This window comes from Lolium perenne, chromosome 4, assembly GCF_019359855.2.
Source record: "Lolium perenne isolate Kyuss_39 chromosome 4, Kyuss_2.0, whole genome shotgun sequence".
NCBI classification, from domain to species: Eukaryota; Viridiplantae; Streptophyta; class Magnoliopsida; order Poales; family Poaceae; genus Lolium; species Lolium perenne.
In genome coordinates, this window is record NC_067247.2 from 210,897,840 (window position 1) to 210,969,928 (window position 72,089).

The 72,089-nt window shown below is 43.8% G+C and overlaps 1 protein-coding gene and 2 long non-coding RNA genes across 4 annotated transcripts; 2 read left to right on the top strand and 1 right to left on the bottom strand.

Annotated features, from left to right (window-relative positions):
• The first annotated feature begins 7,159 nt into the window (after positions 1-7,159).
• On the top strand, positions 7,160-8,806 carry LOC139838817 (uncharacterized). Its single transcript, XR_011756681.1, has 2 exons — positions 7,160-7,254; positions 8,530-8,806. It is a non-coding gene; the product is annotated as an uncharacterized lncRNA (long non-coding RNA).
• Positions 8,807-32,103: 23,297 nt separating this feature from the next.
• On the top strand, positions 32,104-34,147 carry LOC127348867 (uncharacterized). Of its 2 annotated transcripts, none has more exons than XR_011756683.1 (5): positions 32,104-32,355; positions 32,555-32,656; positions 32,773-32,967; positions 33,069-33,243; positions 33,354-34,147. It is a non-coding gene; the product is annotated as an uncharacterized lncRNA (long non-coding RNA). The 2 variants fall into 2 exon arrangements; XR_011756682.1 differs by having other exon boundaries at positions 32,107-32,355; positions 32,555-32,638; positions 33,354-34,145.
• A 1,911-nt stretch (positions 34,148-36,058) lies between these two features.
• On the bottom strand, positions 36,059-47,925 carry LOC127295065 (uncharacterized). The gene is made up of 9 exons (XM_051324970.2): positions 47,721-47,925; positions 46,751-46,856; positions 39,426-39,694; positions 38,656-38,761; positions 38,195-38,554; positions 38,034-38,110; positions 37,830-37,954; positions 37,052-37,282; positions 36,059-36,466 (listed from the first exon to the last, which is right to left on the bottom strand). The coding sequence occupies exons 1-9, from the start codon at positions 47,816-47,818 to the stop codon at positions 36,444-36,446; spliced, it is 1,395 nt and encodes a 464-aa protein (XP_051180930.1). The 5' UTR covers positions 47,819-47,925; the 3' UTR covers positions 36,059-36,443.
• Positions 47,926-72,089: the final 24,164 nt, after the last annotated feature.

Here is a 72,089-nt window from a genome sequence, read left to right on the forward strand (position 1 = left end):
TCTCGCAAGTATGTGCCATTCGGTACTTACCCTCGTTCTCTTCCTCTTTTTCCGGAACACGCTTTTCGACAAACAGGTACGACAGATGATGAGCAGTACGCAGGTGGCTACTTTGTCGAGTTCACGGACGACGACTTCGTTGCGTAGCAGGATCGTTCCTAAGGCAGCAGCATGTGGCTTGTTGGTTATGGAACCCCGCTTGGTTATCTTCAGAACTCTTAGTCCCATTTGGATTTTGTCTGTACCCAGACTTTTTGCTATCTTATGTATGATGTATTGATGGGACATGTGTCCTCTGCGTGTCATTTGTATCTTGCTCAGTAGAGCGTTGCTATATATGAACTTTATTTCCATCTTTTGTGTCGTAGATGGTCATGTTGTGATATTGAATCTGTATTCTACCCTTGTATCCTGTGCACCGTGCGTGTATGTGTGAAGTGCACAGGAAGGTGAAGCACTCAGGCTTGGAAAGCCTAACGTGAGCCTATGAGGTGGGTGTTGTGTGCATGGGCGTGTCGAGCTGTTGCTTGGCCTACCCATAAGCTTGGGAATGCGAGGCGACCTCACGGTCCTTTGTAGTGACCTCATGCACATAAACCCCTCGTACTTGCGCCCTCTGGGTTTTCCTACTCCTGGGGCTTACAGACTTGGTATCAGAGCAGGACTGCCTTTAGGAGCCCCTTTGCAGCGGACGAAGTTGTGTCTAGAAACTCATATTTATTAGCTACATAGGAAAAATTGTGCGCGAGAGTAGGAATTCTGCTTTTATTTCTTACCCCACCCACCCTCCCTCTGGTAAGGACGTGCAACGGTTTTACTCTATTCTTATCTTGTTTCACCTAGGCTTGGACGTGTTTGTGGGAAACCATAGTGTCATAGGGAAAAGTGTTTTAAAAATTTTCTGTACTATGGTTGCTTCATTATCATCCGTTGTCATTCTCCACATATAATCTGTTCCTTTGCCATGTTGGTATTTTCATGCTAATGTGTCTTCTCTTTGTTGTTCCGTTGCTATCTCGACCACTTTTTGTTCTGGTGCATATATCAATTTTCCTTCCCCGGAGTTGTTTTCGCCAAGCTCATACCTTGTTGTTTCCCTTTCAATATGCATAACTAGTGTCAACACGATCCAAGTTATTGACACTTGCTATTGCAAAACTTCTGTATAGCTGCACTTCATCAACCTCGCAAGGTATCTTTGTGAAGTACTTTTGCTGCTATCGTTCTAATCTTTTACATGTTATGGCTACCTCTCGTGTACTTGAATTCTTGTACCTTGAAGATATCTTGTCATATTCATGTTTCCTTTGAAGTTCTCGTTAGCACTAATATTGGGTTTTGTTAAATTCGACAAATGTTATGATGTTGTTGTTCCGGCGCAACCCACCTACGTGCCTCGTCCGAAGGTTTTGTTTCCCGCCCTCCCACCCCTCTTTCTGTTCAAAGGAGATCTCAAGTTCAGCAAAAGTTCTATGTCAGCTTTACAAGACAAATGGTTCCTCGTCCTTTCTATCAACCCTTTTTCAGCTATAGTTCTATTTGATACCGGAGCGTCACATTCTTTCATCTATCAAAGTTTTAACTTGTTGTTCGAGGTTTTCCTCTTTCTTCTTCTTAGTTCCGGCTTTAATGTCATCCTTGGCATGGATTGGTTGAAGGCCAACAAAGTTGTCATTGATTGCGCCAAGCATTCAGTTTCTTTTCCTACTTCATCAGAAACCTTGACCTATACACCTTCTCAAACACCTTCCGTTCAGCTCTTTGCTTTGAATCCTAGTTCTCTTCCGGAGCTTGAGTCTATATCGGTGGTTTGCGACTTTCCTGATGTCTTTCCTGGAGAACTTCCAGGTATGCCACCTGACAGGGCTGTTGAGTTCGTCACTGAACTAGAGCCTGGAACAGCTCCTATCTCAAAAAGGCCTACAAAATGGGTCCCAATGAGTTGGCTGAACTCAAGAAGCAGCTTGACGAGTTGCAAAAACTTGGTTTCATTCAGCCAAGCCCTTCTCCATGGGGATGTCCTACCATCTTCGTGAAGAAAAAGGATAAAACTGATCGATTGGTGGTGGACTACCGTCCTCTTAACGAGAAAACGATCAAGAATACATATCCTCTTCCTCGCATCAATGAGCTCTTTGATCAGCTTGCGGGTGCAACTGTGTTCTCTAAGATGGATTTGAGAAGTGGTTATCACCAAATCAAAATCCGCAAAGAGGATGTACCCAATACAGCCTTCAAAACTCGTTATGGTCTCTACGAATACACCGTCATGTCCTTTGGCCTCACTAATGCTCCTGCCACTTTCTCTCGGTTGATGAACTACATTTTCATGGAGTACCTCGACAAGTTTGTGGTAGTCTATCTTGATGATATCCTTGTCTACTCCAAGTCCAATGAGGAGCATGAAGAGCATCTTCGCCTCATCCTCATGAAGCTTCGTGAACACCGTCTCTATGCCAAGTTCTCCAAATGTGAATTTTGGCTTCCTCAAGTCGTCTATCTTGGCCATGTCATTTCGGGAAAAGGCATTGCTGTCAATCCTGAAACCGTCAAAGCGATCGTTGAATGGCTTCCTCCGAAGAATGTCAAGCAAGTGAGAAGTTTCCTCGGTTTGGCAAGTTACTGCCGCCGCTTTGTTGAGAATTTCTCCAAGATCGCCAAGCCTCTTACAGATCTCCTCAAGAAAGGCAAGAAGTTCCTTTGGTCTCTTTAATGCCAAGAAAGTTTTGATCTCCTCAAGCAGAAGCTCACTTCCACACCTGTCCTTGTTCTTCCAGATACTTCTAAACCTTTCCAGATATTCTGCGATGCCCTCTTCATGGACTAGGTGTTGTCCTCATGCAAGAACGTCAAGTTGTGGCGTATGCTTCTCGTCAGTTGAAAAAGCATGAACTCAACTATCCCACACACGATCTTGAGCTTGCAGTCGTGTTACATGCTTTAATAACATGGCGCCAATACTTGTTGGGCAACAAATGTGAGATCTTCACCGACCACAAGAGTCTCAAATACATCTTCACACAACCCAACTTGATCCTCCGTCAAACGAGATGGATGGAAACCATCAAGGACTTTGATCTATCTATCAGCTACACTCCAGGCAAAGCTAATGTCATGGCGGACGCCCTTAGTCGCAAGTCCTATTGCAACAACCTCATGATTCAAGAAAGTCAACCTGCTCTTTATGAAGAATTCAGGAAATTGAATCTTGAGCTCGTTCCCCAAGGCTACCTTGCAAACTTGGTGATCACGCATACTCTTGAAGATAAGATCCGAAAAGGACAGTTGCGAGATATTTGCAGCAAGAACATCAAAGAGAATATGCACAAGCCCAAGTACAAGTCTTTCTCTCTCGATGATCAAGGAACTCTATTCTTCCAAGGTCGTTTTGTTGTTCCGAATGATCCAACCCTTAGAAACCTCATTCTCAAAGAAGCTCGTGACACTCCTCTTTCTATCCATCCTGGCAGCACAAAGATGTATCTCAATATCAAGTCTACCTATTGGTGTACTAGGATGAAAAGGGATGTTGCTCGCTATGTCTCAGAATGTGATGTTTGTCGCCGTGTCAAAGCAGAACATCAGAGACCTGCCGGTGTCCTCCAACCCCTGAAAATTCCTGAGTGGAAATGGGATAAGATTTAGATGGACTTTGTAACTGGTTTTCCTAAGTCTCGGAAAGGCAATGATGCTATCTTCGTGGTGATCGACCGTCTTTCCAAGATTGCTCACTTCCTTCCTGTCAAAGAGACAATATCTGCTAATCAGTTGGCTGAGCTCTACACTGCAAAGATTGTTTCTCTTCATGGTGTTCCCTTGGAAATAAGCTCTGATCGCGGAAGTATCTTCACTTCCAAGTTTTGGGCAAGCTTTTAGAAAGCTATGGGAACTAATCTGCTCTTCAGCACAGCTTACCATCCGCAAACGAATGGGCAAGTCGAAAGAGTCAATCAGATTCTCGAGGACATGCTCTGTGCCTATGTTATCTCCTTCGGCATGAAATGGGAAGAATGCCTTCCTTTCGTTGAGTTCTCTTACAACAACAGCTATCAAGCCAGTTTGGGCATGGCACCTTTCGAAGCTCTCTATGGTCGCAAATGCAGAACACCTCTAAACTGGTCTGAAACCGGTGAAAGGCAAATCTTTGGCCCCGATGTCATCAACGAGGCTAAAGAAAAAGTGCGAATCATTCGTGACAATCTGAAGATAGCACAATCTCGGCAGAAAAGCTATTATGATAGCAAGCACCGTGATATGTTATATCATCCTGGTGATCAAGCCTACCTTCGTGTTACTCCTATGAGGGGCACTCATCGCTTCAGTATCAAAGGCAAGCTGGCGCCAAGATACATTGGTCCTTTCAAAGTTCTAGCAAAGCATGGTGAAGTCGCTTACCTCCTTCAACTCCCTGAGAAGCTCTCCAAAGTGCACGATGTCTTCCACGTGTCACAGATCAAGAAGTGATTCAAAGATCTGGGCCGTGCAGTTGATCACGAGTCCATCGACCTCCAAGAAGACCTCTCCTACAAAGAGCATCCCGTTCGGATTCTTGATGAAGCTGAACGCCGAACTCGCAACAACTCTGTCAAGTTCCTCAAGGTGCAGTGATCGCACCATTCTGATAAAGAAGCAACTTGGGAGCGGGAAGATCAACTCCGTTCCGAGTACCCGTCCTTTTTCTCTTCCTCCTGAGAATCTCGGGGCGCGATTCCTTCAAGGGGGGCGTTTGTAACATCCCAAGAGTAATACATAGACCCCTTTGTACCTTTCTTGCATTTTGTTCATACCATCATGTTGCATTCATGCATATCATCACCTTGGTTTACTAAATTGCATTTGCCTTCTTGGTTTTCTTTTGTTTGCTTGTTGTTCTTCTTCCTTCTTCTTCTTGGGTCATCCCCTTACTCTTGTGATGTTCCAAGAAAAGCACACACCATCTTCCCCATCTCTTAAACCCTAAAACAAAAGGGTCATGCCAAAAAAAATCCAAAATTTGGTGGATCTTATAATCTCTCTTCCTCTCCTATGTTGTTGCAAGCCATTGCTTTGCATTGGAGATGCTCCACCACAAATGAATGGATTATTTTGCTAAGCTTTTCCAAATTATTTTTGTACATAAAATCATGGAGCTTATACTTCTTTTAGCTCTATGCCTTTTCCCTCTTTTAATTCTTTCTCATCATCACATGTATGGTGATGTGCCTCTCATACTCTTCTCTCCTCATTTCCAAACAACAACTTCTTCTCAATTCATAAAATTGTTTTGTTTTGAAAACAAAATAAAAATAGAAATTCAAAAGAAGAAATAAAGAGAAAAGAAAAACCCTAACTAGCTAAACCCATCTAATCTAACCCACCAGCCCACCAACTCTCTCCTTTCCTTCTCACCACCGCAGCCCACCTGGAGGCCCAATACCTCCTTACCTCAATCGGTACGTGAGCCCCTCATTCTTCCCCTTTACACATCGACGCTTCATGCCATATCAGGCAACGTCGACCTCCACGAGCGCCATGACGCCACCTGCTCCATCGCGCGGTCCTCCTCTTCTTCTCAAAAGCAACAGCACCCTCACCAGTAACCCTAGATTGCCTCCATTCCTCAAGCAGCGCCACCACTTCCTTCCCTGCAAGAAAACCACCACCGAGACAAAACCTCGTGCCACCGTCTACCCTCATCGTCATCGCCATGTTCACCGGCGCGCCCACCTGATCCGTGGAACGGAGCCACTGTGTCATCCTCCACGTCCTCGTCTGCTTCAAGGAACCTGGGACATCAAGATCTGCACGAGATCGACCTCTTCTGCATCATCTACTTCACGGGCGTCTCTTCTTCTTCAACGTCGGCGTCTCCCTCTGCTACCCTTCCTCTTCAACGAGCCCTAGGGTGAGCCGCACCGTCTCTCCTCTCCCCTGCATGCCTACATTACTCTGCATCAACAACGGGAGAAGAAATCCGAAGCAGAAAACGATTTCAAAAACAAATTAAAATGTACCTTTTTCATCTGTTCACGGTGGTTCCTTGCCGACAATCTCTCCGGCGTTTCTGACCACGCCAGCACGCGTTTTTCATACCGTTGACTTAGATCTACAACTTTTGTGTTGGAGTCACCCAGATCTGAGGTCTGTGCGCGACGCCACGGTCAATCAAACATCGGTACAGGAAATAGATCTGCTGCACTTTCAGATTTTGCTGTGACGTTGTCACGTTCTCCAAAGCTCACCGCCGGCGCCACGGTGCTCCTCTTTGGGCCACTCCAACTCCTTTCGAAATCTGGATACTTCCACTTACTCAACTCGTCGAGAGTTCCTCAATTGGTCTCCCAGATTCTTCGTTATCAGTGCTTTAAAACGCGTGCACAAAAGTCACCTGCAGTGTCACGTCTTCAGTTACAAGTGTCATCTCTTTTTCAGTTTTCAGTTAACCGCGGATACAACCTTACCTTGTCAGCGTCATGTATCTGTTCAAACTCACACAGCAGGGATCTCTATCGCGCAGACCAGGGTTCGATTTCCCCCTGGGCGCATAAAACCCAATCCTTTTTTCTGCTTCCTCTACGTTGGATGCTGACCTGGCGTGGGACCCAGTTGTCAGTGTCTCTGGCTAGAGTCCATTCCGGTGCAATTCTTCTCCCGCCAAAATCTCTCCAGATTCAAATTAAATTCCTTTTACAGCTTTTTGCTCACTAATGGTTTTTAAATCTTTTACAAATGCATTTTCACAAATCCAATTTTGACAAATGAGATATCTACATTGCTCAACTTTTCATGATCTATCCAACTATGAACTTAGTTTTGGGTTTTGATTAAATAAAATTTGTACATAATTAAAATCTGAATTAATTTGAGTAATATGGCATAATTCATAACTCTCTTTCTACAACTCCAATTTGCATAAAATTTATATCTTTTTTCATCAAAAAACATGAGGATTTCAAATATCATCATGCCATGCATCATTGACATCATATCTGGTTCGATCAAATTAAAATTGCAAAACTTGAACTAAATGTTATGTGAGGGTGTTCCATTATTTCTCACTATATTTGAACACCCCACTTAATTTTGCTATGTATGAAACCCTTGCACCTCATGCATCATATTGCGCATTGCATACTTGTATTGATTTTGTGCTATATCTTCCTTGTATGTGCTATTTGGTTCTTCTCGAGTAGACACCGACGCAGAGCAGTTCGAGCAGGAGTACGAGTTTCCCTCTGGAGGATCGTGTCGGTGCTTCTACCTCTGATCTGACAGGCGAGCCCACCCCTTCACCTATTTTTCATTTACATGCTATTTTGATCTATTGCTATCCTTATGTTGCGATTATGTTGTGTCCCGTGTCCTATCCACCTGTTACCTATATGTCCGAGATACACCTCCTCGCCCTACCCTTTGGTTGTTGTTTGCCAGCTGTGCGAGTCGTAGGCGAGTTTAGGGTTTTTGTTGATATCTCGAAATGTTCGGAATATCTTGTTGGGATGTTGACACATGTAGCACCTTTTCAAAATGATGATGATAACACAACTTAAAATTGCTAAGGGATATAACATTGCAGAGGCATCTGTGAGCCCCTTTGCGAAAGCATCGGAACTTTGACTTGCTAATGTCCCCTAGGACCCGAGTTCATGTTATCTGTCTCTAAGACTGAGCGCGCTAACCACTCGTGGGAGGATTTATCGGGACCCCCCATCACCCATTACCATTTCTCAAGTCCGTTGAAAAGGGGGCCACAACCTTGGTTTTATTTGCCTATGTCGTGTATGCCATGCTTTACTTACTGTTGCCTTCGGGTGTTTACTTCCTGTTGCCTTCGGGTGTTTATTACTATTGCCTTCGGGTGTTCACTTCTGTACTGTACGCCGCTGAACGTTTAGCGAAGCGTGTGGTTCGCACGCCTAGCCGTTAACGCAAACCCTGAGTCCGCATCAGAGTACGGCCGAACTTCATTTCGGGTAGCTTAGTCGGGTGGCCCTCCTAGTCATTCTTGTTGATCTGGGAACGGTCTTGTTGTGAGACTCCGCACTTGCTATGCGGGTTCGAGCATGCGTGTATGGTAACATTGGTGCACCCCTGCAGGGTAAATCTTATCGATAAGCCGTGTCCGCGGTTATGGACGACTTGGAACTGTTTAACTCGATCATAGAACAACTTACACCTAATGTTGTCGCTAATAACTTGCTAATTACTTGCGTAGTAAGTTAGCCCTATTATAATGGAATGATATAAAATTGTCAACTGTGTGAGTGCCTTGTTAGTACCTCTTGGCTAAGGGGGATCGCATTGGCTGGGTATTGTTTGCAGAGTATAGAACTGCTAGATTATGCACTCTCTCACCTTCTCTGATAGACGAATGTTGTAGTGTGTCTCTATTGGTTAGTTGCTTTGCTGCCGCTAAACTCCACATATAGCCGGGAAAAGTTTACACCGCCCACCAGCGAGCATAGCTGGTCTTGTCTCGCAAGTACGTGCCATTCGGTACTTACCCTCGTTCTCTTCCTCTTTTTCCGGAACACGCTTTTTGACAAACAGGTACGACAGATGATGAGCAGTACGCAGGTGGCTACTTTGTCGAGTTCACGGACGACGACTTCGTTGCGTAGCAGGATCGTTCCTAAGGCAGCAGCATGTGGCTTGTTGGTTATGGAACCCCGCTTGGTTATCTTCAGAACTCTTAGTCCCATTTGGATTTTGTCTGTACCCAGACTTTTTGCTATCTTATGTATGATGTATTGATGGGACATGTGTCCTTTGCGTGTCATTTGTATCTTGCTCAGTAGAGCGTTGCTATATATGAACTTTATTTCCATCTTTTGTGTCGTAGATGGTCATGTTGTGATATTGAATCTGTATTCTACCCTTGTATCATGTGCATCGTGCGTGTATGTGTGAAGTGCACAGGAAGGTGAAGCACTCAGGCTTGGAAAGCCTAACGTGAGCCTATGAGGTGGGTGTTGTGTGCATGGGCGTGTCGAGCTGTTGCTTGGCCTACCCATAAGCTTGGGAATGCGAGGCGACCTCACGGTCCTTTGTAGTGACCTCATGCACATAAACCCCTCGTACCTGCGCGCTCTGGGTTTTCCTACTCCTGGGGCTTACACTAAGTCATGTTACTTATGTATCATCACGTATGAAGAGGAGACAAGCATCGCACGCGGAGGAGAGGATCAGCTGGACGTGAAAAAGGACGTCAAGATGGACGTGGAGCTGGACATGAAGATGGACATGAAGAAATCCCATGGACGCGCGAGGGAGGAGCGGGAGGCATGCGCGAGAGGGGAAGACGCAGTCCAGGCCGGCCCAGCACCCGGTCAGACCGGCCGCAACACCGGCGCGCCCGGTCCCTAGCCCGGTCCGACCGAGCGGCACGCCGGCCGCACCCCGGCACCAACCGGACGATCTGCTGACGCAGACTGGGCGGGGTACTGAGCCGAAATCAGCCCGTCCGGTCCCTGGCCCGGTTTCAACCGGGCAGTCCGGTCCCAGGCCCAGTCGAACGGCCCCCAGACTGGCCGAGTCCGAGTCTGTCTTGACCAGATCTATTCTGGGTCGGTTATTTTTGTATCTTTTCGACCTGAGGTCATCCCGGACGCCTATATAAGTGCCCAGGACGCCCCACAAGTTGCTTTAGACCACGTTTAAGATAAACCCTAGTTCTTAGTTGTTTGCTATGCAAAACTATTGAATCCCAACTCTCCAATTCGTTGCGATCTGGAGTTTTATGCTACTGAAAGTTTGTGTGATCTGTTGTTCCATTGGGGATTAGAAGATTGCAATCTACCGCTTCGTGGTCGGCGGCTACGTGCGCAAGTGTGTGGAGTTGCGGTTGAGAGCTGTTGCATTGGCGACAGGAATCAATCGAGAGACTTCGTCGGCGTCATACAAGTTACCCTCCTCATATCATCGATTCCCTCCGCTGCTACCATCGCGTGTTCATCACCACCCATCGCTTACTGAGAAGATCGGGCAACCCCTTATCATCTTGGTATCAGATTTCAGCATTTCCTCGGTAAGCCATCCACAATCCACCTCACAGTTTAGTTGTGAGTGTTTTCCTATCCAGAAAAAGCCAAAAAAAAGTTAGAGTTAGGGTTTGCCATAGCCTTAGATTGCACTAATTTCAAGTTTTAGTTGATTTTCGTAGTTGTTTTTGCGTATCTTTTTCTTGTATCTAGTATTGTTAGGGTTTGAGTCTCTATTATCATCTAGTTTCAGTTTTTGTTACTCCGAGTCCACATAGCGTACAGTGTGCTTGTTCCCAACCATAGACACAGCCTATCGATATACGTGACTAGGAACTTCCCCATAAGAGACTAGTTTTACCGCTCAACAGGCTGCTCGTTAGGTTTTTGGTGCTTTGCATATCTTGTTGGCTGTGTTATCAAGGAGTTGAGTCATAAAATCAAAAAAAAAGGAGAAAATTCAAAAAAGCAAAAAAGAGCTACATAGCTGCGTTACAAAACGAAAATACAAAAACAAAAGTGAAGTACTAGTAGAATCAAGTGAAGGCCTAAGTTTTCTTTACATCACCCATAGTTGAGCAATCTTGTGCCTGTTACGTTGAGCTTTGCTAGTGTCTCTCGAGCGCATTGCAACCTTTCATCCATATAGTTGCATTGCCACATTTATCGCCTTGTGTGAGTATCATTGGTTGTCTACGGTCAGCGCTAGAGCTTGTTATTGGTGCAAATAGGTAGCCCACCTACAGCCCCACATATATCCTGCTTTGTCGTGTGATTTGCTTGTATACCCTTGATATTCGCTTTGCCACATCCGTGCACTAGTCTGTCAATCCAAGTTGGTAAGCAATACTAATTCACTTTGGAGCGGTAAGATTTACCTTTCTTATCAGTTTTGAGTGAGTTGTGAGAGTGCCACCAAAGATTTTTGTTTAGTGCACTAACCTACTAATCATGCCTGCTGAGGATGTTGATGTGATGCAGAAGAAGGATCCAACTGCTACAGTTACTTGGTTGGAGTATGAGGCACTCCGTGATCACCTACAACATGAAATCCGTGTTGCTAATGAGGCATTGGACAAGGATGTCCAGAGTGTCCACTTGAAGGTCGATGAGGCTACTACAGCGGTTAACACCGTTCAAGCAACGATGACGACTCTTCAAGCATCTATACAAACTCTGACTAATGCTGTTGGAGAGATACGTACTATGGTGCAACAACAACAACCACCACCTGATGAAGATGGCAGTGTGCAAGGTGACAATGCCGATGCTGCTAATGCTCAAGGGCGTGGTGTTGGTCGTGGTCTTGGACGTGGCGTTGGTGACGCATTCCGTGGTCGTGGTTTTGTCCCCGTCGGAGCCCAACGTGTTCCACAACAACAAGAAGATGGTTTGGGTAAACCCAAGTTCTCAATTCCCAGATTTGAAGGAGGTACTGATGTTGAGGAATATCTCACATGGGAGCTGAAGATTGAGAGATTATGGCGTTTACATCCTGACTATACTGAAGATAGAAAGATCAAGCTTGCTTCCTCTGAATTTGATGGATATGCATTGCGTTGGTGGGATGGACTTGTTCGTGCTCGAGAAAATGATGGTGAGCTGCCTATTATTACATGGCGTGCTATGAAGGCGGCAATGAGAGCTCGCTTTGTTCCTACCAATTATTTGCGCTCCGTATTTGACAAGTTGACCCAATTGAAGCAAGGTGTTATAGCGGTTGATGCTTACTACATCGAGATGGAGATGCTTATGCAGCGTGCCCGTGTCCGTGAGTCTCTTGAGATGACGCTACATCTTTTTCTGAATGGTCTCAAGTTTAACATCAAGGGCATTGTGCGTCATCACAACTACGCTACTATGAATGAGATACTACATCATGCAAGAGAAGCTGAGTCACAGTTGGCTGAAGAAGTGCAAATGAGGGGTCGTGCGACAGGAGCTGGGCGTTACACGCCTAGGACGCCCCCCTCTACGGCGACATCAACGCGCCCTGCGGATGTTTCTACTTCGTCTAGCAAGCCGGTATCCAATCTGTCCAACACAAAGAAGCCCGTTCCTGCAGCAAGTGGAACTAGTTCTAATATGTCAACAACGCACAATCGCGATATGGCTTGTCATACATGTGGTGGCAAGGGTCACTTCAAGCGAGATTGTCCTAACCGCAAAGTTATGATTATTAATGAGGACAATGAGTATGAAACTGGAGATGATGTTGATCCAAATGCTCCAGATGAGGATGATTATGACAGTGATGGTTTTGATGCTTATCCTTCTGAAGCTCAAACTATTGTTGTGTCACAGCGTGTTCTTAATGTGCAGTCAAGTGCATCTACACAGCGCTGCAATTTGTTCCAAACAAAGGCACTTGTTGGTCCTGATAAAGCTTGCAAGGTCATTATTGATGGCGGGAGTTGTCGCAATCTAGCAAGCAAAGAGTTATGTGCCAAGCTGAAACTAAAGTATCTACCGCATCCGCATCCATATTATATTCAGTGGTTGAGCAATAATGGTGAGATGAAGGTGAGCCACATGGTGCGCGTTGATTTTGAGATTGGACCGTATAAGGATTTCATTGATTTTGATGTGGTTCCTATGACGGTTTGTCACCTACTGTTGGGCCGGCCATGGCTCTATGACCGTTCTGTGCAACACAATGGCCGCGCCAATACATATCACTTGGAGTTCAAGGGCAAGAAAATTAACTTACAGCCTATGTCACCACAGCAAATTGTCAATGAGTCTCGTCAGAAGATTGAAGTAAACTTGGAGGATGCATCTATAGATAGGCGAGAGAATTGTAATGCCGTGAGTGATATAATGAAAAGTGAGAGAGTGAATTCCTTAGTCTCATTAGCCACCAAACAAGATATGAGAGAATTTAGTGAGGATCCTACAGCCATGCCTCTTGTGCTCTTGACATGACCCCTCTTCCTCTTGGTGTTTCTAATGTTTTGCAGGACTTCAGCGATGTGTTCCCGGAAGAGGTACCCGCAGGACTTCCACCATTGCAAGGTATTGAGCATCAAATTGACTTGATCCCAGGAGCTTCGCTGCCCAATAGGATGCCATATAGAACGAATCCCGAAGAGACGAAGGAGATACAGAAGCAAGTACAAGCGCTACTCGACAAAGGTTATATCTACATAAGCCTTAGTCCTTGTGTTGTTCCTGTTATTCTTGTTCCTAAGAAAGATGGTACATGTCGTATGTGCGTAGATTGTAGAGCGATAAACAACATTACTATTCGATATCGTCATCCTATTCCCTGTCTAGAGGATATGTTAGATGAATTGAGTGGTGCTGCTTTGTTCTCTAAAATTGATTTGCGTAGTGGTTATCATCAAATTAGGATGAAAGAAGGGGATGAGTGGAAAACAGCCTTTAAAACAAAATTTGGTTTATATGAGTGGTTAGAAATGCCTTTTGGTTAAACTAATGAACCTAGCACTTTCATGAGACTGATGAACCATGTTTTGCGAGATTTTATTGGCAAGTTTGTGGTTGTGTATTTTGATGACATACTAATCTACAGCCGCAATGAATCTGATCATATTATACATATTCGACATGTTTTGCAAGTGTTGCGTACTAATCAACTTTATGGTAATCTTGAGAAGTGCACATTTTGCAAAGATAATGTCATATTTCTGGGTTACGTTGTCTCTAAGCATGGAGCAGAAGTAGATGTGTCTAAAATTGAAGCTATTCAAAATTGGCCTACTCCCATGAATGTGAGTCAAGTAAGAAGTTTTCATGGTCTAGCTGGGTTTTATCGACGTTTTGTGCCCAATTTTAGTACTATTGCTGCACCTTTGAATGAATTGACTAAAAAAGGTGTTGCATTTGAGTGGGGCGTCCCCCAAGATCATGCTTTTGATGAACTGAAAAGATTGTTAACTTCTGCACCGTTGCTTGCACTTTCTGATTTCAATAAGCAATTTGAGATTGAATGTGATGCTAGTGGTATTGGAATTGGTGGTGTGTTGATGCAAGAGGGTCGCCCCATTGCATATTTTTCTGAGAAACTTTCTGGTGCTAAGTTGAACTATCATATCTATGATAAAGAATTGTATGCTTTAATTAGAGTTCTTGAGGTTTGGCAACATTACTTGTGGCCAAAAGAATTTATCATACATTCTGATCATGAAGCTTTGAAATATCTGAAAGCTCAATCTACTTTGCATAGGCGTCTTGCTAAGTGGGTTGAGTTCATTGAGTCTTTTCCATACATTATTAAACATAAGAAGGGAAAAGATAATATTGTTGTTGATGCTCTATCTAGGAAAACTATGCTATTAACTCATATTGATGTTAAAATTCCTGGATTAGAGGTGTTACGTGATTTGTATGCCACTGATCATGATTTTGCTGAACCATATCGCTTGTGTGCTATTGGTAAAGCATGGGAAAAATATCACATACATGATGGGTTCTTGTTTAGAGCTAACAAACTATGTGTTCCAGAATCGTCTGTGCGTTTGCTCTTATTGCAGGAATCCCATGCTGGAGGATTGATGGGTCACTTTGGGCATGAGAAGACGCTACTCATGCTAGCTGACCACTTTTATTGGCCAAAGATGAGGCGGGATGTGGACAGGTATGTGAAGAGATGCATTACTTGCAACAAGTCCAAGTCCAAGCTGAAGCCTCACGGTTTGTATACTCCTTTACCGGCACCTACTACACCATGGGAGGATATAAGTATGGATTTTGTGTTAGGTTTGCCGCGTACTAAAAGAGGCCATGATTCTATATTTGTGGTAGTGGACAGATTTTCTAAAATGTCACACTTTATTGCTTGCCACAAAAGCGACGATGCGTCGCATATTGCTAACCTGTTTTTCAGGGAGATTGTTCGACTACATGGAGTCCCGAAGACTATTGTTTCTGATCATGATGTGAATTTCATGAGCTACTTCTGGAAGACACTTTGGGGCAAGCTGGGAACAAAGCTACTTTTCAGCACTACTTGTCATCCCCAAACTGATGGTCAAACTGAGGTGGTGAATCGAACCTTGTCACAACTATTGAGATCCATGATCAAGAAGAACCTGAAGGAGTGGGAAGAGTGTTTGCCGCATGTGGAGTTTTCTTACAACAAGGCGGTACATTCTACCACGGAGTTGTGTCCTTTTGAGGTGGTGTATGGTTTCAAACCCATTACTCCACTTGACATGTTGCATTTGCCCATACATGAGAGAGTTAATATGGAGGCATCCAAGAGGGCAGATTTTGTGCGAAAGATCCATGTGAAGACTAAAGAGTTGATAGAGAAGAAAGGCAAGAGCAATGCTGCAAGGATGAACAAGAAGCGCAAGGAGATATTGTTCAAGCCTGGTGATATGGTCTGGGTACATTTTCGCAAGGATAGGTTCCCGAAGCTACGGAAGTCCAAGTTGCTTCCTTGTGGTGCTGGTCCTTACAAAGTGTTTGCCAAGATCAACGATAATGCATACTCGATAGATCTTCCACTTGATGAGTTTGGTGTCAGTAATTCTTTCAATGTGGCTGATTTGACACCATATGACGGAGAAGACCTTGGAGCATCGAGGTCGACGCCTTTTGAAGGGGGGGAGATGATGAGAACATCCCTACCTCACTACTACCTCTGTCATTACCAACTGAAGATGAACCTGCTGTGAAGCTCAAGTCCAATGAAGTTCGGATTGGACCTATTACAAGGGCTCATGCGAAGCTACTTAAACAACAGGTGAATTTGTTCCTAAATGATACGTTGATTGATGGGAACTTTATACTACCTAAGTCCTGTTACTTATGTATCATCAGTTATGAAGAGGAGACAAGCATCACACGAGGAGGAGAGGAGCAGCTGGACGTGAAGAAGGACGTCAAGATGGACGTGGAGCTAGACATGAAGCTGGACATGAAGAAATCCCATGGACACGCGAGGGAGGAGCGGGAGGCATGCGCAAGAGGGGAAGACGCAGTCCAGGACGGCCCAGCACCCATTCAGACCGGCCGCCACGCCGGCGCGCCCGGTCCCTGGCCCGATCCGACCGGGCGGCACGCCGGCCGCACCCCGGCGCTAACCGGACGATCTGCTGATGCAGACCGGGTGGGGTACTGAGCCGAAATCAGCCCGTCCGATCGGCACCCGATCCCTGGCCCGGCTTCAGCCGGCCAGCCCGGTCCCAGGCCCAGTAGACCGGCCCCCAGACCGGCCGAGTCCGAGTCTGTCTCGACCAGATCTATTCTGGGTCGGTTATTTTTGTATCTTTTCGACCTGAGGTCGTCCCGGACGCCTATAAAAGTGTCCAGGATGCCCCACAAGTTTCTTTAGACCACGTTTAAGATAAACCCTAGTTCTTAGTTGTTTGCTATGCAAAACTATATAATCCCAACTCTCCAATTCGTTGCGATCTGGAGTTTTATGCTACTGAAAGTTTGTGTGATTGATACGTCTCAAACGTATCTATAATTTCTTATGTTCCATGCTACTTTTATGATGATACTCACATGTTTTATACACACTTTATGTCATTATTACGCATTTTCCGGCACTAACCTATTGACGAGATGCCGAAGAGCCGCTTGTCAGTTTTCACTGTTTTTGGTTTCAGAAATCCTACAGAGGAAATATTCTCGGAATTGGACGAAATCAACCCCCAGGGTCTTATTTTTCCACGAAGCTTCCAGAAGACCGAAGGGGATACGAAGTGGGGCGACGAGCCGCCGACACCACAGGGTCGCGCGGCCTGGGTGGGGCCCGCGCCGCCCTATGGTGTGGGCCCCTCGCACCGCCTCCAACCCTGCCCTTCCGCCTACTTATAGCCTTCGTCGCGAAAACCCCTGTACCAAGAGCCACGATATGGAAAACCTTCCGAGACGCCGCCGCCAATCCCATCTCGGGGGATTCAGGAGATCGCCTCCGGCACCCTGCCGGAGAGGGGAATCATCTCCCGGAGGACTCTTCATCACCATGATCGCCTCCGGATTGATGTGTGAGTAGTTCACCCCTGGACTATGGGTCCATAGAAGTATCTAGATGGTTGTCTTCTCCTCATTGTGCTATCATGTTAGATCTTGTGAGCTGCCTATCATGATCAAGATCATCTATTTGTAATGCTACATGTTGTGTTTGTTGGGATCCGATGAATATGGAATACTATGTCATGTTGATTATCAATCTATCATATATGTGTTGTTTATGATCTTGCATGCTCTCCGTTGCTAGTAGAGGCTCTGGCCAAGTTGATACTTGTGACTCCAAGGGGGAGTATTTATGCTCGATAGTGGGTTCATGCCTCCATTAAATCTGGGACAGTGACAGAAAGTTCTAAGGTTGTGGATGTGCTGTTGCCACTAGGGATAAAACATCAATGCTTTGTCTAAGGATATTTGTGTTGATTACATTACACACCATACTTAATGCAATTATCTGTTGTTTGCAACTTAATACTATAAGGGGTGCGGATGCTAACCCAAAGGTGGACTTTTTAGGCATAGATGCATGCTGGATAGCGGTCTATGTACTTTGTCGTAATGCCCAATTGAATCTCACTCTACTCATCATGATATGTATGTGCATTGTTATGCCCTCTTTATTTGTCAATTGCCCAACTGTAATTTGTTCACCCAACATGCTATTTCTTATTGGAGAGACACCACTAGTGAACTGTGGATCCCGGTCCATTCTTTTACATCTGAATACAATCTACTGCAAACATTGTTCTTTACTGTTCTTCGCATACAAACATCATTTTCCACACCATACATTTAATCCTTTGTTACAGCAAGCCGGTGAGATTGACAACATCACTGTTAAGTTGGGGCAAAGTATTTGGATTGTGTTGTGCAGGTTCCACGTTGGCGCCGGAATCCCTGGTGTTGCGCCGCACTACACTCCGTCACCAACAACCTTCACGTGCTCCTTGACTCCTACTGGTTCGATAAACCTTGGTTTCTTACTGAGGGAAACTTGCTGTTGTACGCATCACACCTTCCACTTGGGGTTCCCAGCGGGCGTGTGCTTTACGCGTCAACAAGCTAAATTTCTGGCGCCGTTGCCGGGGAGATCAAGACACGCTGCAAGGGGAGTCTCTCACCTCCAATCTCTTTACTTTGTTTTTGTCTTGCTTTACTTTACTTTATTTACTGCTTTGTTTGCTTTCTTATATCAAAATACAAAAAAAATTAGTTACTCGCATTTACTTTATTTACTGTCTTGTTTGCGTTCTCTATATCAAAAACACAAAAAAAAATTAGTTACTTGCATTTACTTTATCTAGTTTGCTTTATTGCTAAAATGGGTACTCCTGAGAATACTAAGTTGTGTGACTTTACTAGTACAAATAATAATGATTTCCTATGCACACCTATTGCTCCACCTGCTGCTATAGCAGAATTTTATGAAATTAAACCTGCTTTACTGAATCTTGTTATGAGAGAGCAATTTTATGGTGTTAGTTCTGATGATGCTGCTGCCCATCTTAATAATTTTGTTGAACTTTGTGAAATGCAAAAGTATAAGGATGTAGATGGTGACATTATAAAATTAAAAAAAATTCCATTCTCCTTAAGAGGAAGAGCTAAAGATTGGTTGCTATCTTTGCCTAAAAATAGTATTGATTCATGGACTAAATGTAAGGATGCTTTCATTGGTAGATATTATCCTCCTGCTAAAACTATATCTTTGAGAAGTAGCATAATGAATTTTAAGCAATTGGATAATGAGCATGTTGCTCAAGCATGGGAAAGAATGAAATCTTTGGTCAAGAATTGCCCTACCCATGGACTGACTACTTGGATGATCATCCAAACCTTTTATGCAGGACTGCATTTTTCTTCGCGGAACCTATTGGATTCAGCTGCTGGAGGTACTTTTATGTCCATCACTCTAGGTGCCGCAACAAAGCTTCTTGATAATATGATGATCAACTAATCTGAATGGCACACTGAAAGGACTCCACAAGGTAAGAAGGTAAATTCTGTTGAAGAAACCTCCTCCTTGAGTGATAAGATTGATGTTATTATGTCTATGCTTGTTAATGGTAGATCTAATGTTGATCCTAATAATGTTCCTTTAGCTTCATTGGTTGCTGATACGTCTCCGACGTATCGATAATTTCTTATGTTCCATGCCACATTATTGATGTTATCTACATGTTTTATGCACACTTTATGCCATATTCATGCATTTTCTGGAACTAACCTATTAACAAGATGCCGAAGTGCCAGTTGCTGTTTTCTGCTGTTTTTGGTTTCAGAAATCCTAGTAAGGAAATATTCTCGGAATTGGACGAAATCAAAGCCCAGGGGCCTATTTTTCCACGAAGCTTCCAGAAGTCCGAAGGAGAGACGAAGAGGGGCCACGAGGGGGCCACACCCTAGGGCGGCGCGGCCCCCCCAACCCTTGGCCGCGCGGCCCTGTGGTGTGGGGCCCCCGTGCCGCCTCTTGAACTGCCCTTCCGCCTACAAATAGCCTCCGTGACGAAACCCCCAGTACCGAGAGCCACGATACGGAAAACCTTCCAGAGACGCCGCCGCCGCCGATCCCATCTCGGGGGATCCAGGAGATCGCCTCTGGCACCCTGCCGGAGAGGGGAATCATCTCCCGGAGGACTCTACGCCGCCATGGTCGTCTCCGGTGTGATGTGTGAGTAGTCTACCCCTGGACTATGGGTCCATAGCAGTAGCTAGATGGTTGTCTTCTCCCCATTGTGCTATCATTGTCGGATCTTGTGAGCTGCCTAACATGATCAAGATCATCTATCTGTAATTCTATATGTTGCGTTTGTTGGGATCCGATGAATAGAGAATACTTGTTATGTTGATTATCAAAGTTATACTTATGTGTTGTTTATGATCTTGCATGCTTTCCGTTGCTAGTAGATGCTCTGGCCAAGTAGATGCTTGTAACTCCAAGAGGGAGTACTTATGCTCGATAGTGGGTTCATGCCTGCATTGACACCTGGGACAAAGGACATGTAAAGTTCTAAGGTTGTGTTGTGCTGTTGCCACTAGGGATAAAACATTGATGCTATGTCTAAGGATGTAGTTGTTGATTACATTACGCACCATACTTAATGCAATTGTCTGTTGCTTTGCAACTTAATACTGGAGGGGGTTCGGATGATAACCTGAAGGTGGACTTTTTAGGCATAGATGCAGTTGGATGGCGGTCTATGTACTTTGTCGTAATGCCCAATTAAATCTCACTATACTCATCATGATATGTATGTGCATGGTCATGCTCTCTTTATTTGTCAATTGCCCAACTGTAATTTGTTCACCCAACATGCTGTTCGTCTTATGGGAGAGACACCTCTAGTGAACTGTGGACCCCGGTCCAATTCTCTTTACTGAAATACAACCTACTGCAATACTTGTTCTACTGTTTTCTGCAAACAATCATCTTCCACACAATACGGTTAATCCTTTGTTACAGCAAGCCGGTGAGATTGACAACCTCACTGTTTCGTTGGGGCAAAGTACTTTGGTTGTGTTGTGCAGGTTCCACGTTGGCACCGGAATCCCTGGTTTTGCGCCGCACTACATCCCGCCGCCATCAACCTTCAACGTGCTTCTTGGCTCCTCCTGGTTCGATAAACCTTGGTTTCTTTCTGAGGGAAAACTTGCTGCTGTGCGCATCATACCTTCCTCTTGGGGTTCCCAACGAACGTGTGAGTTACACGCCATCAAGCATATTTTCTGGCGCCGTTGCCGGGGAGATCAAGACACGCTGCAAGGGGAGTCTCCACTTCTCAATCTCTTTACTTTGTTTTTGTCTTGCTTAGTTTTATTTACTACTTTGTTTGCTGCACTAAATCAAAATACAAAAAAAATTAGTTGCTAGTTTTACTTTACTTGTTATCTTGTTTGCTATATCAAAAACACAAAAAAATTAGTTTACTTGCATTTACTTTATCTAGTTTGCTTTATTTACTACTACTAAAATGAGTAATCCTGAAGTTGAAGTTCGTACGTTTAAGCAACGAGGGGGAGAATTTTTGAGAGATGCTTGGTATAGAATTAGCGATGCCCATAATAGATGCACTAAGAAGCACTCCACCATTATTCTACTCAGGAATTTTTATGTTGGTATCTCTAGCTGGAATAGATATGTTCTTGATAGTCTCGCAAAAGGTGACTTCCTAAGTACTCCTGCATTAGAAGCTAGTTGCATTATTGAGAGTTTATTTGGAATACCCCCTGTTGATAAAGTTAAAACTGAAATCTCTCTTGAAGATGTTATGAAAAAATTGGAAACCATAGAGAAAAAATTTCCAAGTATTGAAGCTAAATTGGAAATATTACTTGATAAAACTGATGAACTTGATAAATCCTTAGGAGGAATTGATGAAAGAATTAGTGTCCTAGGAACTAATGCTGTCCATGATGATCAAATCAATAGGATTGACGAACTTGAAAAAGCTATGGGAACATTGGGTTCAACATTTTCTTCTCTTAAATATAAGGAGAAAGCTTATGTGGGTAAGGAGCAAAAGTTTATGTATGTCTCTAAAGTGCCTAGACCAAAGAAGTATTATTATAGGCCTAAAATTGACAAAGCCCTTAGTACCACTATGGATGGGGGAGCTCATGATAACGATGCATCACCCTTTGATAATACTTGATGCACACTTTCTGCGCCTAGCTGAAAGGCGTTAAAGAAAAGCGCTTATGGGAGACAACCCATGTTTTTACCTACAGTACTTTGCTTTTATTTTGTGTCTTGGAAGTTGTTTACTACTGTAGCAACCTCTCCTTATCTTAGTTTTGTGTTTTGTTGTGCCAAGTTAAGCCGTTGATAGAAAAGTAAGTACTAGATTTGGATTACTGCACAGTTCCAGATTTCTTTGCTGTCACGAATCTGAGTCCACCTCCCTGTAGGTAGCTCAGAAAATTAAGCCAATTTACGTGCATGATCCTCAGATATGTATGCAACTTTCATTCAATTTGAGCATTTTCATTTGAGCAAGTCTGGTGCCATTTTAAAATTCGTCAATACGAACTGTTCTGTTTTGACAGATTCTGCCTTTTATTTCGCATTGCCTCTTTTGCTATGTTGGATGAATTTCTTTGATCCACTAAGGTCCAGTAGCATTATGAAATGTCCAGAAGTGTTAAGAATGATTGTGTCACCTCTGAATATGTCAATTTATATTGTGCACTAACCCTCTAATGAGTTGTTTCGAGTTTGGTGTGGAGGAAGTTTTCAAGGATCAAGAGAGGAGTATGATGCAACATGATCAAGGAGAGTGAAAGCTCTAAGCTTGGGGATGCCCCGGTGGTTCACCCCTGCATATATTAAGAAGACTCAAGCGTCTAAGCTTGGGGATGCCCAAGGCATCCCCTTCTTCATCGACAACATTATCAGGTTCCTCCCCTGAAACTATATTTTTATTCCATCACATCTTATGTGCTTTTTCTTGGAGCGTCGGTTTGTTTTTTTGTTTTGTTTGAATAAAATGGATCCTAGCATTCACTTTATGGGAGAGAGACACGCTCCGCTGTAGCATATGGACAAGTATGTCCTTGGTTTCTACTCATAGTATTCATGGCGAAGTTTCTCCTTCGTTAAATTGTTATATGGTTGGAATTGGAAAATGATACATGTAGTAATTGCTATAAATGTCTTGGGTAATGTGATACTTGGCAATTGTTGTGCTCATGATTAAGCTCTTGCATCATATGCTTTGCACCCATTAATGAAGAAATACATAGAGCATGCTAAAATTTGGTTTGCATATTTGGTTTCTCTAAGGTCTAGATAATTTCTAGTATTGAGTTTGAACAACAAGGAAGACGGTGTAGAGTCTTATAATGTTTTCAATATGTCTTTTATGTGAGTTTTGCTGCACCGGTTCATCCTTGTGTTTGTTTCAAATAAGCCTTGCTAGCCTAAACCTTGTATCGAGAGGGAATACTTCTCATGCATCCAAAATACTTGAGCCAACCACTATGCCATTTGTGTCCACCATACCTACCTACTACATGGTATTTTCCGCCATTCCAAAGTAAATTGCTTGAGTGCTACCTTTAAAATTCCATCATTCACCTTTGCAATATATAGCTCATGGGACAAATAGCTTAAAAACTATTGTGGTATTGAATATGTAATTATGCACTTTATCTCTTATTAAGTTGCTTGTTGTGCGATAACCATGTTCACTGGGGACGCCATCAATTATTCATTGTTGAATTTCATGTGAGTTGCTATGCATGTCCGTCTTGTCTGAAGTAAGAGAGATCTACCACCATATGGTTAAGCATGCATATGTTAGAGAAGAACATTGGGCCGCTAACTAAAGCCATGATCCATGGTGGAAGTTTCAGTTTTGGACAACATCCTCAAATCTCTAATGAGAAAATTATTAATTGTTGTTACATGCTTATGCATAAAAGAGGAGTCCATTATCTGTTGTCTATGTTGTCCCGGTATGGATGTCTAAGTTGAAGAATAATCAATAGCGAGAAATCCAATGCGAGCTTTCTCCTTAGACCTTTGTACAAGCGGCATAGAGGTACCCCTTTGTGACACTTGGTAAAAACAATGCATTGTGATGATCCGGTAGTCCAAGCTAATTAGGACAAGGTGCGGGCACTATTAGTACACTATGCATGAGGCTTGCAACTTATAAGATATAATTTACATGATGCATATGCTTTATTACTACCGTTGACAAAATTGTTTCATGTTTTCAAAAATCAAAGCTCTAGCACAAATATAGCAATCGATGCTTTTCCTCTATGAGGACCATTCTTTTACTTTCAATGTTGAGTCAGTTCACCTATTTCTCTCCACCTCAAGAAGCAAACACTTGTGTGAACTGTGCATTGATTCCTACATACTTGCTTATTGCACTTATTATATTACTCTATGTTGACAATATCCATGAGATATACATGTTACAAGTTGAAAGCAACCGCTGAAACTTAATCTTCTTTTGTGTTGCTTCAATGCCTTTACTTTGAATTATTGCTTTATGAGTTAACTCTTATGCAAGACTTATTAATGCTTGTCTTGAAGTGCTATTCATGAAAAGTCTTTGCTTTATGATTCACTTGTTTACTCATGTCATATACATTGTTTTGATCGCTGCATTCACTACATATGCTTTACAAATAGTATGATCAAGATTATGATGGCATGTCACTCCATAAATTATCTGTGTTATCGTTTTACCTGCTCGGGACGAGCAGAACTAAGCTTGGGGATGCTGATACGTCTCCGACGTATCGATAATTTCTTATGTTCCATGCCACATTATTGATGTTATCTACATGTTTTATGCACACTTTATGCCATATTCGTGCATTTTCTGGAACTAACCTATTAACAAGATGCCGAAGTGCCGATTCTTTGTTTCTGCTGTTTTTGGTTTCAGAAATCCTAGTAAGGAAATATTCTCGGAATTGGACGAAATCAAAGCCCAGGGCCTATTTTTCCACGAAGCTTCCGTAAGTCCGAAGGAGAGACGAAGAGGGGCCACGAGGGGGCCACACCCTAGGGCGGCGCGGCCCCCCTTGGCCGCGCGGCCCGTGGTGTGGGGCCCCGTGCCGCCTCTTGACCTGCCCTACCGCCTACAAAGAGCCTCCGTGACGAAACCCCCACGACCGCGAGCCACGATACGGAAAACCTTCCAGAGACGCCGCCGCCGCCGATCCCATCTCGGGGGATCCAGAGATCGCCTCCGGCACCCCGCCGGAGAGGGGAATCATCTCCCGAGGACTCTACGCCGCCATGGTCACCTCCGGTGTGATGTGTGAGTAGTCTACCCCTGGACTATGGGTCCATAGCAGTAGCTAGATGGTTGTCTTCTCCCCATTGTGCTATCATTGTCGGATCTTGTGAGCTGCCTAACATGATCAAGATCATCTATCTGTAATTCTATATGTTGCGTTTGTTGGGATCCGATGAATAGAGAATACTTGTTATGTTGATTATCAAAGTTATACTTATGTGTTGTTTATGATCTTGCATGCTTTCCGTTACTAGTAGATGCTCTGGCCAAGTAGATGCTTGTAACTCCAAGAGGGAGTACTTATGCTCGATAGTGGGTTCATGCCTGCATTGACACAGGACAATGTGTAAAGTTCTAAGGTTGTGTTGTGCTGTTGCCACTAGGGATAAAACATTGATGCTATGTCTAAGGATGTAGTTGTTGATTACATTACGCACCATACTTAATGCAATTGTCTGTTGCTTTGCAACTTAATACTGGAGGGGGTTCGGATGATAACCTGAAGGTGGACTTTTTAGGCATAGATGCAGTTGGATGGCGGTCTATGTACTTTGTCGTAATGCCCAATTAAATCTCACTATACTCATCATGATATGTATGTGCATGGTCATGCTCTCTTTATTTGTCAATTGCCCAACTGTAATTTGTTCACCCAACATGCTGTTCGTCTTATGGGAGAGACACCTCTAGTGAACTGTGGACCCCGGTCCAATTCTCTTGACTGAAATACAACCTACTGCAATACTTGTTCTACTGTTTTCTGCAAACAATCATCTTCCACACAATACGGTTAATCCTTTGTTACAGCAAGCCGGTGAGATTGACAACCTCACTGTTTCGTTGGGGCAAAGTACTTTGGTTGTGTTGTGCAGGTTCCACGTTGGCGCCGGAATCCCTGGTGTTGCGCCGCACTACATCCCGCCGCCATCAACCTTCAACGTGCTTCTTGGCTCCTCCTGGTTCGATAAACCTTGGTTTCTTTCTGAGGGAAAACTTGCTGCTGTGCGCATCATACCTTCCTCTTGGGGTTCCCAACGAACGTGTGAGTTACACGCCATCAGTTGCTCAAGAAGAGCATGTTGATGTGAACTTCATTAAAAATAGTAATTTCAACAACAATGCTTATAGGAATAATTTTAGTAACAACTATAGGCCATATCCTTCTAATAATGGTAATGGTTATGGTAATTCTTACAACAATAGTAGGAGTGTACCCTCTGGTCTTGAAGCCATGCTTAAAGAATTTATTAGTACACAAACTGCTTTTAACAAATCTGTTGAAGAAAAGCTTGGTAAAATTGATATTCTTGCTTCTAAAGTTGATAGTCTTGCTGCTGATGTTGATCTTTTAAAATTGAAAGCTATGCCTAATGAAACTAAAGATATTAAGTCATTTGCTACAGAAAACGCTATCCAAGTTCGAATTAATGAAAATATTAGATTGATGGCTTTGCGTGCTAGGTGGGAAAAAGAAGAAAATGCTAAAGAGAATAATGTAGCTAAAGTTTGGACTATTACCACCACTAGTAATGTTGATGCTTCACATGTTGCTACACCTCCTACTATCAATGGTAAAATAATTGGTATTGGCAATGTTTCTACTCCTAATGCAAAGCGTGCAAAACTGTCTGAAACTGCTAAAACTGCTGAAACTGCTTGTGATAAAACTGCTGAAATTTTTCAAAATATTGGGGACAATGATCCCATTGCTTTAGATCATAATGGTTTAGATTTTGATGATTGTCACATCTCTGAAGTTATAAAGTTCTTACAAAAACTTGCTAGAAGTCCTAATGCTAGTGCTATAAATTTGGCCTTTACAAAACATGTTACAAATGCTCTCATTAAAGCTAGAGAAGATAAATTAAAACTTGAAACTTCTATTCCTAGGAAGTTGGAAGATGATTGGGAGCCCATCATTAAGATGAAGGTCAATGATTTTGATTGTAATGCTTTATGTGATCTTGGTGCAAGTATTTCCGTTATGCCTAAGAAAATCTGTAATATGCTTGACTTGCCACCATTGAAAAATTGTTATTTGGATGTTAATCTTGCTGATAATTCTACAAAGAAACCTTTGGGGAGGATTGATAATGTTCACATTACGGTTAACAATAACCTTGTCCCCGTTGATTTTGTTGTCTTGGATATTGAATGCAACGCATCTTGCCCCATTATTTTGGGAAGACCTTTTCTTCGAACTGTTGGTGCTATTATTGATATGAAGGAAGGTAATATTAAGTATCAATTTCCTCTCAATAAAGGTATGGAACACTTCCCTAGAAAGAGAATGAAGTTACCTTTTGATTCTATTATTAGAACAAATTATGATGTTGATGCTTCATCTCTTGATAATACTTGATTCACACTTTCTGCGCCTAGCTGAAAGGCGTTAAAGAAAAGTGTTTATGGGAGACAACCCATTATTTTACTTCTGCACTTTTGTTTTATATTTGAGTCTTGGAAGTTGTTACTAATGTATCAACCTCTTCTTATCTTTATTTTATTGCATTGTTGTGCCAAGTAAAGTCTTTGATAGTAAAGATGATACTAGATTTGGATTACTGCGCAGAAACAGATTTCTTACTGTCACGAATTTGAGCCGCCCCGTCTGTAGGTAACTCAGAAAAATCTGCCAATTTACGTACGTGATCCACAGATATGTACGCAACTTTCATTCAATTTGAGCATTTTCACTTGAGCAAGTTAAGTGCCCCATAAAATTTTGTCTTTACGGACTGTTCTGTTTTGACAGATTCTGCTTTTTATTTCGCATTGCCTGTTTTGCTATGTTTGATGAATTTCTTTGTTCCATTAACTTTCAGTAGCTTTGTGCAATGTCCAGAAGTGTTAAAAATGATTATGTCACCTCTGAATATGTGAATTTTTGATTATGCACTAACCCTCTATTGAGTTTGTTTTGAGTTTGGTGTGGAGGAAGTTTTCAAGGATCAAGAGAGGAGGATGATACAATATGATCAAGAAGAGTGAAAACTCTAAGCTTGGGGATGCCCCCGTGGTTCATCCCTTCATATTTCAAGAAGACTCAAGCATCTAAGCTTGGGGATGCCCAAGGCATCCCCTTCTTCATCGACAACTTATCAGGTCACCTCTAGTGAAACTATATTTTTATTCTGTCACATCTTATGTGCTTTACTTGGAGCGTCTTTATGTTTTTATTTTTGTTTTTGTTTGAATAAAATCGGATCCTAGCATTCTTTGTGTGGGAGAGAGACACGCTCCGCTGTTGCGTATGAACACATGTGTTCTTAGCTTTACTCTTAATGTTCATGCCGAAGGTTGAAACTGCTTCGTTCATTGTTATATGGTTCGAAACAGAAAATGCTTCATGTGGTAATTGGTATAATGTCTTGAATAATCTGATACTTGGCAATTGTTGTGCTCAAATAGATCATGTTTAAGCTCTTGCATCATGTACTTTGCACCTATTAATGAAGAAACACCATAGAGCTTGTTGACATTTGGTTTGCATGATTGGTCTCTCTAAAGTCTAGATATTTTCTGGTGAGGGTTTGAACAACAAGGAAGACAGTGTAGAGTCTTATAATGCTTGCAATATGTTCTTATGTAAGTTTTGTTGTACCGGTTCATACTTGTGTTTGCTTCAAACAACCTTTCTAGCCTAAGCCTTGTATTGAGAGGGATTACTTCTCGTGCATCCAAAATCCTTGAGCCAAAAACTATGCCATTTGTGTCCACCATACCTACCTACTACATGGTATTTCTCTGCCATTCCAAAGTAAATTGCTTGAGTGCTACCTTTAAAATTCCATTCTTTGTGTTTGCAATATATAGCTCATGGGAAAAATAGCTTAAAAACTATTGTGGTATTGAATATGTCGCTTATGTATCTTATTTCTTATAAGTTGCTTGTTGAGCGATAACCATGTTCTTGGGGACGCCATCAACTATTTCACCTTTTTTGAATATCATGTGAGTTGCTATGCATGTTTGTCTTGTCTGAAGTAAGGGTGATTTATCATGATCAAATGGTTTGAGTATGCATATTGTTAGAGAAGAACATTGGGCCGCTAACTAAAGCCATGATCCATGGTGGAAGTTTCAGTTTGGACAATCAATCCTCAATCTCTTATGAGAATATTATCTATTGTTGAATTCTTATGCATTAAAGAGGAGTCCATTATCTGTTGTCTATGTTGTCCCGGTATGGATGTCTAAGTTGAGAATAATCAAAAGCGAGAAATCCAATGTGAACTTTCTCCATAGACCTTTGTACAGGCGGCATAGAGGTACCCCTTTGTGACACTTGGTTGAAACATATGTTATGCAATGATAATCCATGTAAATCCAAGCTAATTAGGACAAGGTGCGGGCACTATTGGTATACTATGCATGAGGCTTGCAACTTATAGGATATCTTATGCATAACACATATGAATTATTACTACCGTTGACAAAATTGTTTCTATGTTTTCAAAATAAAAGCTCTAGCACAAATATAGCAATCCATGCTTCCCTCTGCGAAGGGCCATTCTTTTACTTTATGTTGAGTCAGTTTACCCACTTCTTTCTGTCTTAGAAGCAAACACTTGTGTCAACTGTGTGCATTGATTCCTACATACTTGCTTATTTGCATTCATCATATTACTTTGTGTTGACAATTATCCATGAGATAAACATGTTGAAGTTGAAAGCAACCGCTGAAACTTATATCTTCCTTTGTGTTGCTTCAAAACTTTCTACTAAGAATTTATTGCTTTATGAGTTAACTCCTATGCAAGTCTTATTGATGCTTGTCTTGAAAGTACTATTCATGAAAAGTCTTTGCTATATGATTCAGTTGTTTATTCATTGTCTTTACCATTGCTTCGAATCACTTCATTCATCTCATATGCTTTACAATAGTATTGATCAAGATTATGATAGCATGTCACTTCAGAAATTATCCTTGTTATCGTTTACCTACTCGAGGGCGAGTAGGAACTAAGCTTGGGGATGCTTGATACGTCTCAAACGTATCTATAATTTCTTATGTTCCATGCTACTTTTATGATGATACTCACATGTTTTATACACACTTTATGTCATTATTACGCATTTTCCGGCACTAACCTATTGACGAGATGCCGAAGAGCCAGTTGTTGTTTTCTGCTATTTTTGGTTTCAGAAATCCTACAAAGGAAATATTCTCGGAATTGGACGAAATCAACGCCCAGGGTCTTATTTTTCCACGAAGCTTCCAGAAGACCGAAGGGGATACGAAGTGGGGCGACGAGGCGCCGACACCACAGGGCCGCGCGACCTGGGTGGGGCCCGCGCCGCCCTATGGTGTGGGCCCCTCGCGCCACCTCCGACCCTACCCTTCCGCCTACTTATAGCCTTCGTCGCGAAAACCCCTGTACCGAGAGCCACGATACGGAAAACCTTCCAGATACACCGTCGCCGCCAATCCCATCTCGGGGGATTCAGGAGATCGCCTCCGGCACCCTGCCGGAGAGGGGAATCATCTCCCGGAGGACTCTTCATCACCATGATCGCCTCCGGATTGATGTGTGAGTAGTTCACCCCTGGACTATGGGTCCATAGCAGTAGCTAGATGGTTGTCTTCTCCTCATTGTGCTATCATGTTAGATCTTGTGAGCTGCCTATCATGATCAAGATCATCTATTTGTAATGCTACATGTTGTGTTTGTTGGATCCGATGAATATGGAATACTATGTCATGTTGATTATCAGTCTATCATATATGTGTTGTTTATGATCTTGCATGCTCTCCGTTGCTAGTAGAGGCTCTGGCCAAGTTGATACTTGTGACTCCAAGAGGGAGTATTTATGCTCGATAGTGGGTTCATGCCTCCATTAAATCTGGGACAGTGATAGTAAGTTCTAAGGTTGTGGATGTGCTGTTGCCACTAGGGATAAAACATCAATGCTTTGTCTAAGGATATTTATGTTGATTACATTACGCACCATACTTAATGCAATTGTTTGTTGTTTGCAACTTAATACTGGAATGGGTGCGGATGCTAACCCGAAGGTGGACTTTTTAGGCATAGATGCATGCTGGATAGCGGTCTATGTACTTTGTCGTAATGCCCAATTGAATCTCACTCTACTCATCATGATATGTATGTGCATTGTTATGCCCTCTTTATTTGTCAATTGCCCAACTGTAATTTGTTCACCCAACATGCTATTTCTTATTGGAGAGACACCACTAGTGAACTGTGGATCCCGGTCCATTCTTTTACATCTGAATACAATCTACTGCAAACATTGTTCTTTACTGTTCTTCGCATACAAACATCATTTTCCACACCATACATTTAATCCTTTGTTACAGCAAGCCGGTGAGATTGACAACATCACTGTTAAGTTGGGGCAAAGTATTTGGATTGTGTTGTGCAGGTTCCACGTTGGCGCCGGAATCCCTGGTGTTGCGCCGCACTACACTCCGTCACCAACAACCTTCACGTGCTCCTTGACTCCTACTGGTTCGATAAACCTTGGTTTTACTGAGGGAAACTTGCTGTTGTACGCATCACACCTTCCACTTGGGGTTCCCAACGGGCGTGTGCTTTACGCGTCAACAGTGATCTGCTGTTCCATTGGGGATTAGAAGATTGCAATCTACCGCTTCGTGGTCGGCGGCTACGTGCGCAAGTGTGTGGAGTTGTGAATATCTTGCAGGGTTGAGAGCTATTGCATTGGCGACAGGAATCAATCGAGAGACTTCGTCGGCGTCATACAAGTTACCCTCCTCATATCATCGATTCCCTCCGCTGCTACCAACGCGTGTTCATCACCACCCGTCGCTTACTGAGAAGATCGGGCAACCCCTTATCAACATCTTTGACAAAGGATCCAGTTCCGTTAGAGGAACACACCTGAGCTTCAGCCCAATAATGAACACTGTGGATGGGTGCGGAACTGTTCTTGGTAGGTCTCAGGTTGGTTGCCATGTCTGAAGCACTTCCAAAAATCTAGTAACTGAAGTATCGGTTGACATTACCCCTTCTAACAATATGCACTGCGTGTTTGCAGCACGGACCATACGTCGGGATGTATCGGGCTGTGCAGGAAGCCATCAGCCGGGCAACAACTATTGCCCCCAACTACGACCTGCCGCTGGCTGAATTTCGAAACAGAGCATTCCAGGTGTGTGAGCTCCACATGGGTTGTTCTTATTTTGGAAGGTCCTTTTTGTCTGTTTGGTACGAGTCATGTTTTATGCAAACATGGAAGTACGTACGTAACTAAAAAGCCACGAGAGTAGTCCCTCTTCTTGCTTTTGTAATAATAAAATAATGCCACTGTCTGTGATAAACATGATAACTAACTAACGACACAATAATTTTCACACTTGCTGCCTGTGTTAATCAACGGTGTAGTACTAATCAATGAGTACGAGATATGGTCATCTCTGCAGCTGCCATCCTACGCCACAGCCTCCACTACGAGATACACAAATGCCCCACGATAACACCTCCACCACATGCATTTGTTTTCATACTGCCATGCCCATCAATGCACGGGGTCTATGACTATAAAAAACACGGACATGGCCTAGCTCATTCATTGCATGACTGTAGGGAGGGGGAAAGGACACAAATCAGTAGTTTAGCAGGAGGGTTTCAACGAACAAAAGCTGAGTTTTAATGGCAGTTCAGTGGCAATTAGCATTCTGGAGTTTCGTTGCAACGGTGAGAATTTGCTACCCCATCGGCGGATCTCATGTTTCCCCCCGTTTCCCCCCCACCAAACTGGGATTTCATTTTTTTGGTTTGTGTCTTTATCAAGGCTGAATTGTTTCCTTCTGTTCAGCGGATACGGCAAGTATCAGATTTGTATGCTTGACTGGATCTGTTCATATCGTTTACTTTCATTACAAATCTGAATCAGGTGCCAGCCTCGAGATCAACTCTACGCCCCCTACCTGAGTCATCGACTGCAAGGGTTCTGTTTGAGGAAGATGAACGGGAGCAGGTAATATCAAATCAGAAGGTGCATTCCCTGGCATTAGTTCTACAACAATTGTTCAACGAGACAACATCCTTACTGGTACGATCATATATGTAGTTGTTTTGTATTCTTACTTTGTAAAATAATGTTGGTTGCAGACTAACAAAGTAGATCCGGAGTTTCTTCGAGCTATCAAAGATTCATCTGAACTAGCATCATCAAGCTTGCATCAACTATTGTGCAGTCAAAGACAGAGGCAGATGCAAAGTTCAATTATTCCATGGATGCCATGAGTGATAAATTGGAGGACCTGGTTAGAACAATGAAATCTGAACAGAAAAACAAATCCAAAAGTAAGCTCCATCTGAGGAAGCCTATTTCTTATGAGGAGATTTGGTGATGTTATTTCACAACATCCATTATCAACTGGCTAACCATGCATTTTATTCAATAGAGTCCACGGACGGTGACAGGTCTATCCCCTTCAACTGGATGCTTGGCGATGGGACTGCACCAAAGAGAGGAAGGAGAACGACCAGCGACCAAAACAGGTTCCAACGCCCCAGGGACCATATGAAGGGCACAGCCGCATGGTTCGTACACAATGCAACGAAGGCAGACCTGCGAGAGTAAGTTTGAGATGTCATTCTACAATTTTTTTAAACAAAGAAAGGTCCAAACTTTCATTGCCAATCTGCTTGGCTTTAATTCCTTGCTGCTCACGCCTATGATCATGCAGGGTGTGGATCGAGTTCAGAGACCCTCCCATGGTATCAGTGGATGGCATATACATCAAGCGAATGCTACAACTGAGGGAGGAAATGTCCGAAGAAATGGGCAATGGTGTGGTTAGAGTGCCGAGGAACGGCGAAGCAGACAAGAGAGCGGAAACTGATGGAAACGTCCACTACGTGATGCATACGTGGGCGGTTCGTCCTCTGCTCCTCCATACAATCTATTTCTTCAACCCAGATTGGGCGGTTTGTCCAGAAACAAAAACGGTTGCACCAATCATCTACATTTCGAATACGTGGGCGGTTTGTCCAGAAACAATCTATCTAGCCAAGTTGACCTTCATGTACAAGGGAACCATAGCAGCCTACTCAATCACCAAGAAAACCGCTCGAAAGGGAAGAAGGTGTTGACAAAGAAGAGAAAGGCAGAAGGCGTCACCATAGAGGACGACAAGCGTGCAGGTTATGTCAGTGACGAGGGGAGCGACGGAGAAACGAACAACCAAGGGAGGCGCAACGCCCTGCCGCCGCAGGCGTTTGCATATTTGGCCTGGCCGTCCATATGATACCCTCCATTTGACACTTATCCGTGTTTATCAATCAGATGTGTTTTTAACATGGACGGCAGGGTAAACTGTATCACTGGGCCCGTGGATTGTATTAGCTATGGCGTGTGTCTGTTTGATGTGGACTAATACCAGCTGCACTGAGACAATCATGATCAGTTGCAAGCCATGTTTACATATTGTTTATTCGCGTAAATAAGATATCACAACGGTGGGGTACAAAAGACTTCTAGGGGGCATCTAACGCCTAAAAAGACAAGAACATTTTATCTGAGTGATTGCAACGTTAAATCGGTCGCTGAACAAATCAAACCGCCAGACGACGGCAACAACTAGGGCTATTACAGCAAACCGAACAAGCAGTAGCTCCGCCTGCATTTCTTTGATTCCTTGAACAACCTTGGATAAGGTGACCTGGCTGGTTTGGTTTGGGGAATCAAGCTCCCTGCGACCGTTGAAGCGCCTGCTTGACCGTGCGCTCACCTGATCTTCCCGGAACCAGAACTTGCATCTCTGTATACACATGTAAACGCATCGGCAAAAACGATTTATAATACAGTTCAACTGGAAAAGCTTGGCAAGTTTAAGATCTAATCGAATATCTTTTCCATGCCGCACTTCACGAATAGCCTTCCGGGGTTCTCCGACGTCCAGATCTCCACAGATCCGCCGACTCCCAGCAGTAGCAGGGGAACTTCGAAAAGCCCAGATATGCGGTACTGCTCTCGGATGCACTAGCACACATCTTGGCCTAAGAGAAAAACTAGCAACCAACAGCATCTATTCTTCAGTCCTTCGGAGGAAGGAGGTGGGATGCTGCTAACCAAAAGGATAGACTGGTTGTGTTCTACACGATCCGCCTAGGTGCTAGTATTTATAGCAAACTTGGAGATGAGTTCCGAAGTGACAGGTAGCCGTTGCAAAGAATTGCGTCCGTAGTAAGCTTAACAAAACTGGCCTTCTTACTCTGAAAAAATGTACAACACTATGCAAATCTATATTTCAAAAAAGGGATAAATGGAGGTAGGGTTGCTATCGCGCTAATTAGTAGTAATTTCGTTTTATTATCAGAATTCAAACCACATCCAGCTACCTCACCATCGAACAACTTATCGCCACCGCAACAACGACGGCACTGAAATTAATTAAATGGAGGTTTATCAGCAACATTGTGTCATCGTTTTTTCAGCTACATGCCGGCTCCTGCATACCCCATGAATGTTGTTACTTAACTATGGATAAAAAATTAAATAAATTTGGAACAAACCCATTCGTAGCTGGAAAAACTGCACATCCTTTCTGGGTTGAAGTAGCTTAATTAATCTGCGTATTTTTTCGGGAGCCGTGCTTTTGGATGCAGTCTTGAATTGCAACCTCAACATCAGGGGCCAAAAAAACATAGTAGTTTTTAGACTAAATGTTTGTGATTTAGGCCGATAAAATTAATTGTAGTCGTGATTCTACTATGTCATACGAGTGCAACACCCTACACGACCATTTGACAGCGATCGGGATTATGTGTATGTACGAACAAGACAACTTAACAAATCGATGAAGAGAGAATACGATAGATGGCCACAAACAACAAAATGCGTCTATGGAGTGCGTCGACGGCGCATTATCCATCCATTCCCATTAAAAAGGGTATTAACAAACCCGTCCAAAAACTTTTCCATTCTCCGGGCAGAGCTCGGCACAAAGCATTTCAAACTAGTTGTAACATTGAAAGATGGAATATTTAAATCTATCTCGAGATGACCTAGGACATCTAGCGCAAAATAGCTTTCATTTTAAATGTAAAATCTGGAGGCCCGCCGATAAAATTTGTTCTTGATTTCTCGGGCTGAAAAATTAAATAAAGACAACAAAACAAACCCTTGTCGAGCCTATCACGGCAACATAGTGCACCCGGATGGAGCTATTTGCACTAGATATCCTAGGTTAGGACAGAAAATTTGTTGACGGTTAGGACATCCAACCGCACGGGGAAAAATGCAACAAGTGATACATCCCATCACATATAGTCAGGTCGCCGCCGCCTTTTTTTCTTCCTCAGCAGGTGAAACCCAGTCAAAACTAAAACAACCAAATTTCTGAGATGGTGTCGATTACACTCAATGGGTGTTCCATCATCACACTCAGCAAACAACAATTATAGCTTCATCGAATTTTTTCGAAATGGTACAATATAAATTGCCATAACAAGCACCTCCAACGTCACAAACTTTTTACAACACATAAAGTGACAAGTTCAACTGGAAAATACATAAATCCCCCATCGCTGGGTATGCAGGAAATCATAAAAACGGGCGGTGAACTACATCTTCGGAGTGTACGTTGACTTCCGCCCGCATGTTGAACGGTTATGGCCAACTTCACCACAGCTCTTGCATCTCCTCCTTGTGGCGGTAAATTCCTCTTGCATAAATTGATGTCAGAAAGTTAACTTCCGAGCAACTAGCTTCCTCCATGCCCACAGCCAACTAGCCAAGGCCACAACTGCTTCCACCTTGCAGTACGCCGCAAGAGTCAATCGCTGTCCCCTCCAGCATCTGGAAAAGCATAAAGTGTCACCATGGTAAGAAACAGATGTGGACGTTCCAGAGAGTGCATATGCTGATATGGAGAGCCAGTTTGTTGCTAGTTTTGTATTAGTAGATTTTTCATATATAAGAAAACAACAACAAATGCTACTGCATACTTAAAAGTTTTTTGTGCATTAGATTGTGTGTCCCACAAAAGCTAAATACATCCTTGCCTGAATTTGAACAATGGTCACTACTTGATCAGTCAGCTAGGAATTTACAAAATACAAATGTCAATGGACGTGTATGCAGGATCTAAATCCCCTGCGTGAATTTTGAACAGGAAGTGTCCTGAAATTCTCAAAACAACTAATGTCAGGTTTCTATGGTCCTACAAAGATTCAGGGTCAAACTTTATAGTATTTGCAGGATACGAAAGCAGAAAAATATAGGTGCAACAGTTACCAATTTTTTTAACACTATTCCTAGTGCTTCCTGCCAGGTTCATATCTTTCCAATGCAGCTGAGTTTGATGTTTTTTTGCAAGGCAGTAGAACATCCTGAATCTTTGTAGGGCAATAAATTTAAATGTTACAGACTATTTAATCTTACCATCAGCAGATCCATCAGCAGCTTCTGCATCGCCACCTTTATCTCCACCCACTACATTCTCCTCATCATCTGCAACATCTTCATCTTCATCATCGTCACTATCAGCTTCAACTTTAGGCACTGGCATGGGTATGAAAGAACTTCTCCGGCGAGAACTTGTAATAATATTGCTCGTGTCTATGCCCTCAAGATCCTTTGCTCTCTCCTTCCTTTTTTTCACTGCTTTAATTTCTGTTCAAAGAAAGCATAACAATTAACAGGCAAGTCAACTGATTATGTAATATCGACATGCTTCAAGTGATTAACACAACACTAGCATGCAGCAGTAACAGTTGAACAAAATGTATAACCAATTACAAGAGTTCAGGATGAGGTCATCCCATCACAATTCACAGTAATATATCTTACCATTGAGAACAAAACACCTTTCTTTTGAGAGGAGAACAAACATCTTCTGTAATGTTATATCTTACTTTTTAGGACAAGCACCTTCGTGATGCTCACAGTTTGTGAGAAACACATAACGTTTTTTCTAGGGAAAAGAGTTATATTACCGTACAATTTCTAAATCAAGGTCGAAGTAAGACACAAATCTAGTTGGGTGGGTTTGCAACCTTGTGCATCCACAGCTTAGACTCTGCACCCAAGGAGTGTTCTTCACAAAGTGCAATTCAACAACCTAAAATCCTAAAGCTACCCAAATAAAATTTAGAAAATGAAACAATCCACAGAAGCTTCATCACATATTTATTATGTATAATTCAAAAACGAACTGGACCTTTTTCAGAAGGGTGTGAAGACAATCCTTCCTTTTCAAGTATATCCTCTAACTCCTTTATCAAATAAGCCTCGCGCTTGCTTTCGGGGGCCTGCTTTGCCCTCCGATACACAGAAGGTGGGATACTAGTAAAAGAACATATTAGTAAATTCGTTATTCCAAAATTCGTTAACTAGCATCCGAGTATCCAAAAGTAAGAATTACCTCATTCCACAAGATTTGATTATTGACTTCAGACGTTCTACTTGTTTGCCATACACTGGAGCTGGCTGTTGTCTTTTCTGCAAATCGAAATATATAAACAGTAAGCTAAACATAATGAAGGAACAAGTATTCGAGTGCCCAAGATTTTTTAAAAAAAGAACCTTGTCATCTTCCTCAGCAGATGAATGGGGATTATCTTCTGTCGAATTTCCACCTTTGTTTTTAGTACTTTTATCTAAGTCTTGTTTTGCAACCTTTTTAATCTTGGGAGTTGACAATTTCTTCTCCACTGTAACCTTTTTCTGCTGTTTTATAGATTTGCCCTTCTCAGCCCCTCTCTTTTTTGGTCTCTTAGCTCTATCACTGTCCTCCCTCTCACTATGGCTATCATTTAGTTCAGAGGTATCAGAGTCTTGACGAGTTCTTTTAGAGCCTTTACTTGTGTTTTGGCTAGCATCCTTTTGTGCCTCCTTTTTGCCAACATCCATTGTCCCATTTTCAGGTTCTTGCAAAACCAAAACCTGTCATCCAGAAATGTAATAGAAATGCAGTCAAGAAGTCTTTAAGCTAAAGCTAAATCAAAAATCAAAGACACGTTTCTGCTGCACATTTTGAAACGTACTCTGTCTAACTCTTTGGTAATAAAACCCTTGTAAGCATCCAAAGCTTTCTTCTCAAGCTTGAGGTCTTCTTCTAAAGTTCGGCGAACTCCTACTAAAGTAAGAGTTCTGCATTGCTTCATTTTGTGAATAAGTGCTGAATAGCCAAATGCGCTAACAGGTAAAATGAATGATGTAATGTTCTTCTTTAAAGTAACTTATGCTCTCCTTTTTTTTGGTGGACAGTTGCACAAGCTAGAGTTCCAGACTCTAGAGTTCAAACCAAAATCAAGTAAAATACAAAAGTGCATGCTTTTGGCAAGATGAAGTAGACATGCGAAGGAAACATGAAGGAATCTGAAGTGTACAATTAAAGCAAGACACACTCAAAGTGTATAAAGTAATCTCAACCTAAAATTTCTGGTGCATCAATAATCAGGTATGATTTACTTGAGAATGATCATGGGAAGAGAGAACCTTATCTCCAATATGCCCCCCACCAAACCCACCCACGCGAGCATTCCACCATACTATGCAAATATGAAATAATGTCTCGACCAAAATAATCGATCAGGTAAAAATTGTTCACCTTATTATTTTCTACAGCCTCCTAGATGCAGATTTTACCATTTTAATATCAGTATCGATGCTTTTGATGGCACATGTGCTTATGTCCTGAGGTAATAGCTAGCTATTTATACTCAAGTTAGATATTCATAACCATTATTGTGGGCAGTGAAAGACTTAAAAACAATAGAGATCACTGATTAACAGTGACAGGTTGGAGACATACTCTGAGTTCTCTCTAAAATAAGAATCCCTTTTATCGATAGCTTTCTTGATCATAGCTTCGCTTATATCACAACCAGAAGCTTGATTTCTTGCTCCCTCCGGATCTTTCTCTGTCTCACTAGATCTTGCCCCCTGCTCATCAGCACTGGAGTAGATTTTGTTCGACACTGATAGCGCATCTTCCGATCCTTCCTTGGACAAATTATCATCTTTAGCTTCAGCCTTCTCTGATGCATTACTAGTATTCTCATCACCAAATTCAGAAAACACCTGGTATCATGCACAACCAAAAAGAGAAAAGTAAATGACCATTGCAGAAAGCTGAGTAAATAATGCCTGATGAATACAAACTAGCAGGTTTTATCTAAGGTAAGTAAATATAAATACCAAAGGAATCATTTTCTAAACTTCGAAACATAAAACTTAAGGGAATGATATGCCCATGCTTGGGAAAGGTTCAGAAATCAAGCAATAACACTCAGGAATAGCTACGAATTTAGGAGGTTCTATTATGAAATATATGGTGCAATTACAAGTAGCTAGGCCAGACCCTCAACAGAGGCGGCTAGAATTCAACCCAAATACAGAAGAGATGCCTCCAACCCTAAGGAAAACTGAGCTATAAAGCTCAGGCGAGGAAGATGACAAACAACCGAGTGGTTGGGAAAAAGTACAGGTGTAAAGCAAATTGACACTTCTTCAGTTAACCATGAACACCTCGTCAGTTAGCTGTTTGGGTCCTGACAACTTCCCCGTTCTTGAGAAACGACCTGCCCTCAAGGAGTGAAACCTGGAAATACTTTTTGGATGAAACTCGCATCTTCCCACGTAGCGGCTTCTGCAGGGAGGTTTACCCATTTGATCAGCCAACACACCACGGGAATGCTGATATCACCGTGTACTCTGGGAATGAGTTTGCGCTCCAATACTGCTTCTGGTGCCACCAAAATGGTTGCACTGTCATCAAGCAGAGGTAAATTTGGATTTGGCACAGCCTTCGGTCCAATGTGTTGTTTCAGCTGAGTCACATGAAATGTGTGATGCAATTTGCAGTTATCCGGCAGAAGCAACTTGTAGGATGTGTTGCCTACCTTCGCGAGTACCTTGAATGGACCATACTACTTGGAGTGTAATTTCAGGCAGTGGTGTAAACTGAGGGAAGTGTGTCAACTTGGAACGATCGCTCGATTCTATTTTTATCAGCAAAATGCTTCATTCTCTCTTGTGCTTTAGCACGGTTCTGCTTAATCTGGGCTGTCGTTTGTTCCCTTTGCTGATCAGGGGTGAATGTGTCACCAGAATCTTCTGCAGGGAGGAGCATTTCTGCTAAGAGGGGAGGTGGTCTGCCATAGAGAGCTTGAAATGGAGTCATATTGAGTGAGAGGTGTGGAAGCTTGTGTTGTACCACCACACAGCCATGGACAACCAACTATGCCACTTCTTTGGCTGAAGGAAGGCCATGTTCCTCAAGTAATGCTCTAAGCATTGATTGACCCTTTCGGTTTGGCCATCCATTTGAGGATGATAGGAAGTACTAAAATGCAGTTTGACACCCAGAGCACTGAACAATCTTTGCCACAGTGTGCTTGTGAATATTCGGTCTCTATCAGTCACAATGACAGTTGGAAGGCCATGGTATTTGAATATGTGATCAATGAAGGATTTAGCTACTGTTCTGACAGTGATGGGATGCTTCAAGGAAATGAAGTGGGCATATTTTGTAAATCTGTCAACAACCACCAGTATCATGTCCTTGTTCTCAGATAATGGCAAACCCTCAATGAAATCCATGCTTATGTGTGTCCAGGCAAAGTCTGGGACAGGTAGAGGTTGCAAGAGGCCTGGGTAAGCACAATGTTCAGGTTTGTTGATCTGGCAAACTGGACAAGCTTTGACAAAAGCAGTGACTGCAGATTTGAGGCCCTGCCAAGCAAAGAGCAATTTAATTCGCTGGTATGTTGCTTTTTCACCAGTGGCCTCCTAGTTCAGAGTTATGCATGGACTGCAAGAGTTTCTCTCTCAAAGCATTTCCCTGTCCAATGAAGATCTTATGCTTATACCTAAGCACTCCACTCGTGAGTGTGTAGTGTGGCACTGCCTTTGCATCCAGAAGAAGCTTGGAGATGATATCTTGACACTTCTCATCTCCTTCTGTGCTTTTGAATAGTTGGGACAAATGATACTTTACTCTAGAGAGGGCATCGGCAACTCTGTTTTCTCTGCCCTTTTTATACTCCACTGCATATTTGTACCCCAATAATTTGATCATGAGTTTATGTTGCACCCCTTCAGTTAATTTTTGTTCCTGGATGTGCTTGAGGCTTTGCTGGTCAGTCCGAATTATTACAGAACTAGCAGCAAAAGTAATGTTTCCACTTTTTGAGTGCTTCAATTATGGCCAATGCTTCCTTGTCATATGTAGACAGTGCAGCTGCTTTACTTCCAATGGTTTGGCTCATAAACGAAATTGGTCTTTATATCCACTTGCATCAGTTTCCAATATAAACGGTTGAGTGAAGTCTGGCATAGTGAGGACAGGAGTGCTAGTCATTTTCTGTTTCAAATCAAGGAAAGCTGCATTTTGTTCCTCAGTCCATAGAAATCCCTCTTTCTTTAGTGCAACAAATAGTGGTTTGCAAATTATACCATAATGTTTCACAAATCTCCTATAGTAGCCTGCCAAACCGAGGAAACTTCTCAATTCAGTGACATTTGATGGAGTTGGCCAATTGACTAATTGACTATTGCAGCTATTTTGGCAGGGTCCGTTGCTACTCCCTTGCCAGTGATTATATGGCCTAGGTATTCCACCTGCTTTTGGGCAAAAGTGCATTTCTTCCTCTTGGCAAACAGCTGGTTTTCTCTGAGGCAAGTGAATACTGCTGTCAAATGCCCAATGTGTTCTGTTAATGACTTGCTATAAATCAGTATATCATCGAAGAACACCAAGACAAATTTCCTGAGGAATTTTTCCAAAATTGCATTCATGAGCTGTTGGAATGTGGCAGGGGCATTTGTCAAGCCGAATGGCATGACGACATATTCATAATGTCCTTGGTGTGTGCTAAAGGCAGTTTTATCAATGTCCTGCTCACTCATTCGGATCTGGCGATAGCCACTTCTAAGGTCAATTTTGGAGAATATTTGTGCTGCATTGAGTTCATCCAGGAGGTCTTCTATCACTGGGATAGGGAACTTGTTCTTGATAGTTTTTGTGCATTCATTTATCTTAAGTCAATGCACAGGCACCAATCAAAGTCTTTCTTTTTGACAACTAGTGCTGGAGAAGAATAAGGACTGTTACTGGGTCTGACGAACTTGTTCTTCAACAAATCAGTCACCAATTTCTCCATAATATTTTTCTGATGATGTGGTATTCTGGAAATGACATGATCACATTTCCTTTTTGGGGGCAGGGATGTTGGCTCCGAGAATATGTCCTCGAACTCCAGAACAGCTTGGACAGGTAGTGGAATTGTGTCTATCGTTTGTTCTGTGTCAGATAAGGGTGGTTTGATTAGGAGCAAAGCTCCACAGATAGAATTATCCAATAGTTTGTGTAGTTGGGCACTGTGAGGAATATCTGTAGTGGCAGGTAGGCTGGCATCATAGAATGTGACAATTTCCTCATTAATCCTCACCTTCAGAGTTAGTGCCTTAAGATTTAGTTCCACTGGGCTGTGTTCATAAATCCAGTGTGCTCCTAAAATGATGTCATACCCCTTTCAGCTTGAGGACTCGGAAATTGGAGTTGAATGGAATTCCTTGAATATCATAAGCTGTGTTATTACATAGGAATTCTGTCCACAATGTTTCTCCATTTGCAAATTGCACTTTTTCTCTTGGTGTTGGTGTGAAGCAACAGTTTGCCTTCGCTGCTAGTTCAGAAGTGATGAGTGTGGTGGTACTCCCTGTATCAACAAGAGCCAGGGCCTTTTCTTTGCCAATAGTAATTTGCAGAGTAAATGTATATTTCTTTGCTTTCTTTCCTCTCAATGCATGCATGGAAATTTGAAGAGTTGGGTTGCCCGCAGATTCTTCCGGATTATCAGAGTCTTCGTCATACTCATGTATGATTTCCGGACTGTCCTGGTCCTGTGTTTGCAAGGCATTAATTTGAGCTGCTTGTGACATTTTACAAACCTTTTTATGCCCAGGAAACCAGTTCTCCTTGCACTTGTAGCAAATGTTCTTTTACTTTGCTTGCTGTATGATAGCAGCAGCAGAAGGTGGAAGAACAGCAGACTTTTGTGGTTTTTGTTGCTCAAAGGAAACCTGTCTCCTCATACTTGGAACATACTGCCGAGATGTTGGTGGTGGGATAGACTGTTCCATTCATCTTGCATACCACATGGCTTGTTGCATATCAACTGGTTTCAAGCATTGTAAGTGCACTTGAATATGAGTTTGGAGACCAGATATAAAGCTGTTAATGTAATAATCATCTGGCAGTGTAGGGTTATCTCTTCTCATGAGATTCAATGCTCTCTCGAACTTGGTTATGTAATCAGCTACTGTGGATGTTTGTGTTAAGGAGTGGAAGTTTCGGACATTGTCACAAATGGAAGTAACAGAGAACCTATCAGTCAGGTATCTGCAGAATCTATGCCATTGCACATTGTTTGTTGAGAAACCAGTACTTCTCCACCATTGAATAGCTGGTCCTGTCAAATAAGTAACAGCAATTTGTGTTCTCTGGTCCAGAGGCGTCCTGGCAGCATCAAAGTATTGTTCAATGGTTTGGATCCAAGAGCATCTCCCTCAAATTCAGGAATATTCAGTTTCGCTGGTTTGACCACAGGCTGTAACTTCCTGATATCCTGATAGTTTGTTTTCTGAAACCCTCCTCTGTTTTCACTACCACAGTAGTCCTCATCATGTGGTTCTGTAATGTTGTGCCCCTGTTGTTGATGTTCTCGGGCAGTGTGCTCAATTCTCAACTGCTGCATGTGTCCAGGGTTCTTTTGGTGACCATAGTGAGGGTGTCTGTATGGTGCCTTGTAAGTGCCATCCAAGTTCTGTTCTCTGCCAGCTGCATCTTGCATAGTACCAAAACCCACTGCAGGAGCTGGTGGTCTGTGTTGGTCTGGTTGGAGTGGGGATGATTTGGGCTGTCCAGTGCATATAAAGGCTGGACCTTGTGGTGTATGCATATACACACTGCCTTGCCCTGGTGAATTACTTGGTTGACCTCCTGTTTGTGGCGGCTTGTTAACCTCATCAGGTTTAGGAGAGTCAGTGTTACCCTGTTCATTTGGGTGGAGCAAGAACAACCTATCGAAGTTAGCTTGCAGCTCAAGCTTGCCTCAATATTGATGACCAGGATCTCTGGGCGTACAGCTGGGGACCATCCTTTTCTGCAGCTAATATCTATAACCTACATTTCAAGCGTCTTGAAGCCCTACATTCTCTAAGTGGATCTGGAAATCTAAATACACTCCCAAGTTAAAAGCCTTCTTCAGGCTCCTTGCTAATGATTGCCTCAACACGAAGGATCTACTCCAAATAAAAGATTATGAACTAATAAAAACATTGTCTTTGTGAAGATGAAGATAGTTGAATTGAAACCGTAGATCACCTTTTCTGGAATTGTCCTTTTACCAAATGTTGCTGGCTTTCGATCAATGTTAGACTCGATGCTAGTCAAAATGTCATCAGCATGCTCTCCTCTGCTAAAACTGCTTTTGGCAAGCCTTTTTTTTAATTTTGAAGCCATAGCTACTGCTTCCTGATCCAATTTGAAAGCAGAGGAATGCTATTTTTTTACAATGTTAATCTTAGTTTTAGTTCCTTTTCTGTCTCCTTCAAAAGGGAACTCTTTCTTCTTTCTAACAAAATGAAGGATGACCATAGGACAGCTCTTACTGCCTGGCTAGACTGTAATCCTTAGGCTAAGGTACATTCTCTCCTCCCTCCCTGGGTATTTTTCCTTTTGCCTATAAATTTTACTGTTGGGGCCTCCCCCTACAGTTTTCCAGTTAAAGAAAAATCGCATATGGTCTTGAGGATAGTCAACTATATTACCTATTTTTTTTATTTACTTTGGTTAAATCAGAGATAATCGTTGCGGATTAGCTTAGCTGGAATAACACATGACAATTTTGCAGTGCTCTTACGAGATTAGGAGCTAGGCCGGCCGCAGGTTGGTTCGTACCACCTGCTAAGAGCTCGGCAGGAGTAGGGGTGGGCAAATAAACCGAGGAACGAAAACCGACACCGAATGAACCAAGAGCAAAGCCGAATAAACCGAGGACCGAAAATTCGGTGTTCTATTTGGTCCTGATTTCTGGAAAACCAAATTTGGTTCAGTGATATCGGTTTGCAAACACGGTTGGCCAAACTTCCGTGAATGCCAAAATACTATGGATGTGTCCAAAAAAAACTAGCGAAGCCCAGCAATCCATGTGGCCCAGACATCCTTGCATCACACGTATCGTGCTATTAAATCCACCCATAAGATAAGATCGAAACTGCCAGGCCACCCCCATAGGCCACAGCCCCACGTGAGGACAACTTCTCTTTCCCATTCCTAACCTAACCGCCAGAGACGCTATCTCTCTTGGTCTCGTTCCATGCCGGCAGTGGAGGAGGCCCAGCCAGCGGCCAGTGCCTTATCTCTACCCTTCCTTTGTGTCTTTCTTGTCCCCGTGGACTACATCTTCTTCTATTTAGCAATCTCCTCTACCAACCCGTTTGGGATTATTTTGCTGAACTCACATGCGAGATGTTCTTGCCTGTAGGAACTGATTTTGTTTTCTATCTTTCTTCCATCGCTCACATTTTCTTTCCTATTTTGTGTGTTGTCAAACAAGATCTGTTCTGTTCAGTGACACTGAAGAGCGAACCAAATTATCAGTTGACCGAAGCCTCGGTTAGCTTTTCCTCAAACGACCGATCTGTCACTAATTTTTGAAAACCGAATTTTCAATAGCCCGAAAAACCGAACCGATTGGTTCGGTCTAATGGAATGCCCATGCCTCAGGAGGATGACGCTTAGCACCCTGTGATTTTGAGATAAATAACTTCATTTTTTATTCTAACAAGTTCAACCAATCTGCAGAATACACTGTTTATTAAATGATTAGTACTAGCTTTGGTAGCAAATAATAAAATGTAATCACCCTTTCATGCAACTAAATCCAATAAGAAACCATGTGTACGTATATATAAGTCAGCCCAATAACTTGCATAAATGTTAGAAGTAACAATAACAAAGTAAAGAAAAAATCATTGTTATAGTAAGGAACCATTAATTTCACTGATTGTGTTTCTCCATGGTAATTATTATGCCACAGGAAGGCCTGTGTACATTATCATCCATTGTACCTTGTCTATACATTGCCTTATGAACTTTTTATGAGCATCAAGTGATTTTATCTCCAACCCCATGTCCTTCTCCAACGTTCTCCTAACACCTTCAAGGGTCAAGGAGCTGAAACAAGAAAAATACCAGCGTTACATTCCTCTTTGTTGACCATGGCAAATGAGAGAGAACAAATTGACCTGATTCCTAAAGTAAGGAAATAAGAGGGAAAGACCAGTTTCGACTGCTAGCAAGCACAACAGCTGGAGAGCCCTTTCCGAGGCAGCCAGGTCTACAGAATCACATAATGTATGCCACTGCCCCTCAAATGTCACCTTTTTTATACCTTACAGACTTGTTGTATACCTAAGGACACACGAAAACTGCTGCCTAGCCATTACTAATACTACCCTTTAATCACGAATTTGGTATAGCAATTGCAAACAGTATTGTGGAGCCCTACAAAGAGGAAGAACCCCGCGTATACATCGCATTACAAGACACCAAGGTCCATTCCCTCTGGTACCCCATGTGCCCATACACAGCAATACAGTGACCACGGAGTTGACAAAGCCAGCAGTCAACCACAATGAATCTCCGGTGAGGTTCCATTTCCCTCCACCCTAAAGGCTTAAGAACTAGGGTTTCACTTTCATCCCCCATAAGACCTATTCCTAGGAGCTACTTGCATTACGCCACATTTTCGACGGACCTGCAACCCTATTTCACCGCCCTAGCCTCAACCACCATCATTGCACGGACTAAATTGAATCCAGCCGACCAAAACCCTCTATGTTCCAGGACAATTGAACTTACACCGACAAGGTGAAATTCGAACACCAGGGCTACCCCAGTCCCATCGCCAAAACCCTAGACAGCAACTCGCGCCTCGCGCCGCCCAGCCAAAAACCCTAGAAGGCATAGACCATCGGGGCACAACCAACCAGACAACCAGTCCGAAAAGGGGAAGCGATGAGAGGAGGAAACGCTCACTCGGCCTGATTTTTGAAGAAGGGGACGCGGGCGCGTAGGGCCTTCTCGATCTCTGCCTCCCTGCCCCGCGCGGCGGCGGCCGCAGCGTCCGCCTCCATGCGACAGTGGTGGTGGTGGTGGTGGTGGTGGTGGAACTTATTTCGGTGGTAACTGCGACTGTCCTGTCGCTCGCGCTAGCCTGCCTTGATTTGCTTTGCCGCTGCAGTTTTTTGGGCGATCCCTATTTGACGCTTAATGCGTCCGATATCCAGCCGACGCGTACCCTGTCTCGCTATTCTATACACTAGAACATGAAAGCTCGCGTTGCTAACACTACAAATATTTTAGAATATCTGAACAAAATGAATGAATTGAAAAAATAAGCTTTTTATTAGAGTTTAGTTTTAGGTGGATTGCGTAATTTCTAAGCATAGCATAAATTGGGACCTAAGATTTTCTGGGGTGAGCTAACGGTAATTTTATTAGCCTGCCATCCAGAATAATCTTATATAACTAAGAAGTTCATCCCCACTAAGGTATTTCTCTTGACATGCAGCTATGCCACATCAGCTGACCCAACATATCACTTAATTATGTGTCCACATCATCCCAAGTGGATTGATTTTTTCAAATGGAAAGAGGAGCTTCCTGTTGACGTCTGTCCTATTTTTTTTGCCGTAATGCTCTAGAGGTCCCGCTGTGTGCTGCGGTCGTATAGTATCCATGTCGATTGATTTACCAGGAACACTAGAAGTTTCGCTCTCTTTATCTCCAGCACGATTGGCCGTCTCCTCATCTTCTCCACTTAGCAAATGCAAGAGTAACCGATGCATCGGCACTCCTGTTTTAAGCGATGCATTTGCTCACCCATCTCCACTCACGGTTTGTATTGCTTCGCCCAGTTCGTTCTCCAACCCGCCGCCAGTGGTCCTCACCTCCGCATAACCCAACACAACCTTCGTAGGAGGGTCGGCCTCTACTAAGACGGTCTCCAGTCCGCATGCTCTTTTACCATCTTTATGCTACTATCGCTTGAAAGTGATCCTGCGCCGGCATCAACAGCTCGGGTGATTGTTATCAAACGTCCGTACCTGTTTACCGCATCCTCGATGTACATATTCCTTGACTGCAATTTCAACATCTACGAATGCTGCAAGCAACGTTTCGCTTGGTATAGTATATATCTCCATTTTCTCCATTCCAATGTTTTTTCTTCATATTTATTTATTTATTTATAAATCTAGATCATATTCTTGCCTCTATTGGTATCTTATAAGTATTTTTGTGTAAAGTGCAGTTTTTGTTTTGTGAGGTGGACACATTAGTAATTAACACGGCGGTTATTGATATGTCATTTCTTTTGTGACTCTTTTTTCATGTTAAGTTCATTCAGTAAGGTACCTTCGGTCATTCCAAGCTGTTTGCCAAATGTTTGTGCACTCAAACACCCGTGTCTGCTCAATTAACAGGTACCAAATCTGGATTACCTCTGTTTTTTTTGCTTTGATTATGTATGCACTGCACATCTATTATGCTCTTAAAGTAGTCATGATCGAGCTATTGTATTGTATTGTCTCTATTTTTCTCCCTAAAAAAATTAATCACACAATTAGGTTCCATGACCTTTATATTGAACATCATGCACCTCTATCGAGTGATATCAGATAGAACCAACTACTGTCATGTGGTACAAACCGTTTTAGTTACTTGGTACGATCATGTGTCTTACATGATGCTAGGATCAGTAAAGTTTTGGTCTATCCAGATCTAGGAAAGAATTCTCAGCATAACAGTCATTTCTTTATTTTCCTTTGTCTTACGAATAAATCCCATTAATTTTGGGAACATCATAGTTTGTTAGAACCAAACTAAGTCATGCTTTATTAGCTTGCTTTTTGCCTGAATTTTACATACCTGGAAAGTTAAAGATGTTTCCTTTCTTCTTTTCTCTTGCAGTTATGAAGTCCAACTGACTGAATGTGACCTGAATCTATCGGATAATTTAACTTCTCTTCTACCACTCCACTACAAAAAAGAGTTGTTTTCTACCAAGGAATTATGCAAATAATGTTATCTCATATATTTCTCTATATGTGGATTCATTATTGTTACACCAATGTTTTTTCTCTGGGCTATAGTTTGGCAATGAGAAGACACATGTGATTAAGTTATGTTCTAACTTTACACACCTTCATTATTTATAGTTATATAGCTCATGTTCCCGCAGCCACGCGCGGGGTATCATCTAGTTTAGGATAACAGTGAAGTACAAAGGGCTTAAGGCATGCAAATATGAAATATATATATTGTCTAAATATCGATGGACTCCCCCCCGTGTCGCACCCCAGGCGACACCGGGGGCAAAAATCCCGCGCCGCCCCCCTCCTCCGCACCGCGGTGGCGGCGGCCCCCCGCTGCCAAATGGTGCCAGGGGTGGCTCCTTCTTCGTCGCGTCGCGGACGGCTGCCGGATCTGGCTGGGGCGGGAATGGCGGCTCGCCGGCGTTAGGACGCCGGAGCGACGGCTCCGGGACCGTGGGGTGGCGGATCCGGGGCAAGCACGCCCCGATCTGGTGGTGAGGCGGGCTGTGGCGGCGGCCCGGTGGATTCGGCGGCGTTCGGGCCGTGTGGGCGGCAGAGCGGCGACGAGCGCGGCCCCCGGCCGGCGTGCGGTACGGGCTTGGCTGGGGCGCCGGTGTGCGGCGCGGGGGTGGCCGGGGTGCGCGGTGTGCTGCCCTGTGGGCAGCGGCGCGGGACGTTGCTACGGAGGTGGTCTACGGAGTGGCGGCCCGGTGTGTGCTCCGGCTGGTGTGGCGGCCGCTGTGGCCGCGATGGCGGCATGGCGGCTGGACCGGGGAGCTTGCGCTGCTGCGGCCGACAGCTCGGCCTTGGACCCCTGTGTTGGCGTCCGTCGAAGCTCCCTCTCTGTGGCGGTTGGCGGCGCCCGCGGAACTCTTCTCGTCGAGCTTGGTAGGCAGCGTTGGTGCGGCTCGGCTCTTCAGCCTCGCGTGGCGTGGGTGGTGGCAGCGAGGCTTGCGGGCTCCTTGGTCTGGTTGTGGTGGCGGTGGTGGCTTGTGTGCGGCGGTGGCACCGCTTCTGCGCATGAGGTGTGTCTGCTGAGTGCGGGCTAGCAGCGGTTTCGGTATTCGTCTCATTGTCCGGCCACGTGAGGCTGTGGTGGCTCGTTTGCTCCGGGAGAAAGCCTGACCGCGCGGCGTCTGCGGTCGTCGACCTTCTTGGAGGGCGGTCGTGGAGCTTTACGACCTTCACTGCCTCGGGTTCACATCTTCGGGCGAAAGCCTTGATCCCGCGGGATCGGACGATGACGTCGATCCTTCGTCGTGCTCCCTCGTGAGGGCGTCGTCTTGAAGTTGATGATACCCTTCGCGCCCTCCTGCGCCTCGACACACATGGCATCTGGGTTGGCAGGAGGTCAACGGGAGATGCGGGTCTTCCGGGTGGAGACTTGAGAGGCAACAACGATGGTGGTGACCAAGGTCTGGTTGCGGCAAGGTCATGTTAGTCGGCTCCGTTCCGGCGTGTTCGAATGTCTTCGCGGTGGTCTCTTCTTGATGTGAAGTCGAAGCCACCCTCGGGCAGTGTACGATGACCTTCGAGGGGCGGTCTGGTGAAGGTCCTATTCGACGCTTGTCATGCGCATCTCTGATACGTCTCCAACGTATCTATAATTTCTGATGTTCCATGCTTGTTTTATGACAATACCTACATGTTTTGTTCACGCTTTATATCGTTTTTATGCGTTTTCCGGAACTAACCTATTAACGAGATGCCGAAGGGCCAGTTGCTGTTTTCTGCTGTTTTTGGTTTCAGAAATCCTACAAAGGAAATATTCTCGGAATCGGACGAAATCAACGCCCAATATCTTATTTTTCCCGGAAGCTTCCAGAGCACCGAAGAGGGGCCAGAGGGGAGCCAGGGGGCCCCACCCCACAGGGCGGCGCGGCCAAGGGGGGGACGCGCCCCCCTAGTGTGGGTCCCCCGTGGCCCCTCCGACTCCGCCTCTTCGCCTATTTAGGCCTCCCTGACCTAAATCCTCGACACCGATTGACGAAACCCGAGAAAACCTTCCAGAGCCGCCGCCATCGTGAAACTCCAATTCGGGGGACAGAAGTCTCTGTTCCGGCACCCTGCTGGGACGGGGAATTGCCCCCGGAGTCATCTCCACCGCCGTCTCCACCGCCATCTTCACCACCATCGTTGTCTCCATGATGAGGAGGGAGTAATTCACCCCCGGGGCTGAGGGCTCCGCTGTAGCTATGTGGTTCATCTCTCTCTTTATGTGATCTAGTTGAATATCATCTATGTGCTACTCTAGTGATGTTATTAAAGTACTCTATTCCTCCTCCACGGTGTAATGGTGACAGTGTGTGCATCGTGTAGTACTTGGCGTAGGTTATGATTGTAATCTCTTGTAGATTATGAAGTTAATTATTGCTATGATAGTACTGATGTGATCTATGCCTCCTTCATAGTGTGATGGTGACAGTGTGCATGCTATGTTAGTACTTGGTGTCATTGCAATGATCTATCATGCACTCTAAGGTTAATTAAATATGAATATCGAATGTTGTGGAGCTTGTTAACTCCGGCATTGAGGTGCTCTTGTAGCCCTACACAATCATGGTGTTCATCATCCAACAAAAGAGTGTAGAGTGGTTCTATTATGTGATCATTGTTGAGAGTGTCCACTAGTGAAAGCAGGATCCCTATGCCTTGTTTCCACACATCGAATCTCCGTTTGTTTACTGTTTTGTTGCATGTTTACTCGCTGCCATATTTTATTCAGATTGCTATTACCACTCATACTCATCCATATTACTTGCATCTCACTATCTCTTCGCCGAACTAGTGCACCTATACATCTGACAAGTGTATTAGGTGTGTTGGGGACACAAGAGACTTCTTGCATTGTGATCGCAGGGTTGCTTGAGAGGGATATCTTTGACCTCTTCCTCCCTGAGTTCGATAAACCTTGGGTGATCCACTTAAGAGAAAACTTGCTGCTGTTCTACAAACCTCTGCTCTTGGAGGCCCAACACTGTCTACAGGAAAAGAAGCGTGAGTAGACATCAAGCTATTTTCTGGCGCTGTTGCCGGGGAGAAAAGGTAAAAGGTACTCACACTCCGGATCTCGGCTACTAAGCTATTTTCCGGCGCCGTTGTAAGTACTCGAAGCTATTTCCTTTAGATCCTGCAATTGCATCTTTTTGTTTCTTGTTTTACACTAGTAAGGCATAATGGAAAACAGCTATGAGCTTTTTAATTTATTTCCCAAGTTAAGACATGAATTGTGTGATGCGAAAATTAAAGAACCTATGGAACCTCATTTGCATGCAAGTAGCAATGTTATTAGTATGAACACAATCACTGCTAATGCTATGGAGAAGTCTAAGCTTGGGGAAGCTGGTTTTGATGAGCATGATATTTTTAGTCCCCCAAGCATTGAGGAGAAAATTTTCTTTGATGATACTTTGCCTCCTATTTATGATGATTATAATGATAGTGGTCTTTTGGTGCCACCTACTATGGAGAGTAAATTTTATTATGATTATACTATGCCTCCTACACTTGATGAGAATAATAATGATAGCTACTTTGTTGAATTTGCTCCCACTACAACTAATAAATTGATTATGCTTATGTGAAGAGTAATAATTTTATGCATGAGACTCATGATAAGAATGTTTCATTTGATAGTTATATTGTTGAGTTTGCTCATGATGCTACTGGATATTATTATGAGAGAGGAAAATATGGTTGTAGAAATTTTCAAGTTACTAAAACACCTCTCTTTTTGCTGAAAATCTTGAAGTTGCTCTTGTCTAGTCTTTCTATGCTTGTTGCATTATGCTTCATGAACTTGTTTATTTACAAGATTCCTTTTCATAGGAAGTGGGTTAGACTTAAATGTGTTTTGTATTTGCTTTTTGATGCTCTCGTTTGCTTCAACTCTTATTTCTTGGGAGTGCATCATTAAAATTACTGAGCCCATCTTAATGGCTATAAAGAAAGCACTTCTTGGGAGATAACCCATGTGTTATTTTGCTACTGTTTTGTTGTGTCTTGGAAGTTGTTACTACTGTAGCAACCTCACCTTATCTTAATTTTGTTGCATTGTTGTGCCAAGTAAAGTCTTTGATAGTAAGGTTCATACTAGATTTGGATTACTGCGCAGAAACAGATTTCTTGCTGTAACGAATCTGGGCAGAATTCTCTGTAGGAAACTCAGAAAATTCTGAAAATTTACGTGAGTGATCCTCAGATATGTACACAACTTTCATTCAATTTGATCATTTTCATTTGAGCAAGTCAGGTGCCTCTTAGAAATTCGTTTTTACGGACTGTTCTGTTTTGACAGATTCTGCCTTTTATTTCGCATTGCATGTTTTGCTATGTTTGATGGATTTTTCTATTCCATTAACTTTCAGTAGCTTTGTGCAATGTCCAGAAGTGTTAAGAATGATTATGTCACCTCTGAACATGTGAATTTTGATTATGCACTAACCCTCTAATGAGTTGTTTTGAGTTTGGTGTGGAGGAAGTTTTCAAGGATCAAGAGAGGAGGATGATACAATATGATCAAGGAGAGTGAAAGCTCTAAGCTTGGGGATGCCCCGGTGGTTCACCCCTGCATATTTCAAGAAGACTCAAGCGTCTAAGCTTGGGGATGCCCAAGGCATCCCCTTCTTCATCGACAACATTATCAGGTTCCTTTAGTGAAACTATATTTTTATTCCATCACATCTTATGCACTTTGCTTGGAGCGTCTGTTGTTTTTGTTTTTGTTTTGTTTGAATAAAGTTGGATCCTAGCATTCATTGTGTGGGAGAGAGACACGCTCCGCTGTTGCATATGGACAAATATGTCCTTAGGCTTTACTCATAATATTCATGGCGAAGGTTGAACTGCTTCGTTAAATTGTTATATGGTTGGAAACGGGAAATGCTACATGTAGTAATTGGTAAAATGTCTTGGATAATGTGATACTTGGCAATTGTTGTGCTCATGTTTAAGCTCTTGCATCATATACTTTGCACCTATTAATGAAGAAATACATAGAGCTTGCTAAAATTTGGTTTGCATAATTGGTCTCTCTAAGGTCTAGATAATTTCTAGTAAGGGTCGAACAACAAGGAAGACGGTGTAGAGTCTTATAATGCTTACAATATGTCTTTTATGTGAGTTTTGCTGCACCGGTTCATACTTGTGTTTGTTTCAAATAACCTTGCTAGCCTAAGCCTTGTATCGAGAGGGAATACTTCTCATGCATCCAAAATCCTTGAGCCAACCACTATGCCATTTGTGTCCACCATACCTACCTACTACATGGTATTTCTCCGCCATTCCAAAGTAAATTGCTTGAGTGCTACCTTTAAATTTCTATTCTTCATCTTTGCAATATATAGCTCATGGGACAAATAGCCTAAAAACTATTGTGGTATTGAATATGTACTTATGCACTTTATCTCTTATAAGTTGCTTGTTGAGCGATAACCATGTTCCTGGGGACGCCATCAACTACTCTTTGTTGAATATCATGTGAGTTGCTATGCATGTCCGTCTTGTCTGAAGTAAGGGCGATTTACCATGAGTTGAATGGTTAGAGCATGCATACTGTTAGAGAAGAACATTGGGCCGCTAACTAAAGCCATGATTCATGGTGGAAGTTTCAGTTTTAGACAAATATCCTCAATCTCATATGAGAACATTAATTGTTGCTAAATGCTTATGCGTTAAAGAGGAGTCCATTATCTGTTGTCTATGTTGTCCCGGTATGGATGTCTAAGTTGAGAATAATCAAAAGCGAGAAATCCAATGCGAGCTTTCTCCTTAGACCTTTGTACAGGCGGCATAGAGGTACCCCTTTGTGACACTTGGTTAAAACATATGTATTGCGATGATAATCCAGGTAATCCGAGCTAATTAGGACAAGGTGCGGGCACTATTAGTATACTATGCATGAGGCTTGCAACTTGTAGGATATAATTTACATGATGCATATGCTTTATTACTACCGTTGACAAAACTGTTTCTTGTTTTCAAAACCAAAGCTCTAGCACAAATATAGCAATCAATGCTTCCCTCTGCGAAGGGCCTTTCTTTTACTTTTTATGTTGAGTCAGTTCACCCATTTCTCTCCACCTCAAGAAACAAACACTTGTGTTAACTGTGCATTGATTCCTACATACTTGCATATTGCACTTGTTATATTACTTTACATTGACAATATCCATGAGATATACATGTTACAAGTTGAAAGCAACCGCTGAAACTTAATCTTCCTTTGTGTTGCTTCAATGCCTCTACTACGAATTTATTGCTTTATGAGTTAACTCTTATGCAAAACTTATTGATGCTTGTCTTGAAAGTACTATTCATGAAAAGTCTTTGCTATATGATTCAATTGTTTAACCATTATATTTACCATTGTCTTGAATCACTGCATTCATCTCATATGCTTTACAATAGTATGATTAAGATCATGTTGGTAGCATGTCACTTCAGAAATTATCTTTTATCGTTTACCTACTCGAGGACGAGTAGGAACTAAGCTTGGGGATGCTGATACGTCTCCAACGTATCTATAATTTCTGATGTTCCATGCTTGTTTTATGACAATACCTACATGCTTTGTTCACGCTTTATATCGTTTTTATGCGTTTTCCGGAACTAACCTATTGACGAGATGCCGAAGGGCCAGTTGCTGTTTTCTGCTGTTTTTGGTTTCAGAAATCCTACAAAGGAAATATTCTCGGAATCGGACGAAATCAACGCCCAATATATTATTTTTCCCGTAAGCTTCCAGAGCACCGAAGAGGGGCCAGAGGGGAGCCAGGGGGCCCCACCCCACAGGGCGGCGCGGCCAAGGGGGGGGCGCGCCCCCCTAGTGTGTGGGTCCCCCGTGGCCCCTCCGACTCCGCCTCTTCGCCTATTTAGGCCTCCCTGACCTAAATCCTCGACACCGATTGACGAAACCCGAGAAAACCTTTCAGAGCCGCCGCCATCACGAAACTCCAATTCAGGGGACAGAAGTCTCTGTTCCGGCACCCTGCCGGGACGGGGAATTGCCCCCGGAGTCATCTCCACCGCCGTCTCCACCGCCATCTTCACCGCCATCGCTGTCTCCATGATGAGGAGGGAGTAATTCACCCCCGGGGCTGAGGGCTCCGCTGTAGCTATGTGGTTCATCTCTCTCTTTATGTGATCTAGTTGAATATCATCTATGTGCTACTCTAGTGATGTTATTAAAGTACTCTATTCCTCCTCCACGGTGTAATGGTGACAGTGTGTGCATCGTGTAGTACTTGGCGTAGGTTATGATTGTAATCTCTTGTAGATTATGAAGTTAATTATTGCTATGATAGTATTGATGTGATCTATGCCTCCTTCATAGTGTGATGGTGACAGTGTGCATGCTATGTTAGTCCTTGGTGTAATTGCAATGATCTATCATGCACTCTAAGGTTAATTAAATATGATTATCGAATGTTGTGGAGCTTGTTAACTCCGGCATTGAGGTCCTCTTGTAGCCCTACACAATCATGGTGTTCATCATCCAACAAAAGAGTGTAGAGTGGTTCTATTATGTGACCATTGTTGAGAGTGTCCACTAGTGAAAGCAGGATCCCTAGGCCTTGTTTCCACACATCGAATCTCCGTTTGTTTACTGTTTTGTTGCATGTTTACTCGCTGCCATATTTTATTCAGATTGCTATTACCACTCATACTCATCCATATTACTTGCATCTCACTATCTCTTCACCGAACTAGTGCACCTATACATCTGACAAGTGTATTAGGTGTGTTGGGGACACAAGAGACTTCTTGCATTGTGATCATAGGTTGCTTGAGAGGGATATCTTTGACCTCTTCCTCCCTGAGTTCGATAAACCTTGGGTGATCCACTTAAGGGAAAACTTGCTGCTATTCTACAAACCTCTGCTCTTGGAGGCCCAACACTGTCTACAGGAAAAGAAGCGTGAGTAGACATCAATCTCCTCCCCGAGGCTCATTGCCAGAAGTCGGTCTCTCTTCGAGGAGTCATCTGTTTGGCATAGGCCGGCTTGAGCTTCTTAGTTTTTGTGGGTAGCCAGGATGGCTGGGTGTGCCCTTGTGGCGGGTGCGTGGTCTTGGGTGTGCTTTGGCGTTGTTGTTGGTTTTTGCCCGGTTTTCTCCTAAAAATCGGGCACCTTCTTCTTAATGAATGAATGAGGCAAAGCTTTTGCCTCTGTTTCAAAAAAAAAATATCGATGCAAGTAAAGTTGATGTTGAATTAGGCCGCTGGAAATACTAGCAAAGGAACAGTTGAATGGATCGTGGCGAACAAGAGGGGGGTGAATGGCGCTACGACAAGTTTGCAATGGAAGATAAAGGTGATAGCTTTAGCGATAGCGGTGTTTGATGTCTACGCACGCTTCTATTCCTGTAGACAGTGTTGGGCCTCCAAGAGCAGAGGTTTGTAGAACAGCAGCAAGTTTCCCTTAAGTGAATCACCCAAGGTTTATCGAACTCAGGGAGGTAGAGGTCACAGATATCCCTCTCAAGCAACCCTGCAATTAAGATACAAGAAGTCGCTTGTGTCCCCAACACACCTAATACACTTGTCAGATGTATAGGTGCACTAGTTCGGCGAAGAGATAGTGAAATACAAGTAATATGGATGCGTATAAGTAGTAATTGCAATCTGAAATAAAAATGGCAGCAAGCAAACATGTAGCAGAACTTGTTGGAAATGGTGTTTCAATGCTTAGAAATAAGGCCTAGGGATCATACTTTCACTAGTGGACACTCTCAACAATGATCACATAACTGAATAAATAAATGCTACTTTCAAACACTCTCTTGTTGGATAACAAATACCATTCATTGTGTAGGGCTACAAAAGCACACCTCAAGCCGGAGTAAACAAGCTCCACAACGTCCGGAGTTCATATTAAAGTAACCTCTAGAGTGCATAATAGACCGTTGCAATTTAGACCGAGTACTAACACAGCATACACACTGTCACCAATAGCTATGAAAGGGGGAATAGATCACATCAATACTATCATAGTAATAGTTAACTTCATAATCTACAAGAGATTACAATCATAACCTACGCCAAGTACTACATGATGCACACACTGTCAACTTTACATCATGGAGGAGGAATAGACTACTTTAATAACATCACTAGAGTAACACATAGATTAATAGTGATACAAAGCTCATGATCACATAAAGATCACACCATGGGAGAGAGAGATGAACCACATAGCTACCGATAGAGCCCTCAGCCTCGGGGGAGAACTACTCCCTCCTCATCATGGGAGATAGCAATGGCGATGAAGATGGCGGTGGTGTCGATGGAGATGACTCCGGGGGCAATTCCCCGTCCCGGCGGCGTGCCGGAACAGAGACTTCTGTCCCCCGAAACTTGTCTTCGCAATGGCGGTGGCTACGGAACTCTTCGTGGAATATCGTCGGTTCTTGTAGGTTTTCGGAGACGGAGCTTTATATAGGCGAAAGGGCGGCGTCGGAGGGGCACCAGGGTGCCCTCACCACCTGGTGGCGCGGCCAAGGGGTGGCCCGCGCCCAGGTATGGTGTGGGGGCCCCCTGGCCCATCTTCGTCTCCCCTTCGGACTTCTGGAACCTTCCGTGAAATATAAGATCGTGGGCTTTTGTTTCGTCCAATTCCGAGAATATTTCCTGTGTAAGATTTCTGAAACCAAAAACAGCTGTAAAACAGGAACTGGCGCTTCGGCATCTTGTTAATAGGTTAGTTCCAGAAAATGCATAAAATCATTATAAAGTGTGAGCAAAACATGTAGGTATTGTCATAAAACTAGCATGGAACATCGGAAATTATAGATACGTTGGAGACGTATCAAGCATCCCCAAGCTTAGTTCCTACTCGCCCTCGAGTAGGTAAACGATAAAAAGAATAATTTCTGAAGTGACATGCTACCAACATAATCTTGATCAATACTATTGTAAAGCATATGAGATGAATGAAGTGATTCGAAGCAATGGTAAAGATAATGACTAAACAACTTAATCATATAGCAAAGACTTTTCATGAATAGTACTTTCAAGACAAGCATCAATAAGACTTGCATAGGAGTTAACTCATAAAGCAATAAATTCTTAATAGAAGGTTTTGAAACAATACAAAGGAATATATAAGTTTCAGCGGTTGCTTTCAACTTCAACATGTATATCTCATGGATAATTATCAACACAAAGTAATATGATGAATGCAAATAAGCAAGTATGTAGGAATCAATGCACACAGTTGACACAAGTGTTTGCTTCTAAGATAGAAAGAAGTAGGTAAACTGACTCAACATAAAGTAAAAGAAAGGCCCTTCGCAGAGGGAAGGAGGGATTACTTATGTGCTAGAGCTTTTTATTTTGAAATCATACAGAGAGCATAAAAGTAAAGTTTTGAGAGCTGTTTGTTGTTGTCAACGAATGGTAGTGGGCACTCTAACCCCCTTGTCAAACAGACTTTCAAAGAGCGGCTCCCATGAAGGACGTTATATCTACCAGCAAGGTAGATCATCCCTCTTCTCTTTTGTTTACACATGTACTTTAGTTTTATTTATGGATGACACTCCTCCCAACCTTTTGCTTTCACAAGCCATGGCTAACCGAATCCTCGGGTGCCTTCCAACATTTCACATACCATGGAGGAGTGTCTATTTGCAAAATTAAGTTGCTTACTGATGAATTGGGGCAAAACATGTGAAGAGAATTATTAATGAAGGTTTGTTAATTGGGGCTGGGAACCCCGTTGCCAGCTCTTTTTGCAAAATTATTGGATAAGCGGATGAAGCCACTAGTCCATTGGTGAAAGTCTGCCCAACAAGATTGAAAGATAAAACACCACATACTTGAGCTATAAAACATTGACACAAATAAGGAGTAATAAAGTTTTGAATTGTTTAAAGGTAGCACATGAAGTATTTACTTGGAATGGCAGAGAAATACCACATAGTAGGTAGTTATGATGGACACAAATGGCATAGGTTTTGGCTTAAGGTTTTGGATGCACGAGAAGCATTCCCTCTCAGTACAAGGCTTTGGCTAGCAAGGTTGTTTGAAGCAAACACAAGTATGAACCGATACAGCAAAACTTACATAAGAACATATTTCAAGCATTATAAGACTCTACACTGTCTTCCTTGTTGCTCAAACACTTTTACCAGAAAATATCTAGACCTTAGAGAGACCAATCATGCAAACCAATTTCAACAAGCTCTACGGTAGTTCTCCACTAATAGGTTCAAACTACATGATGCAAGAGCTTGATCATGATCTACTTGAGAGCTCAAAACAATTGCCAAGTATCAAATTATTCAAGACAATATGAAGCATTTTCTGTTTCCAACCAAATAGCAATAAATGCAACAGCTTTTAACTTTTGTCATGAACATTAAAAGTAAAACGAAGAACAGAAGTGTTCAAATGAAAAAGCGGAGCGTGTCTCTCTCCCACACAAGGATTGCTAGGATCCGAACTTATTCAAAACACAAACAAAAATAAAAACACACAGACGCTCCAAGTAAAGCATATAAGATGTGACCGAATAAAAATATAGTTTCACTAGAGGTGACCTGATAAGTTGTTGATGAAGAATGGGATGCCTTGGGCATCCCCAAGCTTAGACGCTTGAGTCTTCTTGAAATATGCAGGGATGAACCACGGGGGCATCCCCAAGCTTAGACTTTTCACTCTTCTTGATCATATATCATCCTCCTCTCTTGACCCTTGAAAACTTCCTTCACACCAAACTTCTCATAAACTTCATTAGAGGGGTTAGTACTCAAAAAAACTTTAATACACTTTAGTCCTGTAGTGACACATTGCAAGAACTCAATAAAACATTAGCTACAACTCTCCACGTCTAGAAAGCCTTACTTAAAGTCCACAAGAGACAATGCAAAAAACAGAGACAGAATCTGCCAAAACAGAATAGCCAGTAAAGACGAATTTTTTAGAGGTACTTCCGTTGCTCAAATCAGAAAACTCAAAACTAATGAAAGTTGCGTACATATCTGAGGAACACGCATGAAAATTGGCAGAATTTTTAGGTTCTCCTACAGAGAGACCTACTCAAATTCGTGACAGCTAAAAATCTGTTTCTGCGCAAAAATCCAAATCTAGTATCAACCTTCTATTAGAGACTTTACTTGGCACAACAATGCAATAAAGTAAAGATAAGGAGAGGTTTATATAGTAGTAACAACTTCCAATACACAACAAAACAGTAGCAAAATAAAAACATGGGTTATCTCCCAAGAAGTGCTTTCTTTATAGCCATTAAGATGGGCTCGGTAATTTTAATGATGCTCACATAAGGATGAGAGTTGAAGCAAAGAGAGCATCAAAAAGCAAGTATGAAACAAATTTAAGCCTAACCCGCTTCCTATGCATAGGAATCTTGTACACAAATAAATTCATGAAGAACAAAGTGACAAGCATAGGAAGATAAAACACGAGCAACTTCAAAATTTTCAGCATGTAGAGAGGTGTTTTAGTACCATGAAAATTTCTACAACCATATTTTCCTCTCTCATAATAATTTCCAATAGCATCATGAAAAAACTCAACAATGTAACTATCACATAAAGCATTCTTATTCACATGCATAAAAGTATCATTACTGATGTAGCCCCGGTCACCGACGTTGCTACACCAAGACCAACAAGTCCCCCAAGTGGACCGATGACACGAGCCCGAGTCAAAGCTCTTCATGATGAGGTGAACTCGCTCCTCACCACCCTTGATCTTGGTACCCCTTTGGATGGATTGCTACCTCATGCCGACGTGCTATGTGTCATTAGGTACAAGGCGCGTCAAGACCACGGGGAGGAGAAGACGCCAAGGTCAAGGGAAGGAGAGAAGCAACTGGACATGGAGATGATCATGAAGCCGAAGCCGACGTCGCACGAAGCGCTCCAAGGAAGAGACGGACGCTGGCCGGTCCAGGACCCGGTCAGACCGGACCTACAACCGGACGCCCCGGTCATAGGCCCGGTCGACCGGGCGCCAACCGGGCCAGCTCCCTCGTACCAGACGACGATCGGACCCAGGACCGGAAACTTCGTAGCTTTCGGTTTGCCCGGCCGATCTGACCTACAACCGGACGCCCCGGTCATAGGCCCGGTCAGACCGGCCCCAAACCGGACAGCCCGGTCCCAGGCCCGGTCCGACCGGCCCCAAACCGGACCTGACGAGAATGCCCCACCAAACTGCCTTAACTTATCCATTCGCGTACCTGTTCGCCCTTGCTGGCCGTGTATGACTATATAAGTAGCTGGAACCCCTCATTAGCTCTTTAGACTTGTTTTGAACTCAAACCTAAATTTGAGCTTAGTCTCCCTTGGGTATCATCCCTCTGTAATCAAGGCACCTTGGTTGTTGATTTGGAACTTGTTGAGTGAGATTCTAGTACAAGATACTCTCTCTCCCTCACCAAGCTCTTCTTCTCCAATCCCAATCTCTCACCGGGAATTCTGCCGCGTGCCTCTTCCGGGTGATTCTATTGGCGTGGTCCATCGAGCCACGGAGGTAAGCATCGGGTGTATCGGGGTGTGTGTGTGCGTGAGTCTCGGAGTTCCTCGTGTTCATCGCCGTGTTCTTCGTGTTCCTCGCGTTTTTCCCATCTTCCCCCTTGGTTTCGAAGTCAATCCGCGAGATCGGGCCACACACGGGTCTCAGACCTCATCATATGGTATCAGCAGCTCTTGGTTACCGCGGATTTGACCTCCCACCCACCCGATTTCGTTCCTAGAAAATTTTCAAAAAATCCCCAAAAATAGCCCTAAATTGCCTCTTGACCGATCTGTGATTTGGTTGCGTTTTGAGTGGTTTTGGTCCGTGGATCTGGTGTTGTTGTGCTTGATCTACTATTTCCCCAACTTTTAGCCTCCAATTCCATCGTTTCCCTTCGATTTGGTCGATTTGGCTTGGTTTTCGTGAAGAACAGGAGAGAGAAACCTTCATCCCGCGAAATCCGGTTTCGAGCCCGGTCAACCGGGCCACGAGCCGGACGGCCCAGCACAGAACCCGGTCGACCGGGCGGCAACCGGACAGGCCGGTCCAGCAGCCGGTCCAACCGGACCCCAGACCGGGCGCTTCTTCGCGCCCTCCTTCGACCTCGACTTCCGGCGATCTCCACCACCACCACCACCACCACCACCACCACCATCATCGCAGGTATAACTTGCAGGTCACCTTGTAACCCCTCTTCCTTTTGCGATCTATCCCATCGAGCATTGCTTGTTTAGTGTTGCGAGACATTGCACGTGGCCCCGCATTGTGAGGTGTGTGTGTCGCGTTGAGTAAGGCACCCAAGCAAACACTCGTGTGGCAAGATAGCAAAAGCGAGGCTAACGCTAGCATAGTGCGTCAAAAGCCCCAAAAACACAAAAAGAGTGCGAGTAGCACCATACATCCATACATCCATACATCCATACGCCCATATACACAAAAGTGTCCACGTGCCACCAAAGATACAAACGAGTGCAAGTGCCGCCATATACAAAAGAGAAAAAGCTTTTAAGCAAAGAGAGATAGGAGAAGAGAGGCCACGTGTGAATCTTGTTGTCTCTTCCTTTGCAACCAAAGCTTTGGCTCTCCTTGTGTTAGTGTGACACCGAGCACTTATACATACACTTTTCCGCTCACTTTTGGTTGCACTAACCCCGTTTATCTCGTGTGTGTGTTCCACAACTTTTTCCGTGTTTATAGTGATCTTCACATTGACATTTGGATTTTTGGACCTCACCCACTTTTGACAACATACTCGATCTTGGATTTGTCTTTTGGCTTTCCACAACACTCGCCTAACACCATATTTGCTAGCTTTTGCGTGTGGTTTTGCGTGTGTTCCCGATACACTTGATCTTGCTTTCGGTTTGGTGGATTGCCTCAATACTATCTTACCTTGGTAAGGGTACGAGGTAGTCTCCTTCCACTAACATACACAACATAGTTCTTGTCTTTGCATCATGGATAGGACCGGAGATACCAATAGGGATGAAGAGATCCTTCGCAACACCGAGAGGTTGGCTACTCAACACAACCTATGGACGCAACGACAAGAGTTCAAGGAGCAACTCTCTCTCTTCGAGACGCGCATCGATGAGCAATACAATGAGGTGGCTCACAACTTCTCCACCGTCAACCAAGACTTGGCCCTTCTTCGTGAAGCTACGGACAACTTGAATGGCCAAATGGCGGCCAATGATGCCAACATGGAGCGGCGCATGGATAGCCTCGAGCGCGCCATCACCAACTTGGGTCGCCATCGTCGACACCGCTCTACTTCCTCTTCATCAAGCTCTTCCTCAAGGCATGAAGACCATTACTCTCATGGTGGCCTTTCGTCCCCAAGCTCCTCCTCAAGGCGTGAAGACCATCATCGACCTCATCGCTCACATGCTCGTCATGAAGACTCCCGCTCCAACTCTAGGCGTGGAGAAATACATCGCCATGCTCGTCCGCATGAGCGTCCTCCACAAGCTCAAGGCCTTCAACAAGATCGTCACCAAGCGGATCGCCATGCTCACCATGGGCGTGATGGCCATCCCCAAGACCAAGATCCTCAAGATCCACCTCGGCGAGATCTTCGTCGCCACCCTCACCATGACCAACGTGGCCGAGGAGAGCCTCACCATGATCAAGATGAGAGACCCAACATTGAGCATCGTCCTCAACCGCGACAAGATCTTCAACCACATCCTCACCGTGAACCAAGTGAAGCAAGTGTTCAACTCCACCACCAACCCAATGCTATGGTTGGCCGTAGAAGACCTCCTATTCCACCTCTAGCCGCAAGAGTTGACGGCGCCTCCTCGTAGAAGAAACTTGGAGGATGAAGAGAACATGTATGGCAAGCTCAAGTTCAACATGCCCAAGTTCAAAGGTGAAGATGACGCCGAAGCTTACCTCTCATGGGCACTCAAGGTGGACAAGATCTTCCGCATCCACAACTACTCCGGTGCCAAGAAAGTGGCTATGGCATCACTCGAGTTTGAAGACTACGCCAACACTTGGTGGGAGCAAGTCCTCACTCTCCGAGAAGAGAAGGGTGAACCTCCAATTGACACTTGGGAAGATATGAAAAAGGAGATGCATGCTCGCTTTGTCCCAAAGCACTACATGAAAGACCTCTTCAACAAGCTCCAAAACTTGAAGCAAGGCACCAAAACCGTTGAGGAGTTCTACAAGGAGATGGAGCTCACTATGATGCGAGCCAACATCCAAGAGTCCGAAGAACAAACAATTGCTCGCTTCTTCAATGGCCTTACTTATCCCATCAAGAGGATTGTCGAGTTCCAACCTTACTCCAACATGGTTGAGCTAGTCCACCAAGCATCGAAGGCCGAGCGCCAAGTGATTGAGGACATCAAGTACTCCAAGGCCAAGTCCTATTTCTCCTCCAAGCTCGCTACATCGACTCCTCCTACTACATCAACTCCTTATGCTACAAGTGCCAAGGCCGACGCATCCTCTACACCGTCCAAGAAGACGACTATCCAAAGTCGCATGAAGCAAACGGTCTCCTCCACCGCCTCCTCTAAGGCATCCACGGGACCCTCTAGTGTCACTTGCTTCAAGTGTGGCACCCAAGGTCACAAATCGTTTGAGTGCAAGAACACCAAGGTCATGATCACTATGGAGAATGGTGACATCGAGACTCTTGATGAAGATGAATATGAAGCCCTTGTGCAAGCCGCCGTGGCAAGTGAAGAAGCCTATGAACAAGAAAGTGGAGAAGATCCTCTCTTATGTGAGCATGACCCAAGTCCCTCACTTGTGGTCACAAGGGTGCTAACCACACAACCTCATGATATGGAAGAACAACGGTGCAACATCTTCCAAACTCGTGGAATTGGTGGCAAGTCTATCAAGGTCATCATCGATGGTGGAAGTTGCCACAACCTTGCGAGCACCGAGTTGTGTGAGAAGCTCCACCTCACTCTCCGCAAGCATCCTCACCCTTACCATATCCAATGGTTGAGTGACAAGGGCAACGTCAAGATACAACATACCGTCACCGTCAACTTCAAGATCGGCCCTTATGAGGACACCATCGAGTGTGACGTGGTACCCATGACGGTGTGCCACATGTTGCTTGGCCGCCTTGGCAATATGACAAGAAGGCTATACATGATGGACTCTCCAACACATACACCTTCAAGGTCAACGACAAGAAGTTCGAATTGCGCCCGATGACTCCTAGCCAAATCATCGCGGATAATGCGAAGGCTTTAGCGAGGGCACAACTCCGCACCCACCATAGTGAGATGAGAGGAGAGGGAGCGACCCACCACAAAGATAGTGAGCACCACAAGCCATATATGAGTGAGTCCAAGAGTGTCCTTCTAGCCACCAAGAGTGAGTGGAGAGAGCTACAAGAGAACCCATCCACCATATTGCACTATGTGCTCATATGCAAGGGACCCTCGTCGGAGACTAACGACTTAACCAACATTCCTCCGTCTTTGTTGTCTCTTTTGCAGGAATTTCAAGACGTCTTCCCGACGAGCTCCCTCATGGACTACCACCACTCCGCGGCATAGAACACCGCATCGACCTCATACCCGGCGCTCCGCTCCCAAACCGTGCCGCCTACCGCACCAATCCCGAAGAGACCAAGGAGATCAATCGCCAAATTCAAGATCTCCTCGCAAAAGGGTACGTCCGAGAAAGCCTTAGCCCTTGTGCGGTTCCCGTGATTCTTGTGCCTAAACCGGATGAGACGCAACGGATGTGTATGGATTGTCGCCCCATCAATGCCATTACCGTCCGTTACCGCCATCCCATTCCGCGTTTAGATGACATGCTTGATGAACTTAGTGGTGCCACGATTTTCTCTAAAGTCGATTTGCGTAGTGGTTACCATCAAATCCGCATGGCTATTGGTGACGAATGGAAAACGGCATTCAAGACCAAACTTGGTCTCTATGAATGGCTCGTTATGCCTTTTGGTCTTTCCAATGCACCATCTACTTTCATGCGCCTCATGAATCACATCTTGCGTCCTCTCATTGGCAAGAGCGTGGTTGTCTACTTCGATGATATTCTTATTTATAGCAAAACGCTCGAGGTCCTTGTGCAACATGTGAGAGAAGTCTTGTGCATCTTGCGCCATGAAAAGCTTTATGCTAACCTTCCCAAGTGCACATTCGCTCAAAACAAATTGGTTTTTCTTGGTTTTGTGGTTTCCGCTAATGGGATTGAAGTTGATTCTTCCAAGGTGGAGGCCATCCATAATTGGCCTACCCCTACAAATGTTGGCCAAGTCCGAAGCTTCCATGGACTTGCCGGGTTTTATCGCCGCTTTGTGAAAGATTTTAGCACCATCGCTTGCCCTTTGAATGAGCTTACCAAGAAGAATGTTCCGTTTGTTTGGGGCAAGGCCCAACAAAATGCTTTTGATGAGTTGAAGAAACGCCTTACCGAAGCTCCACTTCTTGTTATTCCAAATTTTGCCAAAACTTTTGAGATTGAGTGTGATGCAAGTGGGCTTGGTATCGGTGGTGTTCTTATGCAAGAGGGCAAACCCGTGGCATACTATAGTGAGAAGTTAGATGGCGCACGCCTCAACTATCCTATATATGACAAGGAGCTCTACGCTTTGGTTCGTGTTCTTGAAGTTTGGCAACATTACCTTTGGCCAAAAGAGTTTATCATTCATTCCGACCATGAGTCCTTGAAATATTTGAAAAGCCAACACAACTTGAACAAACGACATGCAAAATGGGTCGAGTTCATTGAGTCCTTCCCATATGTGATCAAATACAAGAAGGGCAAGGACAATGTTGTGGCGGATGCTCTTTCCCGCAAAAACACCCTTTTGTTAACTCGTTTGGATTTTCATGTTTTGGGACTTGAAGAGATCAAAGAACTCTATCCTTCCGATTCTTTCTTTGCTCCCATTTTTGAGAAGTGCTCCGTTGAGCGAGGAGTGGATGATTTCTATTTGCATGATGGCTATTTGTTTAAAGCCAACAAGATTTGCATTCCCGCGTCTTCGCTTCGAAAATTGCTTTTGCAAGAGTCTCATGGAGGAGGTCTTATGGGCCACTTTGGCCGTGACAAGACATATGCCATGCTCTCAACCCACTACTATTGGCCAAAGATGAAGCGAGATGTGGAACGCCTTTGCCGTCGGTGCACAACATGCTTACAAGCTAAGTCTACCTCCAACCCTTATGGTCTCTACATGCCATTGCCTATTCCTTTTGCACCATGGACAGATATTAGCATGGATTTCGTTCTAGGCTTGCCTCGCACTAAGCATGGTCATGACTCCATATTTGTTGTAGTGGATAGATTCTCTAAGATGGCTCATTTCATACCTTGCCATAAGAGCGACGATGCTTCACACATTGCTTCATTGTTTTTCAGTGGAAATCGTTCGCCTACATGGAGTACCGCAAAGCATTGTGTCGGATCGAGACGTCAAGTTCATGAGCTATCTTTGGAAGTCAATCATGGCGAAGTTTGGAGTCAAGCTCTTGTTCTCATCATCATCGCACCCGCAAACGGACGGCCAAACGGAAGTGGTCAATCGAAGCCTCTCCACCCTCCTACGGGTCCTCGTGAAGAAAAACTTGAGGTCATGGGAGGAGTGCCTTCCCACGCCGAGTTCGCCTACAACCGCGCCAAGCACAAGACTACATCAAGGAGCCCCTTCATGGTCGTCTACGGCTTCGAACCTTACACGGCACTCGACATACTTCCGCTTCCCCTCCACGAGCGCATCAACATGGACTTCGACAAGCGCGCCGCCGCCGTCAAGAAACTACATGAAGAGACAAGGGCAACCATACAAGCACATGTTCTTCGTCAAGCCAACCACATCAACGCCAAGAAGAAGGCAAGGATATTCGAAGAAGGAGACCTCGTTTGGATCCACCTCCGAAGGACCGGTTTCCCCATGAGCGAAACTCCAAGCTCAAGCCAAGAGGAGATGGCCCCTTCAAGGTCCTCAAGCGCATCAATGACAACGCTTACGTCATCGACATACCAACATCCAAGTACTTGGTGAGCAACACGTTCAACGTCTCGGACTTGTCACCCTATCATGGAGATGAGGAGGTGCAAGAGTCGAGGACGACTCTTTCCCAAGGGGAGATGATGTAGCCCCTGGCCACCGACGTTGCTACACCAAGACCAACAAGTCCCCCAAGTGGACCGATGACACGAGCCCGAGTCAAAGCTCTTCATGATGAGGTGAACTCGCTCCTCACCACCCTTGATCTTGGTACCCCTTTGGATGGATTGCTACCTCATGCCGACGTGCTATGTGTCATTAGGTACAAGGCGCGTCAAGACCACGGGGAGGAGAAGACGCCAAGGTCAAGGGAAGGAGAGAAGCAACCGGACATGGAGATGATCATGAAGCCGAAGCCGACGTCGCACGAAGCGCTCCAAGGAAGAGACGGACGCCGGCCGGTCCAGACCCGGTCAGACCGGACCTACAACCGGACGCCTCGGTCATAGGCCCGGCCGATCGGGCGCCAACCGGGCCAGCTCCCTCGTACTGACGACGATCGACCCAGGACCGGAAACCGCAGCTTTCCTGCTTGCGCCGGTCGACCGGACCCATGACCGGACGGCCCGGTCACAGCCCGGTCGACCGGCCCCAAACCGGACAGCCCGGTCCCAGTTCGGTCCGACCGGCCCCAAACCGGACCTGACGAGAATGCCCCACCAAACTGCCTTAACTTATCCATTCGCGTACCTGTTCGCCCTTGCTGGCCGTGTATGACTATATAAGTAGCTGGAACCCCTCATTAGCTCTTTAGACTTGTTTTGAACTCAAACCTAAATTTGAGCTTAGTCTCCCTTGGGTATCATCCCTCTGTAATCAAGGCACCTTGGTTGTTGATTTGGAACTTGTTGAGTGAGATTCTAGTACAAGATACTCTCTCTCCCTCACCAAGCTCTTCTTCTCCAATCCCAATCTCTCACCGGGAATTCTGCCGCGTGCCTCTTCCGGGTGATTCTATTGGCGTGGTCCATCGAGCCACGGAGGTAAGCATCGGGTGTATCGGGGTGTGTGTGTGCGTGAGTCTCGGAGTTCCTCGTGTTCATCGCCGTGTTCTTCGTGTTCCTCGCGTTTTTCCCATCTTCCCCCTTGGTTTCGAAGTCAATCCGCGAGATCGGGCCACACACGGGTCTCAGACCTCATCAATTACTCTCCACATAAGCAATTTTATTAGTAATAGTGGGAGTAAAACTATCACAACCATCATTGTAATCATCATAAATTGCAGGCATGATATAATCATAATAAACTTTATCCTCCATAGCAGGTGGCACCAAAATACCACTATCATTATAATCATCATAAATGGGAGGCAAAGTATCATCAAACAAAATTTTCTCCTCAAAACTTGGCGGACTAAAAATATCACAACCAGCTTCCCCAAGCTTAAATTCTTCCATAGCATTAGCAATAATAGTGTTCAAAGAGTTCATGCTAATAACATTGCTACAACTATTTTGCAAACAAAGTTCCATGGGTTTTTTAATTCTCTCTTCAAACACATCATGTCCTAACTCAAGATAGATACTATAAAGATCTCTAATTTTTTTGTTGTTTTCCATTAAGCCTAACTAGTGAAATAAAAACAAGAAACAAAAAGATGCAATTGCAGGATCTAAAGGAATTAGCTTCGAGCACTCACACACCGGCAACAGTGCTAGGAAATAGCTTAGTAGTCGGAGGATGTGAATACCTTTTACCTTACCTCCCCGGCAACGGCGCCAGAAAATAGTTGCTGGCGTGCGGTTGAAGTGGGAGTTAGAAATCTCTGTGGTGTAATTTTCCTTCACGTCCCCGGCAACGGCGCCAGAAAATAGCTTGATGTCTACGCACGCTTCTATTCCTGTAGACAGTGTTGGGCCTCCAAGAGCAGAGGTTTGTAGAACAGCAGCAAGTTTCTCTTAAGTGAATCACCCAAGGTTTATCGAACTCAGGGAGGTAGAGTTCACAGATATCCCTCTCAAGCAACCCTGCAATTAAGATACAAGAAGTCTCTTGTGTCCCCAACACACCTAATACACTTGTCAGATGTATAAGTGCACTAGTTCGGCGAAGAGATAGTGAAATACAAGTAATATGGATGCGTATAAGTAGTAATTGCAATCTGAAATAAAAATGGCAGCAAGCAAACATGTAGCAGAACTTGTTGGAAACGGTGTTTCAATGCTTAGAAATAAGGCCTAGGGATCATACTTTCACTAGTGTACACTCTCAACAATGATCACATAATTGAATAAATAAATGCTACTTTCAAACACTCTCTTGTTGGATAACAAACACCATTCATTGTGTAGGGCTACAAAAGCACGCCTCAAGCC

Coding starts and splice junctions, on each gene's coding strand:
- LOC127295065 (XM_051324970.2), bottom strand. CDS start 47,818: ATGGAGGCGGACGCTGCGGCCGCCGCCGCGCGGGGCAGGGAGGCAGAG. Junction 39,695..46,750: donor TAAGGCAATGTATAGACAAG/GTACAATGGATG, acceptor GCATGATACCAG/GTGTTTTCTGAATTTGGTGA. Junction 37,955..38,033: donor ATCAAATCTTGTGGAATGAG/GTAATTCTTACT, acceptor TTCTTTTACTAG/TATCCCACCTTCTGTGTATC.